This window comes from Lygodium microphyllum, chromosome 22 (genome assembly GCF_053477565.2).
Source record: "Lygodium microphyllum isolate KBCC chromosome 22, Lygodium_microphyllum_v1.1.10, whole genome shotgun sequence".
Lineage (NCBI taxonomy): Eukaryota > Viridiplantae > Streptophyta > Polypodiopsida > Schizaeales > Lygodiaceae > Lygodium > Lygodium microphyllum.
In genome coordinates, this window is record NC_141156.1 from 120743040 (window position 1) to 120815128 (window position 72089).

Below are 72089 nucleotides of genomic sequence, written 5' to 3' on the forward strand. Positions count from 1 at the left end.
ATTTTCATAACCTGAAACACACAATTTAACTGTATGTCTATTTTATGAAGAAAATTTGATTGTTTTTTACTGTTTATGAGATCCAAATGAAGTGCATATGAAATGAAAAATTGTATGAACCTTGTTTGATATGTTTTTGAGGCTGCATGTCATAATATCCAAAACCCATAATTAAATGTAATTGTTATTAATAATTAAAATCCCAAATGCAATATCTAAGCAGAAAAATATGGATTTTTGACATTTTGACCAAGGAAATCATATTCTTATAGAATGAAATGAAAGACAATGATTAATATCAGCAATACTAATTAGGTTGAATTAGAAAATTAGATAATAACAACAATTTATTAAAAAATCAATTAAGAAAATCAAGAAAATTAGGTTTTAAATGGAAAAAATAGTTTTTATGGACAAAAATTTATAGATGTGTTTGTGGATGTATGGTGGGTTTGAGACATGAGGTTTAGCTTCATCTTAAACCCATTTCCATGTTATAGTGCTTGATTTATTGCTTTTTGAAACAAGAAAATGACATAGAAATATTCTCTATACCTACCACTACAAGCATATCATTAAATGGTAGGGGAAGGGGAATTTATGAGTACTAAGTATGGATTGAACTATGATTTTTTATGATGCACTCTACATATAGAACGTGTTTATTTTAGAAGTTAATCAATAGCACGAGTATACTGAGTGCTATTTTCTATGCAACGAACCAAATGCATTAGTATGAAAAACATGAAGAGAACTGTTTGTGCATTATCATAATGCTATTTTGAATAAATAAAATGGTTGAGCATGACAAATCATCCACCTTTGCATAGCATTCATTACATAGCATTAGAGATAGACATCCTGGATGCATAGCACCTATTTTTATGGACGTTGTCCTACATTAAGAGAGTAAGAAGTCCCGAGCTATAGGGTTAGTGATTCATTTCCTTTGGGAGACTTATTCAATGAGGATTATACTTTATCTCCTAGAACTATCAATGATAAAGAGAGGACTATGTATCGCATGTGATATATGTTTGAACGACACATCTTGGGGCCAATCCTCAAGGTGTAGGAGAGCCAAAGTGGGCCGTAGCAATCAGTTGAGGGGAGCCCTGTGTATGTGATACAATTCCATTTGGGTACTACTGCATATGAGGATTTGGGAAGGGATCCATTGAATTATGAATGATATAAATGCATGTCTAAGTTAGATCAGTGTAAGCAGCCTCTAGACGATCCTAGCCATGAGGCCATGGGGTGTTTTGGTTGAGCAAAGAGGCCTTGCTAGAGCCTTAGAGCCAGTTTCAAGCCCAATTTTGGTCCCGAAAATATGATTTTATCTATTAATACCAAGTTCATGACACTTTCAATTAGATGCATAATATACAAAAGATAGATAAAGCAATTAATTTTTCAAACAATAGTTTGATCATATTCATTATAGGTACAATCCCATACTGTTCATCAGTGAAAAAAACAAAAATTCATAGATACTCATAGACAAGATAGGCCGTAGGTTTGAGAGAATAAAGAAAACCACACATATCATTGCGCATAGAGGTTGCCTCTTTAAATAGGTAGATGAGTACATAGGAGACATTGTATTTTAAAATCTAGTTCATATTACATTTATATATAGGGAAGGAACCACCCTTACATACACACAAAAAAATGTTTCAACACCCCCCTTGGTGCCTTATTTTGGTGCTCCAAGGTGGTCATGTGGTTACAAGATTGATTTTACAACAATTGATTATGGCCTCTCACTAGGTGCATCCTATGGCTACTATTAATGGGTGGTAAGGCTCTTTGTTTCAATCTTCAAGTCTTTAAAAAATGTGATCTTTTGCCTTTTTTTTAAAAGTTTTTTTCCTCCATGAAATTTGATTGTTTTTTGAACTTGCATGTTTCCTCATGATGTCCAATCTTCTTACACTTATTGCATTTGGGTAGGTGTTTCAGTTTGCATTCTATGTTGATGTGTCCTTTCCTTTGGTAGTGGTAGTATTCCTTTGGATCCTTCTTTGTAAAGAATATGGTGTCCTTTCTTGTTGATACATCATCTTGCCCTTTAACTTCATTCTCTTTCAAAATTATTTCCTTCAAGGTCAAGTGTTTCACGTGTAAGAATTTTAAGGATTTGTACTCTTTAGGTAGATCACTCGTCTTCTTGCCTTCCATCTTCAATGATTTACTTGGATGATAAAGGCACACCTCACAACCACAAGGATGTTTGCTCTGATACCAACTAAAAGGAAAATAGATTCGTGGAGGCTTGTAGACAAGATAGGCCATAGATTTTAGAGAACAAAGAAAACTACACATATCATTCCATAGAGATTGCCTCTTCAAATAGGCACATGAGTACATTGGATACATTATTGTATTGGGTCCAAATTGACTTGCCACCTTAGATCCTTATCCTTTCACCTCATCATCATCATCCCTCCACACTCTAAATTCTAGTTCATATTACATTTGCATACATGAAAAGCACCACCCTCACATATATATAAATAAATGTTTGAAAAACAAAACTACAAATATCACCAAAAAATGATCCATCTTGCTAGAAGAATTGTTGAGATATCGAGCTCCACTCGTGATACGCTAGGGTGACCGTTGTGCATTTATGTCACCGACGTGTCAGTTGCAGATGCGGTTGGTACACCGCCCATGAATAATAGCTACATGATAGCTATCCTTATCTATTCTAGTTCGTGGCTCAGTTAGTATGCCACCTTAGTTAGTTGAGTTTGGTTTGAGACCCATATATAGGGTTCTTCTATTTCTTTGTACTAGAGTTCTTTTGGCTTACACAACTAAGAAGAGGAAAACTGTTTTCAGCCTCCACCCTTGTGTGTCTTCCCCCATTGTGCAAGCAAGAAAGCTTCAAGCGAGACTCCTTCCTTCTCTCCCACAATCTTGACATAGTATCAGAGCCTTGTTTGTGGTAAGGAGCTCAAGAAAGCAAGCCAAGCTCGCGGTGTTCTGGTAAGAGGAGCAGTGTTGCTTTCATTTTCTGTTTTGGGAGCAGACCCTGTTTTTTTTATTTGAGGCCATTTCGGGGCCTGTTTTGGAGGCGGAAGTTTTCTGCACACACTCAGAAAAAGGCTAAGTTTTATGCTGTTCAGCCACTGTTCTACAAGTCGGTGAAAAGTTACTGTAGAAATTGCATCATATGCTTGTGCGCAGAGACATTGGGAGTTTCAGAATCATCCTTGGTTCCTGTTTATGCAAAATCGTCACTGGGAAGTGACTGTGTGGTCAAATACCACTTTCGCCAATTTTGCAGATTTGCCCTTGTGAGGGTGAAGCTGAGTTTTTGCAGTGACAAAATTTTTCGTAGTGTTCAGTAATGGCGTCTGATTCTCTTTCACAGATTGTAACTGAAAAGCTTGACAAGAACAACTTCCAAGCATGGAAGTTTAGAATGACGAATTTCCTTATGGGAAAAGGATATTGGGAATTTGTTGCAGGAAATGAAGAAGAACCAGTTGTTCCTGATGTTCCCAATCAACAGCAAATGCAGGCATTTAAAGCATGGCATGAGAGAGCCAGGAAAGTTATGTATTGGCTGTCTATCAGCATTTCAGACTCTATGATTGTGCATATTCAAGATGCAAGTACGCCAAAGGAGGCATGGGATACTTTGTAAAAAATGTATAGCACAATACGCAAGCCAGGAAAATGCAGCTCAAGCAAGAGTTGCACAATGTGCAAAGAGAAAATATGAGCATCAACGACTACCACATGAAAGTGAAGAAGATTGCAGATGCACTTGCTTCCATTGGGTCACCAGTGGAAGATGATGATTTAGTTTCTGTGACCTTGAATGGTCTAGGAAAGGATTATGCACAGTTTCGGACATCCATTTCAGTTCGTGAAAGATTTTCTGATTTTGAGGAGTTGATTGCTCTTCTAATTTCTGAGGAACAGAGAAATGGTGGTGCATCTTCTTTAGGAGGAACTTCAAAAGAAGCTGTCTTCTACTCAAATGCTGGAAGAGGTAGAGGTAGAGGCAGAGGTAGAGAAGGCCGATTTGGAGGCCGTGGCAGAAATCAGAATATGCAGCAAACTCAAGAAAACCAGTCCTATGGGGGAGGACGTGGTAACTCTAGAGGCAAGGGGAGCCAAAGAGGTCGTGGTGGATGGCAAAGAGGCCAAAATGCAAACAGTAATGTTGAATGCTACTATTGTGGTAAAATGGGTCATATGGCTAAAGACTGCTATAAAAAGCAGAATGTCATCATGAATGGAAAACTGCAACAAGGGAATTATGCATCTTCTAGTAGACAGGGTGATGACAGAAATGAGCACTTGTTTATGGTGCAGCACATGAACAATTCTGTGACAAGTGCAGAAGAAAGCAATGATGTATGGTATGTTGACTCAAGTGCATCAAACCACATGACAGGTCATGCAGAATGGATGGAGGATGCAAGAAAAATGGAAAAACCAGGATTTGTGGAGACTGGTGATGATACTGCACATCCTATTGTGCAAATTGGAAAAATTCCTTTGTCTATGCAGGATGGGAAAAAGAAATACTTGTCCGATGTATTTCATGTCCCGAATATCACCAAGAATCTGGTTTCAATTGGTCAAATGGTTGAGCAGGGCTTGCAGGTCAGATTTAATCCTCATGGATGCTTTGTTGAGGATATGAAAAATAAAGATCGCTTGATAGCAAAAGGAAAGAAGAAGGGCAGAATGTTTACATTGGATGCAAACATGCCTGAATTGAGTGCAGCAATGTTTGCACATGGTACCGGTGTAGTTGCAGATATTGATATCTGGCATAAACGCATTGGTCATGTTAATGTACAGCGACTTAAATCAATGCAGGCCCAAAACATTGTTGCAGGATTGCCTAAGTTCAAGGTTGCAGAAATGCATAAGGTATGTGAAGCCTGTCAGTTTGGAAAACAGGCAAGGAAACCATTTCCTAGACATGTTCAAGAGAGTAAGAAGCCATTGGAATTAATCCACTCTGATGTGTGGACTACTAAAGCTGCATCTCTTGGAGGCTGTCATTATTTTGTCACTTTTATTTATGACTATAGCAGAAAAGTTTGGGTGTATTTTATGAAAAAGAAAAGTGAAGTTTTTGGGCATTTCAAAACTCTTAAAGCTATGGTTGAAAAAGAAACAGGTCTGCAGATAAAATGCCTAAGGTCAGATGGAGGGGGAGAGTACCTCTCAAATGAGTTTGCAAGGTTCTTGTAGGAGCATGGCATAAAGCAGCAATATTCATGCAGTCATACCCCACAGCAAAATGGAATTCCAGAAAGAAAAAACAGACATATTGGAGAGGTGTCTCGTGCCATGCTCAATGAAAAAGACCTGCCAGATTTTTATTGGGCTGAAGTAGTTGCTACAGCAGTCTACATAATGAACAGGACTCCCACTGCAGCAATACATGGAATGACTCCAGAGGAGAGGTATACTGGTAGGAAACCAGATATTTCTCATTTGAAAATTTTTGGTTGCATTGCCTATGTACATGTGCCAGATGAGTTGAGATCCAAGTTGGATCCAAAAGCTAAGAAGTGCATCTTTATTGGTTACTTTCTACAGCAAAAAGGGTATAGATGCTATAACCCTTCTACTCGTAAGTTTACAGTGAGCAGAGATGTTGTTTTTGATGAGATGAGTAGCTGGTATAAACCAGTAAATGTGATTGATGATGTAGATGCACAAAATGGTAATGCTGCATAGAATTCACAGCAGCAGTCACAAAATATTAGTGGACCTAGAGCGTCCTCTAGCAATGGTTCACATTCTTCGCCATGGACAGGCAGATTGAGATCAGGAGAATCTTCTCAAAGTAATGTAGATACTGGTATGCAGGTATCACGAAAAGGAAAAGAGAAGGTTGATCAGCCCATGTTTGATGTGAATGCAGGTCACTCTTATGTGGATGGTGAATCCAGTGGCTCAGAACAGAGCATTGATGATGAGTTGGGTATTCCTTCTATTGTTACACTTGGAGTAAGGAAGACCAGGGATGTTTTGAGAGCACCTAGGAGTGAACGCACTTTGCGCAGGTCTACCAGAGTTAGGTATCCTGTGGATAGGCTGAAATATGATGGATTTACAGCCATTCACTATGCATATATGGTCAAGGTGATACAGGAACCAGAACCCACTTCTTTTGAGCAAGCCATGGGAAAAGAAAAATGGGAGAAAGCCATGGATGAAGAAATGGATGCCTTGGAAGCAAATGCTACATGGGAATTGGTACCTTTGCCTAAAGGTAAGAATGCAATTGGCTGTAAGTGGGTTTATAAGGTGAAGCACAATGCAGATGGTTCTGTGAACAGATACAAGGCAAGATTAGTAGTCAAGGGGTATGCACAAACATATGGCATTGACTATGAAGAAACATTCAGTCCGGTTGCAAGGATGGCAACTGTAAGAGCAGTCATTGCTATGGCTGCATCAAAGGGATGGTCTTTACATTAGATGGATGTAAAGAATGCCTTCTTGCATGGTGATTTGCAAGAAGAGGTCTATATGGAGCAGCCACCAGGTTATGTGCATGCTGTTCATCCTGAGTTTGTTTGCAGGTTGAAGAAAGCCTTGTATGGCTTGAAGCAAGCACCTAGAGCATGGTCTGACAAGATAGGACAGTATCTTGTCACTATTGGCTTTTAGATTTCCAAGGCAGATTTCTCACTTTATGTGAGAAAAACAGAGAAATGTATTATGCTACTTGTCATTTATGTTGATGATTTGATTATGACAGGTGACAGTGATGAAGATATCCTTCATGTAAAAATGCTATTGAAGCAGAAGTTTGAGATGAAGGATTTGGGAGAGCTGCGTTATTTCTTGGGCATTGAGGTGATTAGATCACCAAGTGGGATTCAGCTCTTGCAGAGGCAGTATGGATTGGACATGCTGTCCAAATATGGGATGACAGGCTGTAAGCCTATTTCAGTTCCTTTGGAGCAGAATGTGAAGCTGAGCACAGATGCAGGTGAGCTTCTAGAAGACCCTACTCTGTACAGACGCATAGTAGGAAGTTTGATTTATATGACTATTACCAGGCCAGATTTGAGCTATGCTGTTGGATTGGTAAGTCAGTTTATGCAGGCTCCAAGGAAACCACATTTGGATGCTGCTAGACGCATACTCAGGTATGTGAAGTCCACATTGCAGTATGGACTATTTTATGAGACTGGGGTTCAGATACAGTTGCATGGATACACTGATGCTGATTGGGCTGGTAGTATTTCTGATAGACGATCTACCAGTGGATATGTGTTCTCTTTTGGGAGTGCTGCAGTCACTTGGAGCAGCAAGAAACAGCCTACAGTTGCCTTGTCGAGCAGAGAGGCTGAGTACAGGGGTGCAGCAATGGCTGCATGTGAGGTAGCTTGGTTGCATAAGCTACTTTATGATATGCATCAGTCTACAGATGGACCAGTTGTCATTTATTGTGACAACATGAGTAGTATACACTTGGCAAATAACCCAGTCTATCATGCTAGAACAAAGCACATTGAGGTGCATTATCACTATGTGCGAGAGAGGGTTTTACTAGGTCTTATTGATCTAGTTTATGTCAGCACAGAGGATCAGGTAGCTGACATATTCACGAAGGCATTGGACGCAGAGAAGCTGCGCAAGTTCAGAGACCTGCTTGGTGTGCAGGAATTGGGATTGAGCTCGAGGGGGAGTGTTGAGATATCGAGCTCCACTCGTGATACGCCAGGGTGACCGTTGTGCATTTATGTCACCGACGTGTCAGTTGCAAATGCGGTTGGTACACCGCCCATGAATAATAGCTACATGATAGCTATTCTTATCTATTCTAGTTCGTGGCTCAGTTAGTATGCCACCTTAGTTAGTTGAGTTTGGTTTGAGACCCATATATAGGGTTCTTCTATTTCTTTGTACTAGAGTTCTTTTGGCTTACACAACTAAGAAGAGGAAAACTGTTTTCAGCCTCCACCCTTGTGTGTCTTCCCCCATTGTGCAAGCAAGAAAGCTTCAAGCGATACTCCTTCCTTCTCTCCCACAATCTTGACAAGAATATCACCTTTACCTACAAACTTTGGGCTTATGATGCCATTACATTGCACTAATATAGATTTCTACCCTATCTTATGACTAGTTAGCGAGCATGACCAAAAGTGACTAGAGCCCCCTAGTTCTTGGATTGGCATAAGGGGGAACCTTCAGTACATGACATTTTACCTAAACATTGGTAAGTTGTTCGTAGGTAGATAAAAACTAGCTTGAGAATACGAACACCACCAAGGCCTTGGGACATGCATGACCCTGATTAGTTTCATCTGACATTTGGAGCATAGACTAGATTTAGAATGTTTCATGGTAAATATCACAGTCAAGGATTTGTAAACAATGTATTCACTTTTTAAGAGTAAAGTAGCCATTCATTTTCAATCATGTTTAGAGATTATAAGGGATTTATTGAATAAATCATTGAATTGCAATTTGCCTACTTTTGATTATATCATATCCCATGGCTTACATTTTTTATGTTTTTTCTTTATTTAGATTTCCCCCCACATACGAGGTTGCTAAATCCTAATGATGGCCATCAAGGATTTCTATATAATTTCTTCCTTATTGATTTAATTACCAATATATTTTTATTTACCTTGATCAATTTTGGCCATTTGCTTTGTATAATTTAATGGGCCTTTATTTAATTTCATTCTTATTTTACATGGGATATTTAAATATATTTTTTTCCAAACTATTACTTAGTAATATTAGCATCATAAAATGATAAATTTTTATTAAAAATTAAATCAATATATCTAGATTTGTTTCTATGTAATCTTAGACAAGTTTAGCTAGCACTTTGCACAATATTAACATTATTCTTCTAAAAATATTTGCAATTGCCAAATTTTTTATTTATTTTTATGTTACTAATATTTCAGAAATATGTTGAAAATCTTTCAAATATTCTATTTTCTAACTTTTCTTTACTGATTGATAATTAATTTTTTAATTCAATTATTGTATTATGAATCGTTTCATTGCAATTAAGTTTCTTCCTAGTACATGTCTTCTATTTAATATTTTTCTTAATAATTAAATAACAATCTAAGAATTTCTTTCATTTTATATGGTTTTCCTTTTGTTTAGTTACTCTACTTCTTTGGAATTTTTTTGGTAAGAAGTTAAAGTCTTTATTAAAAATTAACCTATTAAGTATCATTGAATATATTGTGCTTTTATAAATACTTTTTCTATCTAAATTTATTAATTTCCAAATTTTTTCTAACCTATCAATCAAATAATTTTTTTATTTCTTTCTTCTTAATCTCCTTTTTTGCTATCTATATTATTTTAATAGTATTCTAATACAGTATTGTATTTATCACTTAATCTTACTAATTTTTAAAATAGTATCATAAAAAATGATGTATTACTATAGCTAAATTCCACTTAGATACTACAAATTATGCTAATTAATTAACTATTTTGTCTATTTTTGTCTTTTTCCATTATAAATAATAATGAATTAAATTAGCACGAAGAGAACTTTATTATTATATGGAGCATTTGCATGCGTGGCCATGAGACATTAGCAATTGAATGTAAAAGAGTGGGATAACATGAGAAAAACGAGAAATGCCTAGCCATGGTGATAAGCTTAAGCAATGTAAAGGGACTTAATGAGAGGATCCAAAAAATTAATGAACTAAGTCTCTTCACCTTCCTCACAAGTTTCATGGCTTTCCTTTCTTCTTTTTCTCTCTTCATATCCTTCTCTCTCTTTCTCTAGTATTTCTCTCTCCTTTTGGCACTCTCCTCTCTCCTTAGTCATCTTCTTTACAATTGCTATTAGAGCTACAAGATTTGGTTCTCTCTTCCCTCCCTTTCTTCATATCTAGTTCCCTTTTTAAAGCAAGAAACCATGTTTACTCAGGCAAGTATAGTGAGTATAGGCACAACAATGGAGAACCTTAGGAGTTAGTAGACCCCATAGGTATCTGGTAGCTTTCTTCAAGGAGATACAAGGGCTATGGTAGGAGTTATGGACATATGTAGTCATAATAAGGTTGTCTTAGTAGGTCCTCACTAAATTTTGTAGTGTCCTCATCTGATGTTCCACTAGAACCAGTGTCCTCCTTCTGAATAGATGACTCATTTGTCTATTTAGTAATTTCTTTTGGACCTAGGGATTCATCTTCAGAGGATGTGTCCAGGAATGTCACATAGCACGGACCTTCTAGAATCCCCGGGTTTGATGGTTTTGGCTTCTATTGACATGGGGCATCATCATCATCTTTTCTCTAGAATGAATGGTCAGGGCAATAGGAGCCACTGGTGACCTTAAGTTTTATTCCTTTGATCCATTGCTTATGCAGATTGTGCATACTTTGTGGTCCATTGGTCAACCCAAATGGAACCATGGTCATTCCATCCAACACCCCGAGATCTTCGGCCTTTGAGATCTCTGTAGGGACATAAGCAAGACCATCCGCTATCAGAGAAACTTCTTCATCTGCACTTTCATAACCTGCTTCGCTTTCTTCCTCATCATTTTCATTCTCTTCCTCTGGAGACTCTATCTCTGCTTCTGTAGAGGCTATGTAGGAGAAGAACAGATCCTCCATCTCTATGTCCATTTTTCTTTTGCTTCTGTCTCTAGCTTTGTCTCTGCTATTGTCTCTACGACTGCCATGTAACAGGGAGAACAATACATCCATGCTACTATCTCACTGTTAGAGGTGATTTCAGAAGTCAATTTGGGTTGCGGCAGGAGGTATTCTCCCATGGACAAAGAATTGACTTCCTTTGGTAGTTGGCTTATAGTGCTCACTGTTAGGGATTGTGCCTCTGTTTTTTTGGGAAAGATCTGTTTAACAGCCTCTTCGTCTCCTGATGTACCATCTGTTACTTCATTGGAGGAATCAGTTATGACTTCGATGGATGTGGATCCATTGCCTTTTTGCAATCCATACAATTTCAACACCACTTTGTTGGGTCCTCTACCTAGGGTTAGGGTTCCTTTGAACCAGTCTGTCCTTGCTCTCGCTTCAAAAAGCCAAGGTCTTCCCAACAGCAGAGGATATGAGGTCCCATAAGAATTTGGCTTGACCACCAAATATGTCAGCCAATAGTCTCTTCCTGTAATGGTTTTTTTACGTATGGGAGGATGCCCGATGGTTTAATTCTGCTTTGGTCTGCCAATCTGATAAGCAACTATGTAGGTTGAATTCCTTGCAACCCTAAGTCCTTCATTGTCACATCCATCATTATGTTTACCGATGAGCCTCCATCAATCAATGCATCTGAAATAAAGCATCCTTCTATCCATACACTAATCTCTGGGGTTTCATGATCTAGGAAGGTGTTAGCCACATCTACTTCCTTTACAAGCTCAGGGGCCTTATTGGTGTTGGTTGTTGTTGAAGGAGCAATCCTTAGTCCACGTCTTCTTGTCAACATACTTTTGACTTTCTTTCGGCAGCTGGGAGACATCATCAACAACTATCGAAATGTTAAGTTTGTTTTAAAAGTGTCTAGCTCTTTTACCAAGTCATATTCTTTGATAGGATCCACGGGCTTCTCCAGCCTACTAGGGAATGGGGCTACACCCATTTTTATCTTTCCTTTTTCTTCTAGTAATGGCAGCATTGGCACTTCTTCTGTTTTTGGGGGTGCTTCTGCATCATCTATCTCCCGGATCTTTGGTCCTATGTTTGGGACTATCTCTGTGACTCTCTGTGGCACTGAAGTGCTCTGTATTACACTATTCTGTCCCTCTCTTGGTAGGTTAAACTCCACAGTCTTGGCAGGGGAAATTTTCTCTTTTGGAACAATTGGTTCGACGTGTGTGGACTTGGATAGTCCTTTGCAGTGTGGCCTTCTCCTTTGCATCGGCTGCATAAGGGCTTGTAATCCACAGATCCTCTATTCTAGTTCTGATTCAGAACTCCTGTTGAGACTTGGGGTTGTTGATTCTAATTGGTAGGGTCCCATTGTTGTTGAGTCGCCATTGGAGGAACTGTTTGAGGCTACTATTGTTGTGGTTGAACCATCATTTGAGGCATTTTTGTTTGTGGTGACCACAGTGGATTAGGTGCATTATACTGCAGCACTATTTGCATTTGGAGATAGGGGTAGGGAACTATCCGTGGGACTGCATTTGGTGGGTATACCATTCCTAGCATGGGAGGAGGTAAGACTCCTCTTCCTGGAGTCATTGAAAACCTTGCTTCAACTTCATCATACAATCTTGCGCCTTCCACTGCAACTTGCAGATTGACTGGTCTTCTCAATTCCACGAACTTGAGAACTTATGGTTGTAGGCCTCTAAGAAACACTCCTTTTTGGATACCTTTATCCAAATGATGGTTAGTCCATCTCTTCAGGATGGATTCCATTCGTGAGACATAAGCTTCTACTCTTTCTCCACAGGACTGACTTAGGTTCATGAACTCCTCTCGTATCCACTCTTCAAAAACTTCACGTATGAATCTAGTGAGGAAGGCCAACTTCAGGTCATCCCATGTGCCAAAAGTTCCTGTTGCTTGTCTCTCATACCACTGAAACGCTGCGCCTTTGAAAGTGGTGGGAAATATCGCTAACCAATGCTCAGGGGTTCTGGCATTGTTAGCGACACATGCTACCATAAATTTTGCTACATGAAGATCAGGGTCTTCATTGTACTTTCCCTTAAAAATTGGCAATGGGACTACATTTGCTGGCCTATCATCAATATTTCCAGGATGAATCTGACTTGTAAGGGGACCTTGAGTCACCATGGGGACTTTTGTAAAGAGTGCTTTTAGGGCGTCAAAGGAGGCTTCTGCTCTGCGAGCTCATTCTCAGCCTTGATTCTTGCCTTCTCTCTTCTCACGTACCTCTAAACTCGTTCTAATGCTTGCCTCTTAATTGCGTCATTCATTAGGGGGTTTTCTCCAACCAGTTGGTCTTTACTCAACAGAATAGAATCAGAGAGGGGCTTCAGTCTCTAGGGGATTCTCTGGCCAACATCTCTTGTACTTCCTTCTTTTCAGTATCTCTGAATTTGGCTTTTAAACCACTACAGAGGGGGAGATATTCAGTTCTGAAAGTATCAAAACTCATTCTTCTTAGGATCGTTGTTGTGCCATCATTATAATAATGCTAGCCTGAGGATTTCAATAGTGTATGTTGTGAAATACACTCTATCTACCAACTTCCAGTGGGTTGATAATTGGACAGAAGATTGCCAGTACACCAAGCATCCCACATATCTTGTTGTTGAGCATCCATGAACAAATTCCAACTCTTTTCCTTCTTGTTTTCGTGAACCTCCATAGACCATGACTCCTGAAGCTTCTTCACGATCTTCCACTTGATGATGTTTGGAAACTTCTCAATGAATACCAAATCTTCCATGGATGATCATTCTCTCTATTTCTACCCTTTAGTTTGTTCCCAAACAATTTGCCACCAAGACGCAAGTTTTTGTTGCTTTAACAGGAAGAGGAAACAGTCCACCGCATAGAGCTTGCATCATAATGGTAATATGTTTCCGCCATTGTGGGATGAAATTATTTTGGAAAGTGGCTTTGATAATGATAATATCCAACTCTTCAGTGGAAGAAGGAACTTTGCAAACATCCATTGAATTCTCCTCTTCTTGGCAATGTCATTTCCTTCATTTTCAGCCTCTTCTGATGCTTGTTGATGGCAAGCTTCCCCGGTTGCGCACCAAAAACACAGAGCCCCAAGAGGAATACCAAGGAAAAGGGGATTCTACTGCAATAAAATCTATCTTGTAACATCAACAAGATTTTGTTTCATTCTTTTGATGACCAAAACAAAGAAAACAGCAATTCTTCACGTAGCATGATAGTAGATATCTCCCACGGATTTGATATAATCAACCATAATCTTCAACATCTTCATAGAATCCATCAATAAAACAAATAACATATAATAATACACCATTTTTGAATGGAAATCAATCGCATAGTATTCATCTTCAATGTCTTCATAGTTTTCTCTCTCAATCTCTCATAGAAAGATACATTGTTTTTAATAGAATTGACTATCTCTTTCTCTCTCTCTCTCTCTCTCTCTCTCTCTCTCTCTCTCTCTCTCTCAATAATACATCATCTCCTCACTAAAATACTCAATAATGACACTTAATAATCCTTCTTAGATTGTGGATACACCTCCCAAGAGGTATGTCTGTGTTGAAGAGGCACCAGAGCTACTACAGTAACCCTTCATATCTCGCTACTATCTCTGTCACTTTAGTCTTCTCTTCAGTCTTTAGCAATTGCTTCTTCCATTAGTTTTAGCTCTTTTGAACTTAGATTCATCCTTTCCAAAAGTTAGAAAACTTTTCCAAAGTCACACATACATTCTACAGAATACTTTCAGAAGATCTACAAAACAAAACAGAATAGAGACAGAACAGAGATAGAGGCTCTACAGAAGGTTTACAGAGAGTTACAGAAGGTCATCAGAGAACAGTAGATCCTCATAACTCATACTAAAACCATTCCAAACTATCAAAAAATTTTCAATAAGCTTTCAAAAGATTTCAACCTTCATCAATCATCAATCCATGCTTCATACAGAAGAAAATCAGAACAAAACAGAAGCTATACAGAAGGTATCATAACCAATCAGAACCTCAACAGAACCTATCAGAACATCACAGAGCTTCATATTTCTACTAAGAATCATCATGAACTTTCAAAAATAATCAATATCATCCAAAAAACTCTCAAACACTTCAATTAACAACCATAGATCACTCTAAATCCATAAAAAATCAACCATTCTTCAAACCTCAAAAACAACAAAAATCAGTCAAAAATTCAGTCTTTTTTCACTCTCAAAAATTAGCAAATAAAAGGCCAAGCTATTTGAAAAAGCCTATACATAGACATATAGCATAGATTGTTAGATATGCGATTGCTTTGGCAGTATCCAAAGGTTGGAGCTTATAACAAATGGATATGAAGAATGCCTTCTTGCATGATGAGCAACCAATAGGTTATGATGATGTAGAGCATTCCACATATGCATGCATATTAGAGAACACACTCTTTGGATTGAAACAAGCACCTAGAGCATGGTATAATAAAATCAAAGAGTTTATTATCAACAAAAATAGTATTTATATTCTAGATGCAAATTACTCACTTTATGTGAGGAAAGGTGATTCAGGTTTGGTTGTCATAGTCATCTTTGTGGATAAGCTGATTATAATAGGTGATAGAGGCAATGGGATTGCTAATGTCAAGGCCCTTTTGAAACATTTTGAGATGAAATATTTACATAATCTAAGATACTTTGTTTGTATTGAGATGATCTGATGTGTAGATGGTATATGACTATCTCAAAGGAAATATGGCATGGATATGTTATCCAAGTATGGTATGATGGCATGTAAGTATCTTTTAGTGCCTTTGGAGCAACATGTAATGTTTAGTTTTGATATTGGGGATAAGATAGAAGACCATACTATGTTCAAAAAGATAGTAGGGAGTTTAATCTATATGAATATCATAAGGCTAGATTTGAGCTATGTTGTCGGACTTGTGAGTCAATTTATGTAGGTAGCTAGGAAGCCTTGTTTAGATTTAGTTAGGTGCTTATTGAGGTATGTGAAGTCCACCTTGCATTATAGAATTCTCTATGAAGAGGTAGGTAAGGATATGCAAGTAGTTGTGTACATAAACATAGATTGGGCCAGTAGCAAGTCTAATAGAAGATCTACTAGGGGACTCATGGTTTCCCTTGGTAGTGCAACAGTTACTTGGAGCAACAAAAAGCAACCAATGGTTGGTTTATCCAATATAGAGGCATTTGAGTATAGAGGTGATACTATAGTAGCATGTGAAGTGATATGGCCAAAAAAGTTATTGGGCTATTTGAATGTACAGGGGAATGGTCAAGTTGTCATTCATTATGACAACATGAACAATATACAATTAATTGGGAACCTAGTATTCCATGCTAGGACAAAACACATTAAGGCACACTATTATTTTGTGATGAGAGAGAATGTACTTGTAGGAAAGATTGATATGGTATATGTCAATACACATGATCAAATAACTAACATTTTCACAAAGGCATTGGATGGGAGAAGCTTTGAAACTTCAAAGCTTACTTGAAGTTACAGAGACGCAGTTGAGCTTGAGGGGGAGTATTGAGATGGCAAGCTCAACACATGCGGTTTTTGATTATGGATTTCCTAGTTAGATGGGTTAGCATATCTACACTTAATAAGTTATGGTAATTATGATACTCACATGGCCACTGTCACATCACTTATTATATTTGGTTTGTTACACCTACTTATAGGTGGCATAGTTATAGTGCTAGTTGATTAGTATAGGTAGTTATGCATTGTTTGACTTAGTAGGTTACTTTAATTTATATTGTATCTTTGTATACATTGTATTGTGAGAGGAAGAAGAAAGACAAACCAACAAAAAAACATTTTAGCCTCCATCTCTCTTCTTGTGTTCTTAAGCAAGCTTTCTCTTGTGTGTATTATGTATATTTGCTACATTAGCTCAAGTAAGTTCCCCCACCACATGATTCCTAATAGTAATTTGCTATTCCATGATTTGTAGTAGGAGAATCCACAAGCCATGATTATGAGTTGTCCACAATTTGCAACAAGAGTAGTAAGATAGGATTATGGTATTGCCCACAATTCACAGTAGTAGAAAGAGCAAAAGGCATAATTTTGTAGGAGATGATGATGATTTTGATGCTACCCTAACTATCCAAAAATAGCAATAAAAACAGGCACAATTTGCTAGAGGAGATATTAACAAAACCATCTCCTAGATTCTCAAACTCTCTATGACCTTTGTGATGCTAGAAGAGAACATGGTGAGGTATGAAAGATCATGAGATGATATGGAGGCTTCACCCTCTTGGTCCCTCATCCTCAATCACTCCCTTTCTCTCTAAGTCATCTCTCTCTTTCTCTTTCTCAGACAATGCAAAAGCAAGAAGACAAGAACCAAAAGTTGCCACACACAAGAATAGCATTTTACATTCCTTTTCAATCTTTTTATACAAAAAAGTAGGGTTAGCATTTTCCTAATATCCTTGGGCAACTTGGCCATCTTTTGAAAAAAAGACTAGTCTTTTCCTCCTTACATGCACTTAGTCAATAAGTAGATAGTATAAGATTTATAAATATCTAACCATGATAAAAATTATCTTTCCTTCTCAAATAGCTTCTAATTGATGCTAAATTTCCTCAATCTTTATAACTTTGTGTCATAGGGAATGAAATCTCCTATTCTTTAGAGGTCATTGTGGTTTCAACATTTAAGCACAAGGCCAAAGTTTCTCATAAAATATCTTTATCCTTGTTGTCATGTGGAATACATTAAATGAAGGTTTTGATCATTTGATCAAATATTTTCTAATGGAGATCACATAGATTATTTATCCTTGTTGACATACAATAAAGACTTTGAACATTTGGCTAAATCTTGTTCTATGTGTTGAGATATCGAGCTCCACTCATGATATGCCAGGGTGACCGTTGTGCATTTATGTCACCGATTTGTCAGTTTTGCAGATGCGGTTGGTAAACCGCCCATGAATAATAGCTAGATGACAGCTATCCTTATCTACTCTAGTTCGTGGCTTAGTTAGTATGCCACCTTAGTTAGTTGAGTTTGGTTTGAGACCCATATATAGGGTTCTTCTATTTCTTTTGTATAAGAGTTCTTTTGGCTTACACAACTAAGAAGAGGAAAAACTATTTTCAGCCTCCACCTGTGTGTGTGTTTCCCCATTGTGCAAGCAAGAAAGCTACAAGTGAGACTTCTTCCTTCTCTCCCACAATCTAGACATGGTATCAGAGCCCTGTTCGTGGTAAGGAGCTCAAGAAAGCAAGCCAAGTTTGCGGTGTTCTGGTAAGAGGACCAGTGTTGCTTTCATTTTTCTATTTTGGGAGCAAGTATCTACAGGTAGCACAGCCGGAAAGTGCAAGAGTGCATTGTCTTAGATTGAGACGCCCTTCGCGGTGTGGCAAGAGGGCAGTATATGCTGCAGGAAAGGGCTTTACCCCTAGGTTGCTCTGTTTTTTTTATTTGAGGCCATTTCGGGGCCTCTCTTGGAGGCAGAAGTTTTCTGCACGCACTCAGGAAAAGGCCCAGTTTTATGCTGTGCGACCACTATTCTACAGGTCAGTGAAAAGTTACTGTAGAAATTGCATTGTATGCCTGTGCGCGCAGAGACATCGGGAGTTACAGAATCATCCTTGTTGCCTGTTGATGCAAAATCGTCACTAGGAAGTGACTGTGTGGTCAAATACCACTTTTGTCAGTTTTGCAGATTTGCCCTTGTGAGGCTGAAGCTGTGTTCTTTGCAGTGAGATTTTTTTTGCAGCGTTATATAATGGCGTCTGATTCTCTTTCACAGATTGTCACTAAAAAGCTTGACAAGAACAACTTCCAAGCATGGAAGTTTAGAATGAATAATTTCCTTATGGGAAAAGGATATTGGGAATTTGTTGCAGGAAATGAAGAAGAACCAGTTCTTCCTGATGTTCCCAATCAACAGCAAATGCAGGCATTTAAAGCATGGCATGAGAGAGCCAGGAAAGTTATGTACTGGCTGTCTATCAGCATTTCAGACTCTATGGTTGTGCATATTCAGGATGCAAGTACGCCAAAGGAGGCGTGGGATACTTTGTCAAAAATGTATAGTACAAATACGCAAGCCAGGAAAATGCAGCTCAAGCAAGAGTTGCACAATGTGCAAAGAGAAAGTATGAGCATCAATGACTACCACATGAAGGTGAAGAAGATTGCAGATGCACTTGCTTCCATTGGGTCACCAGTGGAAGATGATGATTTAGTTTCTCTGACCTTGAATGGTCTAGGAAAGGATTATGTACAGTTTCGAACATCGATTTCCGTCCGTGAAAGATTTCCTGATTTTGAGGAGTTGATTGCTCTTCTAATTTCTGAGGAGTAGAGAAATGGTGGTGCATCTTCTTCAGGAGGAACTTCAAAAGAAGCTGTCTTCTACTCAAATGCTAGAAGAGGTAGAGGCAGAGGTAGAGGAGGCCGATCTGGAGGCCGTGGTAGAAATCAGAATATGCAGCAAACTCAAGAAAACCAGTCCTATGGAGGAGGACATGGTAACTCTAGAGGCAGGGGGAGCCAAAGAGATCGTGGTGGATGGCAAAGAGGCCAAAATGCAAACAACAATGTTGAATGCTACTATTGTGGTAAAATGGGTCATATGGCTAAAGATTGCTATAAAAAGCAGAATGACATCATGAATGAAAAATTGCAACAAGGGAATTATGCATCTTCTAATAGACAGGGTGATGACAAAAATGAGCATTTGTTTATGGTGCAACACATGAACAATTCTATGACAAGTGCAGAAGAAAGAAAGGAAGTGTGGTATATTGACTCAGGTGCGTCAAACCACATGACAGGTCATGCAGAATGGATGCAGGATGCAAGAAAAATGGAAAAACCAGGATTTGTGGAGACTGGTGATGATACTGCATATCCTATTGTGTAGATTGGAAATATTCCTTTGTCTATGCACGATGGGAAAAAGAAATACTTGTCGGATGTATTTCATGTTCCGAATATCACCAAGAACCTGGTTTCTGTTGGCCAAATGGTTGAGCAGGGCTTGCAGGTCAGATTTAATTCCCATGGATGCTTTGTTGAGGATATGAAAAATAAAGGTCGCTTGATAACAAAAGGAAAGAAGAAGGGCAGAATGTTTACATTGGATGCAAACATGCCTGAATTGAGTGCAGCAATGTTTGCACATGCGACCGGTGTAGTTGCAGATATTGATATCTGGCATAAACGCATTGGTCATGTTAATATACAACGACTTAAATCAATGCAGGCCCAAAATATTTTTGCAGGATTGCCAAAATTCAAGGTTGCAGAAATGCATAAGGTATGTGAAGCCTGTCAGTTTGGAAAACAAGCAAGGAAACCATTTCCTAGACATGTTCAAGAGAGTAAGAAGCCATTGGAATTAATCCACTCTGATGTGTGGACTACTAAAGCTGCATCTCTTGGAGGCTATCATTATTTTTTCACTTTTATTGATGACTATAGCAAAAAAGTTTGGGTGTATTTTATGAAAAAGAAAAGTGAAGTTTTTGGGCATTTCAAAACTCTTAAAGCTGTGGTTGAAAAAGAAACAGGCCTGCAGATAAAATGCCTAAGGTCAGATGGAGGGGGAGAGTACCTCTCAAATGAGTTTGCAAGGTTCTTGTAGGAGCATGGCATAAAGAAACAATATTCATGCAGTCATACCCCACAACAAAATGAAATTACAGAAAGAAAAAACAAGCATATTGGAGAGGTATCTCGTGCAATGCTCAATGAAAAAGACCTGCCAGCAGACTTTTACTGGGCTGAGGCAGTTGCTACAGTAGTCTACATAATGAACAGGACTCCCACTACAGCAATACATGGCATGACTCCAGAGGAGAGGTATACTGGTAGGAAACCAGATATTTCTCATTTGAAAATTTTTGGTTGCATTGCCTATGTTCATGTGCCAGATGAGTTGAGATCCAAGTTGGATCCAAAACCTGAAAAGTGCATCTTTATTGGTTATTCTTTGCAGCAAAAAGGGTATAGATGCTATAACCCTTCTATCGTAAGTTTATAGTGAGCAGAGATGTTTTTGATGAGATGAGTAGCTGGTATAAACCAGTAAATGTGATTGATAATGTAGATGCACAAAATGGTAATGCTACACAGAATTCACAGCAGCAGTCACAAGATATTAGTGGACCTGGAGCGTCCTCTAGCAGTGGTTCACATTCTTCGCCATGGACAAGCAGATTGAGATCAGGAGAATCTTCTCAAAGCAATGCAGATAGTGGTATGCAGGTATCACGGAAAGGAAAAGATAAGGTAGAGCAACCCATGTTTGATGTGAATGCAGGTCACTCGTATGTGGATGGTGAATCCAGTGGCTCAGAACAGAGCATTGATGATGAGTTGGGTATTCCTTCTATTGTTACACCTGGAGTAAGGAAGACCCGGGATGTTTTGAGAGCACCTGGGAGTGAACCTACTTTGCGCAGGTCTACTAGAGCTAGGTATCCTATGGATAGACTGAAATATGACAGATTTACATCCATTCACTATGCATATATGGTCAAAGTGATACAAGAACCAAAACCCACTTCTTTTGAGCAAGCCATGGGAAAAGAAAAATGGGAGAAAGCCATGGATGAAGAAATGGATGCCTTGGAAGCAAATGCTACATGGGAATTGGTATCTTTTCCTAAAGATAAGAATGCAATTGGTTGTAAGTGGGTATATAAGGTGAAGCACAATGCAGATGGTTCTGTGAACAGATAAAAGGTAAGATTAGTAGTCAAGGAGTATGCACAAACATATGGCATTGATTATGAAGAAACATTCAGTCCGGTTGCAAGGATGGCAACCGTAAGAGCAGCCATTGCTATGACTGCATTAAAGGGATGGTCTTTACATCAAATGGATATAAAGAACGCCTTCTTGCATGGTGATTTGCAAGAAGAGGTCTATATGGAGCAGCCACCAGGTTATGTGCATGGTGTTTATCCTGAGTTTGTTTGCAGGTTGAAGAAAGCCTTGTATGGCTTGAAGCAAGCACCTAGAGCATGGTCTGACAAGATAGGACAGTATCTTGTCACTATTGGCTTTCAGATTTCCAAGGCAGATTTTTCACTTTATGTGAGAAAAACAGAGAAAGATATTATGCTACTTGTCATTTATGTTGATGATTTGATTATGACAGGTGACAGTGATGAAGATATCCTTCATGTAAAAATGCTATTGAAGCAGAAGTTTGAGATGAAGGATTTGGGAGAGCTGCGTTATTTCTTGGGCATTGAGGTGATTAGATCACCAAGTGGGACACGACTCTTGTAGAGGCAGTATGGATTGGACATGCTGTCCAAATATGGGATGACAGGCTGTAAGCCTATTTCAGTTTCTTTGGAGCAGAATGTGAAGCTGCAGGTGAGCTTCTCGAAGACCCTACTATGTACAGACGCATAGTAGGAAGTTTGATTTATATGACTATTTGCAGGCCAGATTTGAGCTATGCTGTTGGATTGGTAAGTCACTTTATGCAGGCTCCAAGGAAACCGCATTTCGATGCGGCTAGACGCATACTCAAGTATGTGAAGTCCACATTGCATTATGAACTATTTTATGAGACAGGGTTCAGATATAGTTGCATGGATACACTGATGCTGATTGGGCTGGTAGTATTTTTGATAGATGATCTACCAGTGGATATGTGTTCTCTTTTGGGAGTGCTGCAGTCACTTGGAGCAGCAAGAAACAGCCTACAGTTGCCTTGTCGAGCACAGAGGCTAAGTACAGGGGTGCAGTAATGGCTGCATGTGAGGTAGCTTGGTTGCATAAGCTACTTTATGATATGCATCAGCCTACAGATGGGCCACTTGTCATCTATTGTGACAACATGAGCAGTATACACTTGGCAAATAACCCAGTCTATCATGCGAGAACAAAGCACATTGAGGTGCATTATCACTATGTGCGGGAGAGGGTTTTACTAGGTCTTATTGATGTAGTTTATGTCAGCATAGAGGATCAGATAGCTGACATATTTACAAAGGCATTGGGTATAAAGAAGCTGTGCAAGTTCAGAGACCTGCTTAGTGTGCAGGAATTGGGATTGAGCTTGAGGGGGAGTGTTGAGATATCCAGCTCCACTCATGATATGCCAGGGTGACCGTTGTGCATTTATGTCACCGATTTGTCAGTTTTGCAGATGTGGTTGGTACACTGCCCATGAATAATAGCTAGATGACAGCTATCCTTATCTACTCTAGTTCGTGGCTTAGTTAGTATGCCACCTTAGTTAGTTGAGTTTGGTTTGAGACCAATATATAGGGTTATTCTATTTCTTTTGTATAAGAGTTCTTTTGGCTTACACAACTAAGAAGAGGAAAAACTGTTTTCAGCCTCCACCTGTGTGTGTATTCCCCCATTGTGCAAGCAAGAAAGCTACAAGTGAGACTCCTTCCTTCTCTCCCACAATCTTGACACTATGGACATCACAAACAATTATTATCCTTGCTATCATCTAGGTTAAATACATGTTTTGACCATATGGCTAAATCTTTTCTTGTGGATATTCCCAATGAGAACACACAAGGAAGTTTTTGCTTACTCAAACAGTAGCTAATAAAATAAAGTAAAATCAAGGGAAACTAAAAATAATAGAAGAAACTTTTCTTATTTACTTTAGGGTGGCATAGTTCATGAGAAAGTTTGTTTTTGGCCATATGGCCAAATCTATCCCCTTTCTATATGATGTTTCCATTAATACTTTGTATTATGGAAGTTGGACTCATTCTATCTAATGTTTAAGTACTTTTTTCGTTTCAATGAAATTTGATACTTCATTGTATTTAGCAATATCATTACTATTTTCTTCTTTTTGAGAGGTGACAACATACCAATGATAAAATCTCCATTTTCTCACTTGCACATGTATCATGAATAACGAATTTTATTTTGGAGAAGTTGTGAATTTGCTAATTGATCATGAGATTTTTGCACTTGGGAGAGTGCATGCAATACATCCAAATGAGACATGCCATGGACAAACACTTGAAGATGGATATATTTTAGTGGCTATTGATAAATGTTTAAATGTAGCAGCATATTTGTAATTCCCAATAATTGATGCAATGAAGGTTCATGAAGATGTAGGTGGTTTTGCGAAATGGGGAAAGAAAGATGTGGTGGTTGTTTCAAACTCAATAACAATTCATGACGGAGGAGATGATTACGAATCAAACCATGTCCTACCTTCTGAGGATATTGATGTGCTTAGCATTCGTGAAAGTTGGAGAGAATGTAGAGCGATGCTATGGACAAAAGGCAACATTGTGTGTGTTGGGACAAGGGTTATATTATTGGATTTTCCATATGATGTGATAAACTTTGAATTGCTAGGAGAAGAGGATGTTGGTGTGGTGGTAGATAAATCCCTTGATCAAACCATAGGAACATACATAGATGACAGCCTCCACTATGTCACTTTGGAAAGATGGCCTATTAAACAAGTCACCTTTGATGATGGAACATCACTGCTACAACAACAATCATACATGCAATTTGTCTCTACAAATGCTTGTGCAAAAACATGGAAGATACCAATGAAGATTATGTTTCTGCAAAAAAATCAATTTTTGTTCAGAAGAGATCATATTGTATGGTCAATAGAAAGCCTCGAATTATTATCCCTAAAGGTGCAAACTTGAGGACTTCTATGGACTCCATTTCATAGGTTTCCATGATTGATTGTTGCCAAGAAAAGTGTTGTCAGTTTGCTAATAGAGAAGCAATGCAAAAATTACGTAAATACTTTTGGGGATTGCAATTTAAAGACCGCACAAACTATGTTTATGGCAAGTTTGAATAATCATGCAGGATTGATCACTTGGGAACAAGGAATTACAACTTTATCTTCAATGGACAAGTGGTATGTGGAAGGGCATGGTATGAGATTCATGGAATCCCAAAGACATCTTTTTATAGGTACAAAACACAATTTGAGATCGAAGTAGGTTCATGCAATAAAGCTTTCTGTCCCTCTCTCCAGCTCTCCTGAAATCCTGCAATGCAACATATGGTCTTCCTTGCCACTCCTGGCCCCTTATTACACTGCCTAGGCCTGCACTCGCCTTAGTCTTGCTCCCCTCACTAATATTTAACCCAAAATTTCATTTTTTCCCCTTCTTTTCTCTATTTTAGCCTATTATACAACAACAAAAAACCCTATTGTGTGCTCCAATGTTTTGCTCCTATCCTTCCTAGATGCGAGGAAAAATCATAAGGGAAATACCTACACTACTCCAACATGCTTTTCCAAGTCCAAAAACCAAAAACCTACTTGCTAAGGAGATCTAATACCTCTTCAAACTCCCTTACTTCCTACCTATCTACTTCAAGCACTGATTTGGGAAAAACCCTACTTCAATGCTTGATTCAAAGCGTGCAAATGCTCAAGGCTTGAATCCGTTGGTCCCAACAATGGAACCAAAATGTGGGAGCTCTCGCACAACTGCCAAGACCCATGGACCACTTATTGTTTCAAGCATTCCAAGCCAAGCACTAATGGCTACCTCTCACATAGCCAATGTGCTATCTATCCCTACGGGTTTAGTGAGCTTACCTCCATAACCGATCTAGTTACCTCCTCTCTCGAGCACTCTGGTAGCTCCACGATCCAAGTGCAAGCTTCAAGCAAGCTCCATCCTCAAGCTTTGCACTCCAAGCTCCATTGCCGCGAGCAAGACAATAGAAGAGAAGATAAGAGAAGAAGAGAGGAAAATATAGAGAGCTTCTCCTCCCGGGTCCCTCACCCTCACACACTCACTCCCTTACACTCTCACACTCCCTTTCTTAAGCACAAGCTCAAGCAAGAAAGAAGAAGAAGAAGAGAAGGAGGAGGAGAGCCAATTTTGGCTACACACAAGAATGAGCTTCTCTTTCACTTTTCAAATTTATATACAAAACCCTAAATCCCTTTTGGGAGGTCATCCCCTTGTCCCCTTTTTTACATGGCCGTCTGTGGACTAGGCCCTTTTTCCCATTGTCCTCCTATCTTCCTAGCTTCCTTCCTACCACTCATCTACCTTTACAATTTGCATGGGTGAAAGCTTGCTGCTCTTTAAAATAAATCCTGGTGTGCCTTGCACTCTTTTACATGAGTATTAACTTGTGCTTCTCTTGTGCACCTTTCTCCTTGATTTAGGACTTGTCTGCACTTCTTGTGTTTCCGGATTCTTCTTGCCGTGCCTTCACCTTCTGTTTTGCTTTTGCCTTGGCCTATCTTCTGCTTTAGATTTTTCAGATTTTCCACCTTTGTTCGTTTGAGGGTTAGTACTCTTAACCCATGGAAGTGCATCTTTGGAGTGCCTTATGGGCTATTGTTAGGTCATGTGGTCAGTTTAGTAGGGATCCTATGACTTACCCTAAAAAGATCAAAGTCATAGTCGCAAGGAGTTTGTCATGTATTCCAAAGGAGGTGCATAGCTTTTGTCATTGGTAGGGTATTATCGGAGGTTTATCAATGCCTTGGCTGAAAGAACGTTGCCGCTGACAAACCTACTGTCCTTTAATTGTCAGTTTGCATGGAGTGATGCTTGCAAAGTATCTTTTGATTATCTGAAGCAGGAGCTTGCCAAATCACCTATTTTAAAAGCACCTAAAAGGGGTAAATTTTTTTATAAATTTTTAGCAGCAACAATGCATAGTATCAGCTGTTGTTGGCCCAAGTTTGGGAGAAAAAGTGGTACCATCCGATAGCTTTCGCTAGTCAAAAGTTGGGTATATCGGAAATTAACTATACCTATATGGAGAAGTTGTGCCTTATGATGGTATTTGTGACCAAAAATTTCATGCATTACATTCTTTATGAGAAGGTGGTTTTTTATATGAAGGCAGAAGGGCTTCGATTGTTGCTAAACAAGTTATAGCCGCTTGATCATTTAGCAAAGTGGTTAATCACTTTGTAGGAGTTTGATTATGAGATTAAGAGCAAGACACCAAAGCTATAGGGCATTGTACAATGTCTTCTAGATTTTGGAGAGCCAAAAGAGGTCTTGGCTGCTAAAGGAAGTGATATGGAAACCTTGTTTAAGATTGATACGGCGTCTATTCCCTCCTGATATGTGGGGGGGCACTTTGCTAGGCAGTTGACGGCACAAAACACTTTAAGAGCTTGATATTGGTGGTTATCCATCTTCTAGGATGCATTTGAGTATGTTAAGAGATGCAATACATATCAAAGACATGACATTAGAGAGAATAAGAAGTGACCACTTACACCTATTATGGCTACCCTTCCATTTGAGAAGTGAGGAATTGACTTTGTGGGTCCTATTACCCCATCGTCTACTACTTAGAAGAGATACATTATAGTAGCCATTGATTAATTTAAAAAGTGGTTAGAAGCACGGGTGATGAGGCAGGACAATGCAAAGGAGATTGCTAGTTTCCTACTTGAGTAGATCATCAGCCGTTTCGGTCCACCAAAAGGAAATATTATCGGACAGTGGAACTCACTTCCTAAAGAAAGTGATTAAAAGCCTGACTGAAGCATGGAAAATTAAGCATAACAATATGTCTCCCTATAATTTGCAAGAAAATGGACAAGTTGAAAGTACCAATAAGAAGCTTGTGGGTATCCTGTCCAAGATAGTCTTCGAAAAGAAATGAGACTGGGATACAAAATTGTATGTGGTGGTATGGGCGTATAACATGATGTTTAAACGAGCCACTAGCCATACCCCATTCAAATTATTTTATGGAGAGACGTATGTCTTGCCCTTAGAAATTGAGTTGTCGACCATAAGATTCACAATCAATCATTCTTTGGTGACAACGAGGCCTTTATGAAATTGCAGAGTTTCTTGCACCGGGAAGTGACTGTGTCAGATGAAGTGGCTGCATGATCTAAAATTCAAGTAATATACCTTTAAGAAAGACAATTAGTTCTATATTATGATGCGCATAGGGAGCTATTTCCAGGAAAGATGGAACCTAGATGGGATGGCCCTTACAAGGTAGTAAGGATAGGTAAAAATAAGTCCACTACTTTATTGGTTGATGTACATGGAGTGAAATTTAAAAATAAGGTTAATCTTAATAAGATTAAACCTTATTATTTTTTAGTATGCTAACACGCTAAATGCATTACAGGTCCATGCTGGGGCTAATTTGACAGGAAAGCTTACATTGGTTGATGGGGTAGTTAATCTCTTATTTGGACTATCCATATCTAGAGCAAAGATGTCATCAGGGAAAGCTTATCTAGTGGAGCAAAGGATACAAAGTGATTGAGCAAGAAGATGCTACCTTTGTGTGGGAAATCAAAGTTTTCTACCATCACTATTTACAAATTTTGACTAGCATCCCTGTTGAGTTTAATGAAGAAGATGGGATGGAGCCATCAATTCATCCTCTAAATATGTTGAATTTGGACTATTTATGAATAGGGGAGTTTTTTATGGCTGGCTATGTAAACCCATTGTGGATGTATATATTATAATTTGATGGAGCGTCCAGGGGCCCTAATAAAAAAGGGAGTGTTGGAGTTGTTATCCGAGATCCCCGACGTAGAGTTATAAAGAAACTAGCTGTTTATCTCGGAGTAGGATTCACTAACAACATGGCATGAGCATTGCCAATGAAGGTGGTATTCGATGATTATTAGTAAAAGGGGATTCCAAAATGATCTTAAATCAATTAAATGAGATATACATTGTCCAAAATCCTATTCTTTGTATGTATCATCAAATTGCTATAACCCTACTTGATGAATTTGAGAGCGTCTTTCTTTAGCTAATTCCACATTCCTGGAATCAGTTTGCGGATTTCCTAGCAAATTTTGCTTATGAAGAGGGCCTCTTCTTCAACTGTGGTCCTAGTCCGGATGTTGTGATTGATAATGAGACAGGACCTAGTTGTTTGTGGGGAATTTTATTAGACTACATGTTATATAACAGGCGATGGTTGGTATGGGTAATGCAAAGAGTGGCCAAGACCCATCTACCAATGCTATCTTGGACCCATAGGTTGATCAGACGACATGTTATGCATACTCCTCTTGCTATATATGTAGGAGGGATGGGTCACAACTTGAGGCATTTAGTTTTAGGCTGAGAGCCCTATTTTTTTCCTTGGACTGGCGTGTATTTTTGTATATCTGCCTTATTCCAAGCAAGCATCAACTATGCCCCTACTCCTGCGAATCAAGTCTAGGTTCCTCAAACTCTTGTTTTCTCTAGATGTTTATATCATCACACTTAAAATTTGTAGAATCATTAATGTTGCGCATAGCTTGCCATAGGAATTGAAGCAATAGGACAATGTTAGCCTTGATCAAATCAGGATTAAGGGGAAGACCACTTCGATCATTTAAAGGATCCAGAAGGAATTTGTTAAATTGACCTTGTGAAGCCCTAAACCAAGGGGGAGAGCGAACTTTATGGTAGTTGATTTATGCTAAGCATGTTGCTTGGAACTGTTGAAATGGTTTTAACGAAGGTTGATCTTGTTAAAGATGGAAAAAGTGATTGCTAGGCAGAGTGGTTACTTGCTGGATTAGGAAAGGATGTTTTCCTAGCTAAAGGATGTTAGGCTGGTTGTTTTAGCTTGATTGTTTCCAAAAGGATACTTAAGGATTGGTTGTGGTTTTGGATGAATATCCAAGTGATTATATTTTCATGGCAGGAACTGTAAGGATAAATTGTCATGGGAACAAAAGGGATGTTTTCCCTAGTAAATGTTATTAGGCTGGTTGCTTCAGCTATGGGTGATTTCTTAAAGGGATAATTAAGGACGGATGACGCTAGCTAGCCCCCGTGAGCCTCCAAACCCTAACCAAGGGGGTTATGTATCCGCACTAGGAATGTGGACCGAACCCGTCACGAGAGGTCTCTCCGTGGAAATTACTTGGCATAGGAGAATGCTTGGGTGCCAGGGGGGCTCTGGCCGTAAATCCCAATGCCTCCAGACCCTACACAAGTGTTCTACGTGACTCGAGATGGGATCTCGGGGCCTTGATACTAGTTATAAGGCAAAATCTTGGTAGGGTAAACCTTCGGGTTTTTATTTCCAGGATACGGAAGGATTATTTCTACGGAGGCAGAAAGGGACACTTAATTCTCCTGTATGGGCGTGAGACAAACATTAATCTGAAGATAAGTTAAGGAAGTGTTTGATCTTGTTTTATCTTGTCTTCATGTCAGTGCCCTAAATTACGTAAAGGAACCTGTGATTAACGGGTTAATTAAGGAAGATGCTTTTATGTGTCAAACATAATGTGTAGGTAATTAAATAACAAAAATAACCCCCAAGGGAAGCGTGGTGGATGTGACCGTCAGGTCCATCCTACGGCAGGGTGGTCTCGGTTAGCCAAGAGCTTTCCTCAATGGAATTTATTTGATGTGAACGTTAGATAGACAAGGACCTTAGAACTTGTAAGTCAAGAACCTAATTCTTGCCATTTTAGGGGATCGGAATGGGACTATGCCTCACGGGCAGAGAGGTTGAGTGATGCATCCCTCTCATTTCTCATTCTCTTTGAACCAAGTGTGGTATGAGCCTGCCTTGGTCCAGTTGTGTCTACGCAAAGTGGAGCGGCTGTCGACTAACGCTAGAAGGCTATTAGGAAGACTCGATTGCTAGGAGCGCAAACTTCAGGTCAATCCTAATGGGGACAGCCAAATAAGTTCCGTTGCAAGGAAGACTCAAGAGACCCTAGTTGGCAACCCCTTGTCATTCCTTGGGAGTGCCGGGTGGCGTCTTCTAGATATATCTCTCAATGGACTACTAAGACATGTCCCACTATTTGAGGAGCGGGCATGTTATAGTTGGTATCAGAACAAAATTGCTTAAGCTAAGGGCTGTGCTATATGAACAGAGTTGCGGAGAAGAAGCATGATGGGTTCTTACCCACAGGTTCTAGAACCCAATGATAACTTGTCATCAATGAACCCTAAGCGCATTCGAGATGAGGACATCTTGATTCCTCTAAGGGGGAGAGGATGTAATATCCCCCCTGTGACCCCTGTTCCTTCCCCCTATAAGAACCCCCCCTTTTTAAATTTTTTTAAAATCAAGACAATTTTTTTTACTCTCCCCCTGCCGCCTGCATGGCGGGGAGAGAGAGAGTGCGTGTGAGTTAAGGAAGAGAGGGGGGGCATGCGGTGGCGGCTGAGAATAGCCGTCTCCCCTCCCTTATACCACCTCCCTCCCCCATTAAAAACGGATCCCCCTCGTGGGGCTAGAGGACACAACGTGCCCCCCCTCCATCGTGAACAGGCACCCCCCGTCATCCTGGACAGCTCCCCCTCAATGTCTGCACATGTTGAGCTTGCCATATCAACACTCCCCCTCAAGCTCAATACTGTCTTTGCAACTCCAAGTAAGCTTTGAAACTTTTGAAGCTTCTCTATACCTAATACCTTTGTGAAAATGTTAGCTATTTAATCCTATGTGCCGAAGTCAATCTCTCCTACAAATACATTATCTCTCACAAAGTTGTAGTGCACCTCAATGTGTTTTGTCTTAGCATGGAACATTGGATTCCTAGCGAGCTACATGTTGCTCATGTTGTCACAATGAATGAAAATTGTACCATCTCCCTTTTCAAAGGTGCGGTGTTTCACTGGTATGAGAGACAAGAAATAAGAACTTTTGGCACATGGGATTGGCCTTCCTCACTAAATTTAGGCGTGAATATTTTGAAGAGACCGGATGCAAGAGGAGTTCATGAACCTGAGCCAGTCCTCTGGAGAAAGAGTAGAAACTTATGTCTCGCAAATGGAATCCATCCTGAAGAGATGGACCAACCATCATTTGGATGAAGGCATCCAAAAGGGAGTTTTCATCAGAGGCCTTCAACCAGAAGTTTGCAAGTTTGTGGAATTGAGAAGATAATTCAATTTGCAAGTTGCAGTGGAATGTGCAAGACTGTATGATGAAGTTGAAGCAAGGTTATCAATGACCTCAGGAAGAGGAGTCTTACCTCCTCCCATGCCACGAATGGTATACTCGCCAAATGGAGTTTTAGGGACAATTCCCTACCCCTACCCCTAGATGCAAATAGTGTTGCAGTGCATTGCACCTAATCCACAGTGACTACAAACGATAATGCCTCAAATGATGGTTCAACCACAATAGCAGTGGTTTCAAACAATTCCTCCAATTGTGACTTAACAACACTGGAATCCTACCCACTAGAAACAATAACCCCAAGTCTCAACAAGAGCTATGAATCAAAACCAAAATAGAGGACCCTCTAGATCAACCCAACCAATGTATGCAATAATCACAGAAGCTTCCCAAAACCCTACTACAAGTACTCCAAGAGGTGAAAATTTGACATATCCAACTTAGTCGCAAGTATCAAGAAAGAGATTATGGATGTGATTTCAAAATAGCTACAGATGCTGAAGGTGAATACTGCCAATATATCCACTCCTGGAGGAGCTAGGAGAGATGTGATGTGTTCTAATACATGGTGAGGAAAGTGCCATCAAGCGGGACATTTATCCACTAAAAGTACATGAAAACCAACCATTCCTAGAGCCTTTTGTTCATATTGTTTGAGGAAGAACCATATAGAGGATATTTGCTGTCTAAAAGAGATGCACAAAAGAAGAAAGAAAGATGAAGATGCAAGATTCAACTTACTAGAATCTAAAATGACAATGTAGGACATTGGACCAAAGCCTAGGGATTTTGGTCCTCATTTCAGTCCAAGGAGGTTTCCCTCTTAGAGTTACAAAGGACGACAATCTGATGGTGGTCAAAGATCAGAAGTGGAGTGTTATAGATGTGGAGAAAAGGGTCATATCTCACCAAATTGTCCAAACTCTAGAAGGTCTGTGGATTACAGGTCCTTTTGCAGTCAATGCAAAGGGGAAGGCCACACTGCAAAAGATTGTCCAAGTCCAGCTCCTATGAAATCTACTTCTAATACAAGCCCTTATGCAGTCAATGCAAAGGGGAAGGCCACATTGCAAAAGATTTTCCAAGTCCAGCTCTTGTGAAATCTACTTCTAATACCCAACAAAAGACCCAAGAACCTACTTCCAATTTGGTGGAATAGGAAGTGACCGCAATAACGCAGCCAAAGAAAGGAGAACATGTAGTTCCAAAAAAGAGTGTTTCCTCTACCAAGATTGTGAAGTTTAACCTTCCTCAGGAAAAACAGAACAATGCAGTCCAGAATAAGAAAGTATAGAGCACTACATAGCCACAAAGAGCCACAGAGACAGTAGCAAAGGCAAGTCCAGAGGTCCAGGAGATAGAGGATGCCAAAGTACCTCCTTATGGAGAAGAAGCACAAATTTTTCCATTCTTAAAAGAAAAAGGGAAGATAAAAGTGGGCATGGCCCCATTCCCCAGTCGATTGGAAAAGCATGTGGATCCTATCAAAGAGTATAATTTGGTCAAAGACTTAGACACTTTTAAACCAAACTTAACATTTTGACAATTATTGATGTTGTCTCCTAGCCTTCGAAAGAAATTTAAAAGCATACTGATAAGAAGAAGAGGCATAAAAATTGCTCCCTCCATGGCGACCAAGTCCAACAGAGCCTTAGAACCCATGAAGGAAGTAGATGTGGCTAATGCCTTCCTAGATCCTACAACCCTAGACATTGGTGTATGGATTGAAGGATGCTTTATTACATATGCATTGATTGATGGAGGCTCATCAGTAAATATAATGACAGATGTGACAATGAACGATCTAGGCTTGCAAGGAATGCAACCTACGCAGTGGCTTAAAAGATTGGCAAACCAAAGTAGAATCAAACCATTGGGCATTCTCCCATATGTGGAGACAACCCTTGTAGGAAGAGATTATTGGCTGATATATATGGTAGTCAAACCAAATTCCTATGGGACCTCATACCCTCTACTATTGGGAAGACCTTGGCTTCTTGAAGCAAGAGAAAGGACGGACTGGTAGAGATTATTGGTTGATATATCTAGTAGTAGTCAAACCAAATTCCTACGGGACCTCATACCCTCTGCTATTGGGAAGACCTTGGCTTCTTGAAGTAAGAGAAAGGACCAGACTGGTTCAAAGGAACCCTAACCCTTGGCAGAGGACCCAACAAAGTGATGTTGAAGTTGTATGGATTGCAAAAATGCAATGGATCCATGTCCATGGAAGTCACAACCGACTCCTCCAATGAAGTAACAAATGGTATATCAAGAGGCCATCAAATAGATATTTCCTAAGAAAACAGAGGCATAGTCCCCAAGAGTAGGCACTGTAAACCAACTACTAAAGGAAGAAAAGTCTTTGTCAATATTTCCTAAGAAAACAGAGGCATAGTTCCCAACAATGGGCACTGTAAACCAACTACCAAAGGAAGAAAAGTATTTGTCAATAGGTGAATACCTCTTGCCTGAACCCGAATTGACTTCTAAAATCACCTTTGACACCGAGATAGAAGCATGGATGTATCGTTCTCCCTATTACATGGCAGTCGCAGAGCTAGAGACAGAGGCAGGAGCAGAGACAAAGACAGACATAGAGACAGAAGTAGAAGTAGAGGATATAACAGAGAGCTTGTTCTCCTCTTATAGAGCACCCACAGATGTAGAAACAAAACTTGAAGAGGATGAAGTTGATAATGTTGAAGGAGAGTATGAAAACGAGCTAGAAGGATCTATCCTACTCACAGAAGGTGGAGATGAGGAAGAAGCTCCTGAAGTTTTTAAAGCCTCAGAAGCAGAATATTCCTTTCTATTTGACAGAATGATTATGGTACCCTTTGGACTGATCAATGAATCATGCCATGGGAAAAGCCTTTATAGGAAATGAATTAAGAAAAATAGGCCTTCCTTCAGCGTTGGCTCTTGTTGTCCATAGTTATCCTTCCTAAGAGAAGATGATGACAATCCTACAACTCAAACAGAACACAGAAGATTCCTATTATGTGACATTCTTGGATGCATCTTCATAAGACAAATCTTGAGCCAAGAAGTAACTCATTCCCAACCCAAACCCGAAACCTCAATGATACCGTTTCAACCTCCTAAAGAGTGAGCTAAGCCTCCATTAAAAGAGGACAGTGGTTCTAGTTCATCATTAGAAGAGAAGACCACTCCCTTGAAGGAGTTGGATCTCTACCCAGAAGCAGTCCATGGGACATTTATCTGTGAAGTGGAAGATGAAAAGAAATTGACGTTTGTGGATGTTGAAGGTACTAAATGTCACTTGAAGGTGGGTCTAAATCTTCTCAAAGAAGAACTACTAGTCTTGTGAGACCTATTAAATGAGAAATTAGATGTGTTTGCATGGTTGTACAAATGTTTAAAAGGAATTGATCCCACAGTATCCCAAAACCACATCGACCTAGAGCTTGATGCCAAACCTATGACGCAAAGACAGAGGTGCATGAATCCAAATTATTATGCACTAGTGAAGGCCGAATTACTAAAGCTCCTTGAAGATGAGTTTATTTATCAAGTGGCTAACAATGAATGGGTTTCACCCATTGTGGTAGTATCCAAGAAGAACAGGAAACTACGAATATGTGTGAACTTTTGAAAGCTAAATTTTAAGACAAAGAAGGATCATTTCCCTATCCCTTTTACAGACCAACTATTGGACACAGTGGAAGGTCATGAGCTCTATTCTCTCTTGGATGGATTCATTGGATACAACCAAGTTTGAATCACAGAGAACGAGTCCAAAACAACCTTCACAACAAAATGTGAAACCTATGCTTATAGGGTGATGCCGTTTGGGCTTTGTAACGCTCTTGCTACTTTTCAATGAGTGATGATGGATGCCTTCTAGAACCATCTATATGATTTCATTGAGGTGTATCTAGATGACTTCTGTGTCTATAGCCTAATCTGTGAGCATTGGGGACACTTAGAGTAGTGTTTTGATAGATGTTGAGAGTATGGTATTTCTCTCAACCCTAACAAATGTGTCTTTGGTGTCTCATCAAGAGTTCTTTTGGGCCACATTGTCTCTGCACAAGGGATAGCAATAGATCTTGCTAAGATTGAGAAGATTTCCACCTTGCAAGTCCCAACCAACCTTCAGCAATCGAGGGGATTCCTTGGCCATGTGGGCTACTATGGAAGATTTATTGTGCACTTTGTAACAAAGGCAACCCTTGTGCATAAACTCCTAAGAAAAGATATTGAGTCTACATGGACCACTGATTGTGATGAGGCATTCAACACCCTGAAGTAGTGTTTGATTGAAGCACCCATCCTGCAACCTCTTGATTAGACGAAGGAGTTCCATGTGCACACTAATGCATCAATTGAAGGTCTAGGTGTAGTCTTATGCCAAAAGGGCCCCTATAAGTTAGATCAACCAGTCTATTATGCAAGTTAGAAAGTAACCGATAGAGAGCAAAACGACACAGTGACAGAGCTTGAGTGTCTAGCAATGGTGTTTTCTTTAGAGAAACTCCAATATTATCTATTGTCAATGCATTTCAAATTCTACATGGACCATGAAGCCCTGACCTTCCTGATGGACAAGGCTAATGTGAAGCAAAAATTATGAGATGGCTCCTTTTGTTTCAAGAGTTACCAAACCTGTCGGTCATTCTCGTGTATTGGCTGATCATTTTTCGCGAATCCCTCAAATTGATGATGGCGATGAGCAAGATGATCTAGACCTTTCTTATGTTTTCTTGAAACATTTACCCCATGGTACGCAGACATAGCCAGCCTCCTGAAAACCCAACATTATCCCCCAGGTATCTCGAGCCATGAAAAGAAGAAGCTTCTGTTGGAATCATCCCCCTACACCTTGTTGGGAGGAGCTCTCTACAAGAAAGGCAAGGATGAAGTCTTGCAAAGATGCATGGTAGGAGAAGAGATTGGAATTATTCTTAAAGCATGTCATGATGAGCCCTATGGTGGACACTTCATAGGAGAAGAGATAGCTAGAAAGGCCTTACTTGCAAGATATTGGTGGCCGATCCTCCATAAGGATTGCTATGATTACTGCAAAAAATGTGATGCTTTTCAGCGAATGGGAAAGCCTACCAAATCCAATGCCATGCCCTGCAACCTATTCTCCCCCTAAAGTTTTTCGAGAAGTGGGGGATTGATTTCATGGGCCCCATTGATCTGACAACCCGATGAAAGCAGAATTGTAACGTGCTCTGTCCAAGCACGTTTTAGTGGCCCATCGAGAAAGAATCTAAGCCTTGCTACCAGCACTCCCAAAGAATGCTCTATGTTTTGTCACCTAGGGATTCCTGATTCCACCTTGCAACAGAATTTTCACGACTGAACCCACTAGGATCGACCTAAAATCTAGGTTCCTAGGGCCAATGTCTCTTAACAACATTCTAGTATCGGGTTTTGGACATCCTACTTTACGCAGAGATACCCAATCCAAAGAAGATTCATACCACACTTGGTTCAAAGAGAATGGAAAATGAGAGGGATGCGTCGGTCAACCTCTCTACCCGTAGGGCATAGTTCCATTCCAGTCCCCTAAAATGGCATGAATCAGGTTCTAATTAACAACACCTAAAGTCAAACGGTGATAAATCCTTGTGAGAAGCCTCCGAGTTCTCCCAGTTCTCTGGGACCACCCTGTCATAGGACGGACCCGTCGGGGATTCCACCCACTTGCTTCCCTTGATAGCTTTAGTTTTCTAATTAGGTCCTATCACATTTATATGCGACATTTAAAATCAGCTTCATTAATTAATCCTTTAGGAAACAGGGTTTGTTTGCGTAATTTACAGCACAAACATGAAAACAGAGCAAGCTATCCTTTTGACAAACAAGTTCCTTAACTTATCTTCAAGTTAATATTTGTCTCCTACCCATATTGGAGAATTATGTGTCCCTTCTGTCCAACAAAAGTACCTAGTTCAAATCACATGGCACCAAAATTTCCATCCTTTATCTAGAATGAGATCTTCCAATGCCCTAAACATTGGTCTCACGGCACTCTACAATTTCGTTCTAGTCTAGGCAAGGGGTGTCTAGAGCTCCACTGACCCCAAGCAACTTAGGAGTGAGACACAACTTCCATGGTTGGCCTTTTCACCACTCGACTTTCAGCCCATTGATCGAGTAGTGCCCTCTCATGGTAATCTGTGGTGCAATCTTGGAGATGATCCACCCGTGCAAAATATCCTTCCTTAATTAATCCAATTAAGAATCAAGCATAATCGAGGCAATCATCCTAATATCATCTTCATGTGAAACATTTCTTTATTTCCCATTGCTACTTGTCATTACTGACCTTTGCCATGCTTTTACTATCAAGCAAGCACTTGAAATATTTATCCAAATCACAATGCAACAATCATTTGATTGTAAAAAGCATTTAGGGTGTTGTTTAATCAACCAACAAAATTGATTGTATTTTTTCCAAGCAATACAAGAATAGACACGAGAATAACTCAATCGCATATTCACTCTCCCCCTTGGGATCAAAGAGCAAATCTATGCAAAATTTACTTAATACTTGTATGCACAATTCATAATGTTACTCTTTTTATGATTATGTTATTCATAACCCCTAACCAATTGCCCTATCAATGAATAAGCCATACACAACTAAGTGCAATTAACTTCCCTTGATACATGTACTTTGCAAAACTCCATCTTTTGAATATGTGAGAAGTGTTTAGAAATGAGCAATCACATCCACCATAGCCTCTTTGTATGGGACAAACAAAGCAAAGAAACAGATTGCAAATAAAGCTTTAGATCAGGTCATGTATGCACGGTTTATTAAAACCATGATTGTTGAATAACATGGTCCATTTCCACCTATTTCCACTACCAATACCACCTATTTTAAGCCTATAAAAGGCACTCATCCCCACATTCATTCCATCAGACATTATCAGTCAGTTGTACTTGCATTATGCTTGGATAATATTAGTTGTTCTTCTTTATCAATGCTTCTGCCTCATTTTTATTGTCTATTTTCTCATCAATGATCCTTCATAGCATGCATTCTTAGTATTTTGACATGGTATGAGAGTGGATTTTAAGTTACTGAGTCATCAGACCACTAATTGAGTCATTTCAATTTAAATTTTTGTCTCCTTCCACTTTTTCTTGGATCTCTCACCTACCTCCATAGCTACCCACCTTTAGTGGAGGACTTAAAGCTCCCAATCCAAGCCATCTCAGCTTGTAGTTTCTTCTAGGAAAATACTCCCTGACTCAGGGCACTCCCTGGTCATCACCTCAAACCACGACATTGTTGACTCCACGCTTTAGCATTGCGCCATCATCTAGTCACTGCCATTTCTGTGCCATCTGCTTCATTTCTATCAAGAAATTTTTGGAAATGATCAAGTATTCAGCTCAGAGGAGGTGAAAAACTTGGTTGCCCCCTATAATGTAGACTCCATAGCTATCAAGCTTCAAGCTCTTGTTTCACTTCCTTCTCTCACTCCTATGGCTCAAATCAAGTGACTGACTCTCTAATCTTCTCTAGCACTCAGTCTTTAGCAAGCATTCAAGTTATTTACCGGCAAGGAGAGGAGATCTTAGCAAGATTCTCAAGCATTTCAAGAAATAGTGTCCATTGACACTCATCTAGTGCTTTTAACACTAATGTTAGTTGGCACAATCAGCTTTGCCTCTAATCAAACTGATATTTTTTGCAACTCTAGCATCAAATCAAGGAGGGGAAGACTCGAACTTGCATCAGATCTTGAAGATTCCAACTTCAAGGGCATCATAGTCACTAAATTGCCTAGTATCTCTTGATACTAATCACCTAGTGCTTCTAAGCACTTGTGCTCAACTGAAACTGGAATTTTTTGGAGCTGATTTATTGCTCATCTTGCAATTTCAAAATGGGCAAGGACTCACCGACATCCCGATTCAATGGTGTTGGATTCCATACATGGCAAACTAGAACACAATATTAGTGAGTTTGGGAATCTCCCAATTTCTATTTTTTGAATACTAAAAAGGTGGCACCCAAATAACATGCCCATAAGTTTCTCAAAACCATATGATGTGACATATCATCGGAAAGCACTTGAAAAATGGAATCTATTGAGCTATAAAGCACTAAATTTGGAGTTATAGTGTTCAAGTTATGACAAATCCAAAGATTTGATCATGTGTCCCAAACTTATGGAAATTTCCTATATTCCCCAATATGGTCTTCTAGGATCAAATTGATCCTAATGAAGAAAGGCTTGTGGTCAATTACAAGTGGTCAAGAGAAGAAAAAAAGGGAAGCTGCACTTTCAGTTGTATGGCATAAATGATGATAAGGCTCAAGCTATTATCAAGCTCAAACTTGATGACAACTACATTCATCATGTTAATGATTGTGAAACCTCTTATGTGACATGGGATCGATTAGAAACCTTATTTGGAGCTCATTCCAAATCATCAGAATATGGTTTAGTAATTGATTTTTTTAGGCTCAACATACAAAGTAATACCTCACTTGCAACTCATTTGAATTATATGGAAAGCTTGTTGACACAACTTGTAGGAATCAACTTGAAGATGGATGAAGATATTTGCATTGGAGTGCTTCTCCAAAGTCTTTAGCCTGAATTTGATAATGTGTCTACCACATTAATCAACATGCCAAAGCCAAAACTTGTGGACATCAAAGCCTCTCTCCTTGAAGAGGAAAAGAAGATCAAGAACAAAGGAGAAACAAGCATCCCAAGAGGAGACCAACAACTCCTCTATGTGAAAGGGAAGAAGAGCGTAGTCTGTGACTTTTGTAAGAAACCTGGGCATATTGAGAAATTTTGCTATGCTAAGAAAAAATCTCAAAGAGCATATCTTGCTACAATCAAAGAAGATGAAGACAACATTGAAGAAGAAGGAGAAGAAGAAATCCAAGATCAAAATGATAAGACTCACCAGTCCCTCTTTTGTAGCTCATTTTCTAATTATAGATTCTTTTAAAGTTTAACATGTGGTCTTGCCTTGTGTTCCCACCATAAGCTCCTAAACGCCTCATGTAGCCTCTACACACTATAGTCTCTACACACTACAGCCTCTACACACTTAGTGAGGCCTTGTAATAGCCTCTAGCTTTGTATGGTTGTTTTTGTTTCTTCCATGTCTACACTTAGCAAGGTTCTACTCACGACAACCTCTATATACTCAATGTCTTTTTCGGTTGTGATTGAGGAGGGGTGTTGAGAAATGTGCAATCACATCCACCATAGACTCTTTGTATGGGACAAACAAGCCAAAGAAACAGATTACAAATAAAGCTTTAGACTAGGTCATGTATGCATGGCTTACTAAAAACATGATTGTTGAATACCATGGTCCCTTTCCACCTATCGCCACCTACCAATACCACCTATTGTAAGCCTATAAAAGGCACTCATCCCCACACTCATTCCATCACGCATTATCAATCAGTTGTACTTAAGCATCTATCGATTTAAAAATACATTAATTACGATCGGAATCATAGTTGGATTGGTAGTGATGCCCTCACCTGAGGCTCCGTTGCTTGTTGAGGGATTGCCATCTGCGCATGACATTTTCCACTTGGGGGCCATGATCTTCTTCTCTTTTAAACATGACTCGCACAAGACTTCAACACCCACTTTCTTGAGAGGAGGGAATTTGGGAAAATCGGCTTGGGAAAAAGGAAAAGAGAGAATGCATGTGGCCACCTTCAAAGGAGGGGGAAAGGGAGGAAGATCTCTCTCTCTCTCTCTCTCTCTCTCTCTCTCTCTCTCTCTCTCATACCCTTTCGCAGTCTCCTAGTGCTTCCTTGTGGCTCCCCATGCCTCATATTTATAATGAATTAGAGAAGAGGGGATGTGGCTAAGAACAAGAGTTCTTGGTGGAGGGACTCTTGGAAAACTTAGTGATCTGATGCTTATCTCATAAATCCAATGGTTCCATTGGCTCCAAAAGGGGGGTACAATCCCAAAATACTTGATTAAAAAGCTTTCGAATCACTCCTTCTTTCTCTCCCTGTTTGAGGTGATGTCTACTGCCTGTAGGCAATGATCGTGGCACACATGATTTTGCCAATCTCTCTCTTTATTTTTTTCTTTTTATAAAATCTCCAAAACTGACTAAAACATCACTTGTCTTTTCTTTTAAATGACATCTAGTTCTAGAAATCTCCATATCTTTGTAGGATAATATCTAAAAAAGCTAGACTATGCTAGTTTTGCCAAGAATCTAATATTTTTGAATCATCCATACTATACATATTAACACTAGTGATTAATATGGCTCATAACTCTCGTTCACATTGTAACTTATGTGAAGGGTGGCTATGGTCCTTATTAATTCAAGGAAAATATAAGATTTACGACTCTCAATTTTTTAAATAAAATATTTTCAATCAAATAAAAATTGTTAGTTATTAATGTTAGTTAGTTTTTACTTTAGCTAATATTTAGTTAGTAACCTTACTAACTCATTGATTGACTAACAACCTTACTAACTTATTAATTGACTAACTAACTTTCCAACTAACCAATTAACTTTCAATTGCATGGAAATATTACATCCTCCTCCCCTTAGAGAAATCAAGATGTCCTCATCTTGAGAAAAACTGGGGTATCATTTTGGAACCTGTGGGTTATGGGCCCACCACGCTTTCACTCCGCTACTCTGATCACTCATAGGTATGCGGTCTTTTGAAATAAAAACCTATTGTATTTGATATATCCAAGTCTTGATTACAAGAGAAAATTTATTGTAGTTACATCTCATGAATATCTTCTAGGTTTTTCCTAAGTATCTTGGTATATTCTATTTAGGATATGTCTACGAACCACACATTAATCAATCACGCATCATTACGAAGTTTAGCTCTGATACCAACTGTAATGTGCCTGCCTATCGACTGTTGAGGCATGTTTTAGCGGTCCATCGAGAAACGAATCTAAGTGTTGCCGTTTGCCACTCCTAGGGAATGTTCTAGGGCTTGTTGCCGCCTAGGGTTTCCCGAGTCCGCCTTGCAACGAAACATTCACGACCGAACCCACTAGGATCAACGTGAAATTTGGGTTCCTAGAACTAAGGTCTCTAAACAGCATTCCAGTATCGGGTTTTGGTCATCCTTATTTATGCATAGATACCCAATCCTAAGTAGATCCATACGACACTTGGTTCAAAGAGAATAGGAAATGAGAGGGATGCGTCAGTCAACCTCTTTGCCTACTGGTCATAGTCCCATTCGAGTCCCCTAGAATGGCATGAATCACGTTCTAACTTAACAATACCAAAAGTTGAATGACGATAAATCCTTGTGAGAAGCCTCCCTGTTCTCTAGGACCACCCTGCCATAGGATGGACCCGTTAGGGATTCTGCCCAGCCGCTTCCCTTGATAGCTTTAGTTTCCTAATTAGGTCTTACCACATTTATGTGTGACATTTAAAATTAGCTTCATTAATTAAGACTTTAGGGAATAGAGTTCGTTCATGTAATTTATAGTACAGACACAAAAACAGAGCAAGTTGTCCTTTTGACAAACAAGTTTCTTAACTTATCTTCATGTTAATTTTTGTCTCTTGCCCATACAGGAGAATTATGTACACATTCTATCCAACAAGAGCACCCAGTCCAAATCACATGGCACCAAAATTTTCATCCTTTATCTATGTTAACCCCAAGTCAAGATGGCAAAAAATGGAGGAAAAAGCAAAAGGAAGATGGAAAAAGAGCAAAGACATGCAAGCAGCCTCTAAAGATGAACCAGGGCAAAAAGTGCAACCTTAAAAGAAAAGGTGCCTCAAAAAACTCGGAAAATTCTTGTAAAAGAGCGCCAGGCTCCCTCCTATGCCAATTGTAAAATATTAGATGGGTGTAGGCTAGAGGCATAAGGCTAAAAGAGGAAAATGTAAAAAGGACCTTGCCACAATGGCCGGTCATGTAAAAAAGGGATGGGTGTCCATGGGATTTTAGGGTTTGTATATATAAAGTTCAAAAAGTGAATAAGAGATCATTCTTTGGTGTGTGGAAAAAGGAGTCTTCTTCTTCTTCTCTCCTTCTCACCTTCTTGCTTGTGTGTACTCTTGAGAGAGGGAGTGTGAGAGTGTGACGGAGTGAGTGTGTGTGAGAGTGAGGGATCAAGAGGATGAAGCTCTTCACCATCTCCTCTTCTCTTCTTCTCTTCCCTTCTCTCTTCTTGCGCACGTGGCTATGGAGGATGGATCTTGGAGGTGGAGGAGGCTTGAGGATGCTTGAGCTAGCATCTAGGATCGTGGAGCTACCGGTGTGTGGGAGAGAGAAGGCAACTAGTATCGGCACTAAGGTAAGCTCACTACACTCGTAGGATCGATGCATTGGCTAGGTGAGAGATAGCCATTAGAGCTCGCTTGGAACACTTGAACAATAAGCGGTCCGTGGGTCTTGGCAGTTGAGCAAAAGCTCCCACATTTTGGATGTGTTGCCGGGACAAACGGATTCAAGCTTGAGCACTTGGGCGCCTCATATCGAGCATCGAAGTAAGGGATTCATCCCCGAACCGGAGCTTGATATAGGTAGGAAGTTTGGGTGTTTTTGATCTTCAAAACAAGTAAGTATTTTGGGTTATTTTGTTTGTTTGATGATTAGGATACATGGAGAAATCAGTTCAGTATTTTGCTTTCGATTCTTGTTGCATTTAGAGCAGGATAGGATTAGGAAATCGCACTAGAGAAGGGTAGGGTTTACTGTTGCAAAACAGGGCAAAACATTGTGCAAAAATGGCAAAAAGCTTGCTTGTGATGGTTAAGATCGGCAAGTGACTGATTGGGGGCATCAACATCATACCCGGGAAGGGGTATAAGAGCCAAGAAGCCAAGGAAGCACTCATTTGCAACCATTTTAGTGAGAGAGAGAGAGAGAGAGAGAGCTACTGGCCGATTCGATTCGATCGCACCAACGATGAGCCCGCCACTCCATCCAGGTATATGAATCCCTTCTCTTACTCCCTTAGGTAGGATCTAGAGGGTTATGCCTGGTATGATTGAGTGAAGCACGAGAAATGATCAAAATGGAGTTTGCGTTGTTTATGTGTGTTGCGCTCAACCCGTCCGAACGACCACTTCTGGGCCAAGTCCCAGAATCGGCCCTCAGCCCCACGCCATTCGGCCCATCTGACCAAAACCCTAATCGGCCCCGTCTGAGCCTATCATTCAGATAGTGGACAAATTCGGCCCTCTGCTACGTGTCAAATTGGGTCCTCGGCCCATGTGCCTCGGCCCGTCCGAGCAACCTTGTTTGAATCAACCACTGGGCCCGTCCGAACCAATCCGTCCAAGTGACTCCGTCCGAGCAACTCCGTCTGAGTGACTCCATCCAAGCACGCCCTGTCCAAGTCCCAAATTCGGCCCTTGGCCCATGCGCCTTGGCCTGTCTGAGTAACCCACTCCGACTCTACAATTTGGACCAAATGGACCGAGTGTAGATTTTTACCAGATTTTTAGAAATTTGACCTGACCCGACTAGGACTCAACAGCTCAAACTGTCGAAAGCCCGTAGGGCACTCAGAACTTGATTCTAGAACACGGAATAGGCAAAATCGTAGGGTGCTTCTGTTTAGCAGCTAGAATTGGCCAGTTGCGAGATCCAAAGGCTTAGATGTGAACCGCCGAGTTGTAAGGCCTGATTGGACAAAAAACGAACGAGGCAACATCTTAGAGAAACCCTAAACCCTGACAAGACGGCCAGGAAATTAATCAGCAAGCCTGTTCAACCCAAAATAACGCGAGAGTGCGTAAGACGACTAGGAATTAGTTGCTGCATTCACCCTGAATTTTCGCACCTGAAGTACACTTAAGGAAACTGAAAGCCTAATTGAGCACAAGTGCACAAGGAAAGACACATTGAGTGGCCATAAATTGAGGATTGTATTAAATAACTGAAGGAACTCACCCAGATAGACCACTCAAGGAACCCACCAATAGGAGAGAACCCAATACATAGACAAACCAACAACGCGTAGAAATAGGACCAAGCAAGGGACGTAGAAGAAGTGGGTCTGACGAGTCTACTAAACCTGATTGATAGCTTGATGGATCACGAAAACTTGATAATGGCAGGAGAAAGTCCAGACCGCAGATCTAGCGATGAATTCGACTTAGGAGCCTTTCTAGATGCAGTTCAGAGCAGCTGGTCAGTAGTTACGATGCTCATGCTCGGTACAAGCACCGCGATAGGACATCAAACGCTATCATTGCAAATCTAGTAGTTACGACTTAGGAGCCTTTCTAGATGCAATTCAGCAAGCTAGTCAGTAGTTACGACACTCATGCTCGGTACGAGCACCGTGATAGTACATCAGACGCTATCATTGCAAATCTAGAAGAGGAGAGAAAGCTAGCCCGCAAAGCATTGCAAAGCATGGCTGGGTACAATAGGGATTAGTAGGCTAGGAGCCAAAGGCAAGGCATGGAGTTGCGAGAGGTGCAGCGAGTACTGAACTTGGCTGGCAAGAATCGAACGGACCATGAGAGGGCACTAGAAGGAGACTTAACACTGAGTGAGCTTCTCATGAAGCGGTTGCTCGATAACACAGCTGTAAAGCAAAGTGCCATGGCTCTAGCAACATCGTTACTCGCAGGATTAGGAGCAAACCAGGGCTCAAAGAGCCAGGCCAAAATCCTTATTGTTGCCAAGCAACTCAATAAGTATCAACCCCATGACGATCAATACAGCTTTGTTGAGTAGTTCGAGCAAGTCTGCAAGGCGAACGGCCTCAACGACCTGACTCAATGCTCTTAAGCGTTCGGGCTTTGCTTGGGCGACAAAGGTAGAATGTGGTATACGAGCTTAGATAACAAAAAGTGAGCCAACTTTGATGGCCTCAAGGATCTCTTCATTAAGAGATTTGCCGAGCCCGGATACTCCAATAATCTACTAGTATGCTTGATAAACGTCAAGCAGAAAGAGGAGGACATTTGCGATTACGTGACTCATGTGCAGAGTCTCTTCAAGAGAATCCCTACTGGAGAGCGACCGATTGAAAGAGTAGTATCAATTGTATTCATCAGCGGGATTCAAAACGAGGAACTATACAAGGCTTTGGCATGCAACTCAAGCTTCAGCGAGACGTGCTAGCCAGGGTCTTTGAGGAAGCCATCTGAGTTGACGATCAGCTGAAGGAGCTGAGCTCCAGAAGCGCGAACCTAGAGGAGGCCAACTTGCGAAGCTTAGAGAGAGCATCAGCCTCGAGTGAGCGATCAGCCCCATCATCTGAGGATAAGGGGAAAACCACCGAAACAAACGAAGACTTGGCTGACGTTAGGATGGAACTAGCCAAGTTGCAAGACATGTTGATATGATCAACGCGCCCACACATCCAATGTGTGTATTGTGGCAGAAACCACTTGCCGGCCGAGTGTCAAGACCCTAGGTCAAGACCTTGTGCTAACTATGGTAGGTTCGGTCATGACGTCGCGCGCTGCCAAGGAGACTTCCATACTCACAACCATACGGCCAGCCTTACCTAGTGAACAGGCCGCAGCCATTTTTCGGAAGGGGAGCCCCATTGGCCCTCCCTGCGCCTAACAACATTAAGTCGGCCATTCCTAGGATGGAAATAAATCCTACAGGCATTCCTAGGGCGCTTGGTCCTTATGTAACCCACCCACCGAGTGACGCTCATGTCCACTATGTGGAAGAACCAAACGAGGAGGAAGCTTACATATGCCCTTACGTTTCACATGATGACGAGGGCAATGCTGTCCTCATGGATTATCGCCCCGTATCGGTGATGGCATTAGGAAGAGGACGAGGTAAAGGCCTAGGAGGGCAGATGCAGGATCCAATCACCTGTTGGACCTGTGGCCACCTAGGTCATGTCTCATCACGCTGCCCTGAAAGGGAGCAGCAAAACAGAGACAAGGCTGACCAAAGGTGTGCTGAGTGCAGAATCACCCATCTCTTCGTCGATTGCCCAAGGCAAAAGCCATCATCTAGCTCAGCCAACGAGCTATCTGTCCCATTGGGGCTGTTCTGTGTCGAGAACCATGATGGGAGGCCACACCTATCCCATTGCGGGTCATGACCCGTGCCCAAATGAAGTAGGCCAACATCTCTCTGCCAGGACCTAGCAATCTCGATGCAGCCTCGATAGGGAAGAAGAGCCGTAGACGGCGGAGGAGGAAGTCAGAAGCAAAAATAGCACTAAAAACGGATAGTGCTACAACTCTGCCCGCTGGGAAGAAGGTATCTGACGCAAAAGCAGAGACGTCAGCCCCTAAGACGGCCAAAAAGGGAAGCGCTAAAGTAGGGGTATACCCACACCGGAAGAGACAATTAGAGGCCATAGAAAAGGTGAAAGAATGGGTGAAGGAAGCCCAAGAACATCTAAAAGACACTGAGCCCATAATAGAGGAGGGGATCAATGATCTCTCCATCATAAGTATGCCAATCTCACCCCCACAACCAATGTCAAGAGAAGCAACTGCACCACAAGTGGTGCCGCTAAGGCCAAGCCTCGGTGCTGCTATAGGGCCGCAGTTCAGTCATGGCCACTGGCCAGGACAATCTAGGTTAGGCGAACACCCAATAATCTCCTAACCACTTTGGTGACTACCCCTGTAACACTTAGCCTGGGAGATCTACTTAGGTAGCATGCCACCCTATGGCAAGATCTTAAGCAGTGGGTTGAAGGGTCACAAGAGCAGGTCATGACAGACCCTCATGACCATGAGGCCAAAATGCAAATACCGAGTTTGACGATGTACTCTACGCCTAAATCCTTGCACGTCAATGCCTTTTGGGAAAGCTCCGAGATGCATGCAGTCTTACCGGTCTTAGCCCTAGGCGATACAATGAGGAAGGAAATCATAGACATGGAGGCCGGGGTTAGTGTGCTTAGCCACGTAGTGCTACAGACTTGGGGAAACCCACCTGTTGAGGCTGCTAGGTTTAATGTCACACTGGCAAACGGTATGAGAGTCAAGCCATTCGGGGTGCTTAAGAATTGGCCAGTGAAGATCGCAGGTGTCCAGTTCTCCGTTGACTTTATAGTCATGAAGGGAGTGGACTACGACATCCTATTAGGCCGCCCCTGGATGCGCAATGCTAGAGTCATCGAAGATTGGGGTAATGGCTTAATCTTCCTTGGCAATAGGACGGACGCCGTGAGAGTAGAGATGGACACCTGGAAGACCTCACCAGTCGACTTAGATGCCATCTCTGCTATGCTCAAGGTAATGCCAAGGTCAAGAAGTCCTATAGGCCCTTGACCAAATATATCCCATGCCCAGAGGACGAGCGGGATTGGATGCATGTCCTTGCTACAATCGACCTGCCGTTCTCTGATCACGAGGCACATGAGCAAGCCATCAAAACAATCGGCAAGGCTAACGACACACCCTCCGTACTAGTCTGCATGATGGCAGGAAGCCTTCATGGGAACCCGAAGCCCATCAACTCCCACGTCCCAACCAACAAAAGGGAACTCTAGGAGATACTGAAATATCTATCAGACAAGCTAGTTAGCAATCCAGTTGCAAATCTCAAACCACTCTAGGATCTCTTAGATGAATCCAAGTGGCAATGGACCAGAGTGCATGACTTAAACCTCATGTATAACTGGGCCCTGGTGCCTGACAAGCGACCAAAGATAGACCGAGTCCTAGGAGACGATGAGCAGTCTGATGAAGGGAATTCTAACGACAAATACGAAGACTACCAATCCTTCAGTGATGAAAGTGAGGGTGAGGTAGATACCGTGGAGTATGACACTGAAGGACAAGAAATAGAGCAAATACGAGCAAACTCCAAGCCGCAGAGAAAGAGTATCCTTAGGATGGAGCGAGGAGTCATGCATGTGGAATGTGACCGTGCCTGGTTAAAACACGTAGGAGCCATAGACCTTGAGCAAGCAGGACTAGCCTAGCCAGGAATGACATCAGTATTTAGAACTGAGTCACCATCATCTGAACGACGCCCACCAGGGGAGACCACCTCTTCTAGCGAAGGCGGGGGATTCGACTTTGAATTAGAGGTTAGTTCGGATAGTGATCCAGAGATCCCTAGGCCACCCACAACCAAATGCACCAAGGGGGACCTACCTGTCCACCTGAGGCGCAGACAATTGAGACATGAAAAGGCAAAAAAAACCCCAGGATACTCGAACGGAAGAACAGTGAAAACCATAGGACCTCCCTAAATGATTTACAAAATTCAAAAAGGGGGATAGGGTGGTAGTTATGTTAGGTGCCAAAGGTCAAGCACAGACAAGTGAACCAATCGAGGGACCAGCCAAGGTCAAGGAGGTGGACCTAGCTCAAGAAGGGGAGCCACCCCGACCAGTCTTCATTGCTGATAACTTGACTAATGAAGAAGAAACGAGTCTTATCGCTCTATTGCGAGAGTACATAGATGTGTTCGCCTGGTCCTTAGGAGAGCTTAAGGGGGTAGATCCGAGTGTCCTGACTCACAACATACCCATGACTCCAGACACAATATTGGTCAATCAGCGAGACCGTATCCTATGAATCCAAAACATGCACATGCTGTCAAGGAAGAGATTGATAAGCTGATGAGAGCAAGATTCATTTATAAAATTGAGCACACAGACTGGGTATCGCCCATAGTCATCGTGATGAAGAAGAATGGAAAAATCCGAGTGTGCATCAATTACAAGAAGGTAAACGCTGCCACCAAGAGGGACAACTATCCGTTGCCGTACACCGAGCACATGCTTGAGAGAGTGGCAGGAAAGGAAGCCTACAGTTTTTTGGACGACTTCTCAGGGTACAACCAGGTGCAAGTGCATCCTGTGGACAGGCATAAGACTACCTTCGCCACTGAGTGGGGCGTCTTTGCTTACATAGTCATGCCCTTCGGGTTGACTAATGCCCCTGCCACTTTCCAACGCCTCATGTGCACCATCTTTAAGGACATGCTTCGCAAGGAGTTAGAAGTCTTTGTCGATGACCTCTGTGTCCACTCGACCTGGATCAAACACTTAGACAAACTCCGAGCAGTCTTCAAGCGGTGTCATTTATACCGTCTCTCCTTGAACCCCTTAAAATGCTAGTTTTGGGTGAAGCATGGATGCATCCTAGGGCATGTGGTGTCGAAGAATGGCATTGCCACTGACGTCTCAAAGGTTAGGGTCATTGGTGACCTTTCACCCCCAAACAAATACAAGGGAGTTCAATGCTTCCTAGGCCATACTGGGTACTATCGACGGTTTGTACTCAATTATGCGTTGATCGCCAAACCATTATACAAGCTGCTTATTGTCTTCGAATGGACTGAAGCATGCCAACGGGCATACGAAGAGTTGAAGAAGGCTCTAACCACAGCACCAATCCTACGAGCCCCAGATTGGACCATCACCTTCCACGTGCATATCGATGCTTCTAAGTTTGCTATGGGGGCAGTGTTGTGCCAGCCTGGCAAACACAATTTAGACTATCTAGTGAGCTTTGCTAGCAGACAAATCACTAAGACGAAAATGAATTACTCGACGATGGAAAGAGAGGGATTGGCCATGGTATTCGCAGTGAAGAAATTCTAGCATTACCTTTTGGCCACTCCCTTCACCTTCTTTGTGGACCATCAAGCCTTGCTCTATCTAGTAAACAAACCTTGTGCTACAGGATGCATAGCTTGATGGCTCCTTCTGCTTTTAGAGTTCAACTTCTCCGTAATGGTACGGAAGGGAAAACAGCATTACATGGTTGATCACATGTCGCGCATTCCCACCGGAGAAGCTGCTAGACAAGGTGTTATTGATGAACTGCACGACGCCCATCTATTTAACCTTGTCAGTGAGAGAGATCTATTTAAGGCTGATCTAACATCATATTGGGCAGATGACATAGTCCAAGTGCTTGAGCACGGACTGCCTGACCAACCAATAGGAAATTAATCCTTAAGATCCAGCCCTATCATCTGATTACAGGCCAACTCTATAGGCTCGGGCGAGACGGATTGTTGCGCAGATGCATGTGCGAATATGAGATGCACGATGTGCTCTCATAAGCGCATTGCGGCATTGCCGGAGGGCACTTTAGTGGAGACACGATAGCACGAAAAGTGTTGCAGTCTCAACTGTGGTGGCCCACGCTTTTCCATGACGCAACACGATTCGTCAAGCACTGTGACGAGTGCCAGTAGCGGATGAAGGTCCTAATTCACAAAGATCAAATGGAATTAACCCTAGTTATTGCTCGACAACCCTTTGAAAAATGGAAAATTGATTTCATTGGGCCCATCAGCCCTGTGACACAGTATTCGCAGGCTAAGTACATGATTGTGGCCACGGGTTACCTCACTAAATGGGTAGAAGCGCAAGCCACACAAAAAAATGACACTAGGATGATAGATAAGTTCTTATGGGAGCAAGTGATTTCACGATTCGGTTGCCCCATCAAACTGGTCAGTGACCAAGGCACACACTTTATCAATGAAGTGATCGCGCATCTTCTATCCACCTTCCTCATCATCCATCACAAATCCTCGCCATACTACCCTCAGGAAAATGGCCAGGCCAAATCAATGAATAAGATTCTTGTCAATGTCCTAACCAAGGTTGTCTCTACTTCACGCAGCGACTGGGACAACAAGTTGATGGCAACTCTGTGGGCTTACTGAACAGCTTATAAAACAGCTGTCAGTCAAACCCCCTTTAGACTAACATATGGAACAGAAGTGATTCTACCATTAGATTTCTTCATTCCTAGCCTGAGAATAGCGCTTCATGAATGATGGGATGGGAAGGAGGCATGGAGGCAATGCCTAGTTGAGCTCGAACACCTCTCGGAGACTCATCTTCTAGCCATACATGCACTGATCTATGAGAAAGCCCGACGCAAGAGCTGGTTTGACCAACACATCAAGCAGCGCGAGTTCGAATAGGGTGACTTAGTGCTCCATTACTCGATTAAAGGGCATAAGCAAAAGATGAAATTTAGAGGTCTTGGACCCTTCAAAGTTCGTGCGATCAGCCAAACTGGCCATGTCAAACTTGAGACCCTAAACGGTGAAGGGATAGGCTTCTTCAATGGTAGTTGCGTCAAGAAGTACTACCCCCCTTCGCATCCTTTGCATGAACCACCGATGTTAGAACCGCCTGTCAAGGTACGAGTGGCCACAATCACTGAAATCGACGACGAGGATGAGGAAGTCGTGGAACCCACATACCTCCATATCACAATCACGGCAAAACAAACATGTGCTTTCACCACCTTGATCGACGAGGGAGCAAACTTCAACGTCTTGACCTACGATCATTGGACTCAACTTGGCCAACCACAACTTCAACCCACCACTGCAAAATTAAGCCCATATGGGGCCCATTCCTAGGCACTACTTGGCAAGTGCAGAGCAACCGTTTCTATCGAGTCTGAGACTGTTCCAATGATTTTTTACATATTGCCAAATGCTAAAAACGCAGGTACAGAGTCATTGCTGGGGCGAACCTTTAAAAAGGAGACCCACTAGAATGTTGACTACGCATCGCAGTGCATCCACCTCGCAATAGGCAACGTTTGCATTGTTATAGCTTTCAGCAAGGGCTGCACAACCTCATCACGGGCCACCAAGCCACCGATAGAAACACATGAAGGTAAGTCTAAGGAGGCGGGTAGTGCACGGCCGCCACTCCCCGCTCTTCATAGACCGCAACCCATAGCAGCCAAAGCTAAGGCCCCATAGCCTTGCCTTCAATGGATGCCTAAACAACCGCAACAGCCACCTAGGAGTCGATGCTCCTACCCTCATAAGACCAAAAAATCTAAACCTAGGAGGCCCAAACACAGTTATAAGAATAGACGTGTAATTAGTCAAACATGGGTCCCCAAGGCCCTCTTACGCACATAAGGCTACTATGAGGGCAATGCTTGGCTATGGATACCTAAGGCCCACACGGCTAGAGGCACCACTCACACGCCAGCCTCAAGCTTGATCATCCCAAAAATCATAGAACCTCGAAACCACAAGCCGCAGAGCTTCCTTGACCCACAACCATCAAGTTCATCCACGCGCAAACCTACGCGAATCGCCCAAGCCTGTCGACCCAAGCAACAACTACCGACTCAAGAATCATCACCCGCAGGAAATGATCTGACTTTCCAAATCCATCCTAAAAGCAACAGGCCATCACTCAAGGCCGCTGCTAACCTAGCCTCCGTCCGAGTGACCCAATCGCAAGCTTAAGAACACTCATCACCGCAACTTTTCATTGCCAAAGGCTCAAGTCCTACCAAACCCCAAACCACCCACAAGCCATAGGCCCTCTTACGAGAGGAAATCCTTTCTCTCACTAGCAGCTGATTTAGCTAAGGAAACAGGGGATGACGTGGTGGATTGCATTAAGCGACTGGACGCCACTTTTGTGTCGCTAGCTCTGAGCTATGATCGCCTTGACTTAGGCCTATTGGATGAATCCTTTGTAGCCGAAGTTCAAACGATGCCTTGTTCTTGGGAAACGTTTGAATTCGCATTTGCAAAAGCCGCTACCTCTATTGCTAAGTTGCTTAGTGAGATCTCAAAAGAGCAAGCAATCAAACAATGCCTCATCACGTTGTATGATCAGTGAACCATTTCGGCCATCACTGACCAAGAAGTAGCAGAGTTGTCAAAACTTGCTGAGATGAAATCCCAGTTCTTAAGGCATTGATACTCTCTTAGGCTACAATGGGAAGTTGAAGGATGCTGAGTAATGACCAACGCTGAGCAACGACACGCTATCAAAACAGCAAAGTATGACCCCACATACATCGCGCCAACCTCATATTGAGTGTTAACCACGCTGCAGGGCCATCCTATAGAAGAACACATCAAGGGGCACCCCTACCTCAACCGCTTGTTGACCAAGAGGAGTTACACATTGCCAGCCGAGTCAACTCGGGCGACTTCCTAACTAACGTTCTCACATACATCACCCAAGTGAGGATTAAACCCTCCAACTTGGACCGCCAAGCCCATCTGGAATACAACCCCAATTTCTATACTTGGCTCCTTCACAAGCCTATTTGGAATACAAGCCCATTTGGAATACAACCCCAATTTCTATACTTGGCTCCTCCACAAGTAGCCCCTATACATCCATGCCGAAAGCCCTTCACCTTCTAACCCTCAATCTTAGGAAGGATTTTTCTCAAATTGGAAGGGAGGGGGTAAGGTGTATCAGATCAGATTCAATAAATCAAATCAAAGTCAGTGAAGCACGTAGATATACATTGTGAAAAACGGATGGGGTAGGAAAAGGGCATGAAAACCTTGAATTAAAGGGCAAAAAGTCAAAGTCTGAAAAAGGAATCTGCATTAGACCTTAATGAATTCATTCAAAAGCATAGAGTTTTTTCTTTTCCAGTAATTATTATGTCACAAGCACTACTGAAAATTACGGTTTATGAGAGGAACAAAAAATGTCGTAGTAGGACCGAGCTCACCGACTCCCCTTCACAGAGGAGGAGAGAACGCGGTACAACATCAACCTGGAGAGCCGCGCCTATAATCAATTTAAATTCCAAACTATTCACAATTTTGAAGAATTAGTGGCCAGGGAAGAGACAGCTAGGAGTGTCGTGGTAAGTTGCAACCTCAAGAAGTACCTGGAATGTTTTGCACAAGAACCCGACCACACGAGCTGTGTAGAATTTCTCAGGTCCTACAACCTCGACAGCGAATGCGGCACTATCACAGTGGAGAAGGCACTAGGACTAGAACCAAAGGTGGAAAAGAAGGAGAAGAGGGACGTCTACGCCATGCTGGGGATGAGAAAGGAGGACGTGCTAATGAACGACGGCATCAGTATCCAGGACATCCCCAATGCAGAGATCAGGCTACAGGCAAAGCTCATACATGCGCTCTTTTCCAACCAGCGCTACAACGCATTGATGCACCGGATCAGCGTACCAATACTAGAAAATGTAGCGGCCTGTACCTTGCACGAAGTCGACTGGAACGGCTACATGCGCAAGACTATTGACCACGCAACTCGAGCGCTAGCCTTAGGAAGCATGCCAACAGGAGGAGAATCCCCGATGTCAAAGGCCGCAGAAAGAAAGAGGGCCTCCTCCAAAGCCTCGTTCATCGCATACAGGGGCATCTTAATAGCACTTATCCAGGAGGCCATGAAGGAAGCAGAAGAGGGGGAGGGGGAAACACCCGATAGATCACCTCCTCATCAACACCAGGAGAGGTCCAGTGATAGGACGGAGACCGAGGAAGAAAGGAGAAGAAATTAAGAGCAGGAGGAAAAAGAAAAACTAGAGAAAGAATACAAAAAGTCCGAAGAGGAAAGGAAAAGAAGAGTCGCGAGGAGGAAGAGGAGTTAAGAAGAAAAGAGGAGGAGGACCTGGTCGAAGCTACACGCCGGTCCATCGAGCAGCAGTGCAGGGCGAATGACCAAGAAGATTGGAATTAGCCAAGGGAAGAGAGGCCTAGCTCCAACATGCAGGCACCAGAACCCGTGCCCCCCGTCGCAGTTCGAGAAGGAAAAGGCAAAGCACCCCTACATCCTATCCCCACCCTCATGGCATCCCCCGCTGAACCCACTACGCTCACCCCTAGCATCCCCACTAGCTTGGAAGTGTCCAACCTGGTGGCCTGGATGCAATACTTCATCAACAAGGAAATGGCCCAAGGGAAAAGCATGGAAACTATGACCACGGGACCAAAAAGGCTAGCTACAGATGCAAAATCAAGGCAGGACCAAAAGCGTCCGCGTATGGAAGCCTCAACCACCCCCACTCACACAACAATGACGCCACTAGCCAGTTATGATGAATACGTCACTCAGTTGCTCTCCCAACTGGAGAGAGCAAAGGAGGAAAAAAGAATGGCGGTGGCTGAGTTGGTGAGACAGAAAAAGAGTCAGTGTGGCAGCTTTCCAACTAGAGAAAACCCGCATCATCGCCATGGAGCAACGCCAAATATTCAAACTCAAGCAAGAGCTAAAAGCCAAAGAGGACAAGGAAGAAAGCTACAAGCAGAGCTGGAGAATGAGAATCAGGAACTTGTGCAGATGCAGCGAGAGTACAAGCTCCTCATGATGCAATATAAGTAATTGGAGTCAAAGACCGCCACCATTGAGTAGATGATGGAGGAGTTGAGCGCCTAAGAAGAGGAGAGAAGACAAGAGAGCGAGCAACAACAAAAGGAGATCGAGTCCATGAGCGATCAGCTACACCTCGGGAAGAAAGAGCAAGACAGCATGAGAAAAGAGCTCAGGGCCTAGGAGCAGAAGCTCGTAACCCTAGCTCAAAAGCAGGGGGAGAGCATGGAAGGAATGAGCAAAGAGCCAAGGAATGGGCTACGCAGAACGAGGCACGGGTAAAGGCACTGGCACGGCAGCCTTGGTGGAGAAGGAAAAAATCTTAGCAGAAAGCAAAGCAGACACTGCCTAGATAGCCTTCACTGCCCAGCAATAGGCCTTCCTCAATACACTGCTGGATACAACTCAACCAGAGGGAAAGGAGCCATTGGAGGTGGTGAAGAAAAAATTGAGCATCGCACACAGAGCCCTGCATGCGGGGGTGTAGATGCCACCCCAACTTGCGGAGGTTAGGCTAGGCTTAGAAGAGCAATGAAAGTATCTACTACTGGCCGGCCTAACCCCCCAGGAAGTAGATGCCCTCGGCTTTGAAGAAAGAGCATCACAAGAAAACTGACAGGGGCTTTGGCCTAGTCGACATGAACAGATTCAGAGAAGATGTAATCCCCCAGCCCCCCTCGCCGCATGAACAAGATTCAGAGAAGATGTAATCCCGCAGCCCCCCTAGCCGCATGAACAAGATTAGCAACAACTCGACCTGCCCCTGGACAGACAGGCCACCCTCAAGGAGCGACGGAAAAAGCTGGTGGAAGAAGCTAGAAAAAGGCTGCAGGCCAAGCCAGTCGTGTGGCCATCCGCACCCCTCCCACCATGCCCCGAAGGCCTCCCAGTGCAATTCCACGCAGAATAGTGGTCTGGGAACGGTAGGAAATGGAAAAGGACCCTTTCTCTTTCAGTTTCCTTATACCTGATAGCTTGAGAAGGGTCCTACCGATCAAAGTGATGGAGGAGGTGATCGCGGTTGGCAGCCGACTAGGCCAAAGATGGCTGGAGGACCGAGCAAGGACCCCCACTTTGTGGAGACGGAGAAGGCCAAATTTTGGCAAGACAAGGTATACGAAGTGCCAAACACAGTAAGGGGCTACGACTGCCAACCCCTTTGGAGATTGCCTCCCCTCCTTTTTGATCCTCTAGGACAGCCAATTCACTAGGTGCAATCACCCCTTCCTATCCACCACCTCTCTCCACGTCCACATGAACCTAAAAGGGTACATGAAGAGCCACCAATTTTTACGCAAATCTATCCACCCTCCTTCTCCCCTCATTCCGACGATGAGCACTAAACTTGGCTGTCCTGCTCTTGATGTAATACTATCCCTAAATGTATCAAAAAAAAAAGAGAAGAAGAAGAAGAAGAAGAAGAAAAGAAACAAAGCAAAGAAATGCACCATCACTACACCTAGGGGTCCTTAAGTTAGGCGTGTCCGGTGGCTTTGGTCGGCCGGCTCCACTCCTAAACCCCTAGCCCTTTTTGATCCCCCGCGTTACGCTTAGGACACATCAACGACAGGACACGCCTAGGGAGGTAACACTCACCTATGGTTAGACCTGTCACCCTAAGCCACTGGCACCACACCCCTTGGCACAAATGGGATCCTCAAGTGTGGGACATCACCCGGGCTCGCCTGCGGTTAGACCCCCCTCCCCATTCCACTAGCACAAGCACAGTGCACCAACACGCTGAGGACAACACTCCCCTTAGGTAGAGCACCGCACCTTCTTCTTCAAGTACACCAAAAATGCCCAACTACCATCTTTGAAGGCCCTCGTCCACCCATGCAATCCAGTGAGCTGCTCCGACGAACATCATTCTTGAGCTTTCACAAGCACTTGAGTCTACATGTGGCTCTCACCCTTACACCCACGCCAAAGTGCCATGGGACTGGCACCCATCTAGGAGGGGGGTAATGTTAACCCCAAATGTTAACCCCAAGTCAAGATGGCGAAAAATGGAGGAAAAAGCAAAAGGAAGATGGAAAAAGAGCAAAGATACGCAAGCGGCCTCTAAAGATGAACTGGGGCAAAAAGCGCAACCTTAAAAGAAAAGGCACCTCAAAAAACTCGAAAAATTCTTGTAAAAGAGCGCCAGGCTCCCTCCTGTGCCAATTGTAAAATATTAGATGGGTGTAGGCTAGAGGCACAAGGCTAAAAAAGGAAAATGGAAAAAGGACCTTGCCACAATGGCCGGTCATGTCAAAAAGGGATGGGTGCCCATGGGATTTTAGGGTTTGTATATATAAAGTTCAAAAAGTGAATAAGAGATTATTCTTTGGTGTGTGGCAAAAGGATTCTTCTTCTTCTTCTCTCCTTCTCACCTTCTTGCTTGTGTGTGCTCTTGAGGGAGGGAGTGTGAGAGTGTGAGGGAGTGAGTGTGTGTGAGAGTGAGGGATCGAGAGGGTGAAGCTCTTCACCATCTCTCTTCTCTTCCCTTCTCTCTTCTTGCGCACGCCGCTATGGAGGATGGAGCTTGGAGGTGGAGGAGGCTTGAGGATGCTTGAGCTAGCATCTAGGATCGTGGAGCTACCGGTATGTGGGAGAGAAGAGGCAACTCGTATCAGCACTAAGGTAAGCTCATTACACTCATAGGATCGACGGCGCGTCGGCTAGGTAAGAGATAGCCATTAGAGCTCGCTTGGAACGCTTGAACAATAAGCGGTCCGTGGGTCTTGGCAGTTGAGCAAAAGCTCCCACAATCTAGATTAGGATCTTCCAAAGCCCTAGACGTTGCGCTCACGACACTCTATAATTTTGTTCCGATCTAGACAAGGGGTGTCCAAAGCTCCACTGACCCCAAGAGACCTAGGAGTGAGACACAACTTCCGTGGTTGGCCTTTTCACCACTCGACCTTCGGCCCATGAATCAAGCAGTGCCCTCTTGGGGTAATCCGTGGTGCCATCTTGAAGATGATCCAACCATGAAAAATATCATTTCTCAAGTAAGCCAATTAAAAATCAAGTATAATTAAGACAATCATCCTAATATCATCTTCGAGTGAAACATTCCTTTATTTCCCATGGCTACTTGTCATTACTAACCTTTGCCATGCTCTTTACATCAAACATAAGCACTTTGAATATTTATCCAAATCACAATGCAACAATCAGTTGATTGTAAAAAGCATTTAGGATGTTGTTCAATCAACCAACAAAACTTATTGTATTTTTCCCAAGCAATACAAGAATAGACATGATAATAATTCCATCGCATATTCGCTCTCCCCCTTGGGATCAAAGAGTGAATCTATGTAAAATTTACTTAATACTTGTATGCACAATTCCTAATGTTATTCTTTTTACAACTATGCTATTCATAGCCCCTGACCAATTGCTCTATCAATGAATAATCCATACACAACTAAGTGCAATTAACATCCCTTGATACATGCACTTTGCAAAACTTCATCTTTCGAATATGTGAGAAGAGGCCTATCCCTTCCCATGACCTATTCTCGTACATCATAGTATGGAAACTAATGTATCTCATGCTAGAATCAAAGCAAGCATATATCAATTTTAAAATACATTACTTACGACGGGAATCACGGTTGGATTGGTAGTGATGCCCTCGCCCGAGGCTTCATTGCTTGTTGAGGGGTTGTCATCTACGGGTGACATTTTCCGCTTGGGAATCATGGTCTTCTTCTCTTTTAAACATGACTCACACAAGAATTTAGTAGTCACTTGCTCATGATGAGGAAACTTGGAAAAAATCGGCTTGGGAAAAAGGAAAAGAGAAAATGTGTGTGGCTACCTTCTAAGGAGGGGAAAAGGGAGGAAAAACCTTCTCTCTCTCTCTCTCTCTCTCTCTCTCTCTCTCTCTCTCTCTCTCTCTCTCTCTCTCTCTCTCTCTCTCTCTCAGAGTGTCTCTCACAGCCTCTTATGGTCTCCTGGTGCTTCCTTGTGCCTCCCCATGCCTCATATTTATAATGAATTAGAGAAGAGGGGATGAGGCTAAGAACAAGGGTTCTTAGTGGAGGGACTCTTGGAAAACTCAGTGATCTGATGCTTAACTCATAAATCTGATGATTTCATTGGCTCCAAAAGGGGGGTGAAACCCCAAGACACTTGATTAAAAATCTTTCAGATCACTCCTTCTTTCTCTCCCTGTTAGAAGTATTGTCTTTTGCTTATAGATTGCGATCGCAGCGTGTGCAATTTTGCCAATCTCTCTCTTTATTTTTTTATTTTTATAAAACATCCAAAACTAACTAAAACATCACTTGTCTTTCTTTTAAATGACATCTAGTTCTAGAAATCTCCATATATTTTTAGGATAATATCTAAAATATCTAGACTATGCTAGTTCTGCCCAAAATCTAATATTTTTGGACCATCCATACTATACAGTTTAACACTAGTGATTAATATGGCTCATAACTCTCATTCACATTGTAACTTCTATGAAGAGTGGCTTTGGTCCTTGTTGATCCGATGAAAATATCAGATTTATGACTCTCTATTTTCTTTTAAAAAATATTTTCAATTAAATAAAAACTATCAGTTATTAATGTTAGTTAGTTTTTACCTTAGTTAATCTTTAGTTAGTAACCTTACTAACTTATTAATTAACTAACTAACTTTCCAACTAACCAATTAACTTTTAATTGCATGGAAATATTACATCCTCCTCCCCTTACAGAAATTGAGATTTCCTCATCTCGAGAGAAACCGAGGTATCATTTTGGAATATGTGGGTTATGGGCCCACCATACTTTCGCTCCACTACTCTAATCACTCATAGGCATGCGGTGTTTTGAAACAAAAACCTATTGTATTTGATATATCCAAGTCTTGATTACAAGAGAACATTTATTGTAGTTACATCTCATGAATATCTTCTAGGTTTTTCCTAAGTATCCTGCTTTATTCTATTTAGGATATGTCTACGAACCACACATTAATCAATCACACATCATTACGAAGTTTAGCTCTAATACCAATTGTAACATGCCCACCTATCGACTGTTGAGGCATGTTCTAGCAGTCCATCGAGAAAGGAATCTAAGCTTTGCTGTTCACAACTCCTAGGGAATGTTTTGGGGCTTGTCGTCGCCTAGGGTTTCTCGAGTCCGCCTCACAATGGAATGTTCATGGCTGAACCCATTAGGATCGACTTGAAATCTGGGTTCCTAGAACCAAGGTCTCCTAACAACATTCTAGTATCGGGTTTTTGACATCCTTATTTATGCATAGATACCCAATCCCAAGAAGATCCATACCACACTTGGTTCAAAGAGAATAGGAAATGAGAGGGATGCGCCGGTCAACCTCTCTGCCCGTTGGGCATAGTCCCATTTCGGTCCCCTAGAATGGCATGAATCACATTCTAACTTAACAATACCAAAAGTTGAATGATGATAAAACCTTGTCAGAAGCCTCCCTGTTCTCTGGGACCACCCCGCCATAGGATGGACCCATCCGGGATTCCGCCCAGCCGCTTCCCTTGATATCTTTAGTTTCCTAATTAGGTCCTACCACATTTATGTGCGACATTTAAAATTAGCTTCATTAATTAAGCCTTTAGGGAATAGGGTTCGTTCATGTAATTTATAGTACAGACACGAAAACAGAGCAAGCTGTCCTTTTGACAAACAAGTTTCTTAACTTATCTTTATGTTAATCTTTGTCTCTTGCCCATATAGGAGAATTATGTACACCCTCTGTCCCCAACAAAAGCACCCGATCCAAATCACATGGCACTAAAATTTTCATCCTTTATCTAGAATAGGATTTTCCAATGCCCTAGACATTGCACTCACGACACTCTACAATTTTGTTGTGATCTAGACAAGGGGTGTCCAGAGCTCCACTGACCCCAAGTGACCTAGGAGTGAGACACAAATTCCATGGTTGGCCTTTTCACCACTTGACCTTTGGCCCATGAATCAAGCAGTGCCCTCTTGGGGTAATCTGCGGTGACATCTTGAAGATGATCCAACCATGAAAAATATCATTCCTCAAGTAATCCAATTAAAAATCAAGTATAATCAAGACAATCATCCTAATATCATCTTCGAGCAAAACATTCCTTTATTTCCCATGGCTACTTTTCATTACTAACCTTTGCCATGATTTTTACATCAAACATAAGTACTGGGAATATTTATCCAAATCACAATGCAACAATCAGTTGATTGTAAAAAGCATTTAGGACGTTGTTCAGTCAACCAACAAAACTTATTGTATTTTTTCCAAGCAATACAAGAATAGACACGATAATAATTCCATCTCATATTCTCTCTCCCCCTTGGGACCAAAGAGTAAATCTATGTAAAATTTACTTAATACTTGTATGCACAATTCCTAATTTTATTCTTTTTACGATTATGCTATTCATAACCCCTAATCGATTGCTCTATCAACGAATAAGCCATACACAACTAAGTGCAATTAACTTCCCTTGATACATGCACTTTGCAAAACTCCATCTTTCAAATATGTGAGAAGAGGCCTAGTATCCCTTCCCATGACCTATTCTCGTACATCATATTATGGAGACTAATTATCTCATGCTAGAATCAAAGCAAGCATATATCAATTTTAAAATACATTACTTACGATTGAAATCACGGTTGGATTGGTAGTGATGCCCTCGCCTGAGACTTCGTTGCTTATTAAGGGATTGTCATTTGCGGGTGACATTTTCCGCTTGGGGGCCATGATCTTCTTCTCTTTTAAACATGACTCGCACAAGAATTTAGTAGTCACTTGCTCGAGATGAGGAAAATTGGGAAAAATTGGCTTGAGGAAAAGGAAAAGAGAGAATGTGTATGGCTACATTCTAAGAAGGGGAAAAGGGAGCAAAAAACCTTCTCTCTCTCTCTCTCTCTCTCTCTCTCTCTCTCTCTCTCTCTCTCTCTCTCTCTCTCTCTCTCTCTCTCTCTCTCTCTCTCTCTTTTCGTGAAAGGTAATTGTATTAATTACAAAAAAAATACAAGATTACTGGATTACAAGATACATGACGACAATCCAAGCCATCATGTGAAGAGGTTCTAAGTACTACAAGTTACAATGTCATGGCAAGGATGCGGAGGAAATTGCCATATGCCAGGGACGTAGGTCCTCCGTAGAGAGCAAATCAGAACGATGGAGAAGAGCTAACTGCCAATACAAGAGGCCCTTAAGCCTCACAATATGCCACTGCTGAACATTATAGGCGGAGTCAAATAGAAAAGCATTCCGAATGGTCCAGTTATGCCAACAGCCCCAGTATCGAAGAAAGTGATACATGAGCTTCATATGGGGCTGTGCGGGAGTAGGGTATTTGGGCTGGCCAAAAACCCAATGAAAGGGACGCAGGGTGATACCAACCACCCCTCGCCAAACAGCCGACAAAAATAACCAGACTTTCTTAGCGACGGGGCAAGAAATAAATTGGTGGCGGGCGGATTCCATAGTAGTGGTGCAAAAGAAACAGGTGCCATTGGAGATTCGTCGCTTGGAAAGAGCCGAAGCAAGCAGAAGACCCCCAATCATCACTCGCCAAAGAAAGACTTTATATTTAAAGGGTGTCTTGTTCAACCAGCCCTCCATCACAGTTGCTCTCCACCATGACCGGGATTTACGCAATCCCCATAAAGCATTCGCTTTAGGAACTAGCCATTGATGATTTGTAATCAGAAGATGATACACTTGGTTAGCAGAAGCTTTGCTCAAATTCAACCGGCCTTGTAGGTCCCAATCCTGCCAGGGACGATCCGAAGCAAGGGCAGGAAAGGGTTGTCTGCTATGGAGCGCCATCAAAAGCTGTTCCCATAAAGGCCTATATCCACGAGGATCTTGAAAAGCCTCCTAGCTGTACGAAACGATATAAGCACATTGCGATTGGCAAGGGCGGCATCCGCAACCGAAGACAAGCCCAAATGTGCCATCCTATTGAATTGTGGTCTAAGCTCATGTTTACCTTCCCACGAAAGTAAACGCGAGACTGCCAGTAATTCCAATTGAAAAGAGTTAGTAGCCAAGCGATCCTCCGTTGGATGCCACTGAGCCTTTTGAAGGACTTGTTTCCAGGAACATACCAAATGAGTAAGCAGCGATGAAGAAGAAGTGGAGAACCGCGAATCAGCATTAAGAACATGCCTCTCTCTCTCTCTCTCTCTCTCTCTCTCTCTCTCTCTCTCTCTCTCTCTCTCTCTCTCTCTCTCTCTCTCTCTCTCTCTCTCTCTCTCTCTCTCTCTCTCTCTGTGAGCATCTCTCACAGCCCCTCGGGGTCTCCTTGTGCTTCCTTGTGCCTCCCCATGCCTCATATTTATAATGAATTAGAGAAGAGGGGATGTTGCTAAGAACAAAGGTTGTTGGTGGAGGGACTCTTGGAAAACTCAGTGATCTGATGCTTAATTCATAAATTTGATGGTTCAATTGGCTCCAAAAGGGGGGTGAAACCCCAAGACACTTTCTTAAAAAGCTCTCAGATCACTCCTTCTTTCTCTCCCTGTTAGAAGTGTTGTCTTTTGCTTGTAGACTGCGATCGCAGGCGCGCACAATTTTGCCAATCTCTCTCTTTATTTTTTTCTTTTTATAAAACATCCAAAACTAACTAAAATATCAATTTTCTTTCTTTTAAATGACATCTAGTTCTAGAAATCTCCATATCTTTTTAGGATAATATCTAAAATATCTAGACTATGCTAGTTTTGCCCAAAATCTAATATTTTTGGATCATCCTTACTATACATATTAACACTAGTGATTAATATGGCTCATTGCTCTCGTTCACATTGTAACTTCTATGAAGGGTGGCTATGGTGCTTGTTAATCCAAGGAAAATATCAGATTTACGACTCTCGATTTTTTTAAATAAAATATTTTTAATTAAATAAAAATTATTAGTTATTAATAAGTTAGTAAGGTTAGTAACTAAATATTAACCAAGGTAAAAACTAACCAACTTTCGAACTAACCAACTAACTTTTAATTGCATCATGGAAATATTAGATCCTCCTCCCCTTAGAGAAACGAAGATGTCCTCATGTTGAGAGAAATCGGGGTATCATTTTGGAACCTATGGGTTATGGGCCCACCATGCTTTCACTTCACTACTCTGATCACTCATAGGCATGCGATCTTTTGAAACAACAACCTATTGTATTTTCTATATCCGAGTCTTGATTACAAGAGAAAATTTATTGTAGTTACATCTCATGAATATCTTCTAGGTTTTTCCTAAGTATCATGGTATATTCTGTTTAGGATTGGTCTACGAACCACACATTAAACAATCACGCATCATTACAAAGTTTAGCTATAATGTGCTTGCCTATTGACTCTCCAAGCACGTTTTTGCGGTCCATCAAGAAACGAATCTAAGTGTCGCCGCCCAGTGCTCCCAGGGAATGTTCCAGGGCTTGTCGCCTAGGGTTTCCTAAGTCTGCCTCGCAATGGAACATTCACGGCTGAACCCACTAGGATCGACCTGAAATCTAGGTTCCTAGGGTGGCCAAGGTCTCCTAACAACATTCTAGTATCGGGTTTTGGACACCTTACTTTATGTAGAGATACCTAATTCAAAGCAGTTTCATACTACACTTGGTTCAAAGAGAATGAGAAACAAGAGGAATGTGCTAGTCAACCTCTCTGCCCGTAGGGCATAGATCCATTCTAGTCCCCTAAAATAGCATGAATCGGATTCTAAGTTAACAATACCTAAAGTTGAACGGTGATAAATCATTATGAGAAGCCTCCTAGTTCTTTGGGACCACCATGCCATAGGACAGACACGTCGGGGTTTCCACTCACCCGCTTCCCTTGATAGCTTTCGTTTTCTAATTAGATCCTACCACATTTATGTGCGACATTTGAAATTAGCTTCATTAATTAAGCCTTTAGGGAACAGGGTTTGTGCGCGTAATTTACAGCACAGGCACAAAAATAGAGTAAGTTGTCCTTTTGACAAACAAGTTCCTTAACTTATCTTCAAGTTAATCTTTGTCTCTTGCACATATATAGGAGAATTATGTATCCCTTCTATCCAACAGAAGAACCCGCTGTCATCGCGTTAAGGGTTGAAGGTCTATCACTGGGGCTTTAGTGCAGAAGAGGAGTTTAGGATTCAAGGTTCGGGAAGGGAAAATAGATTGGGGTTTAATAAGATCCGGGATTTAAAAATGATTTAGGTACGGAAGAAGAGTTCAAGCTTTTTCACTATATACTTAGCATACATGAACGGAAGAAATAAATCTATATTGATTACATCAAATGCCTCTGGATACATACATCATATCATGGATATTTTCAGATTCTCAATTCAATTATGAATATCAAATGCAAGAACTAATGGCATTTATTTCAAGTATATAGATGGATTTCAACCCTTTAGAACAAGTATTTTGTTGATAGATTCAAATGCATTCAAGATTTGGGCCAAAGATACATGAAATGAATTGAAGAAGCATAATTTTAGCTACAGCCCTATTTTAAAACAAAAAATTCCAGCCCATAATCAAGCTCAAAATGAGTGCATAAACTCAAGAAGAAGCACTTCCAATCATTAATGATCAAAGTACTGATGAAAAAAGGACATTTCCTTCCACTACAACCATATAAATCTCATGTTTGCTCATAAAAATGGACCATAACAGTGGGCTGCCCTGTTTATGACTGGTTATTTCAGCCTATAACAACCCATATACCTTCAAAATCCTCACCCTTTGCTTGCTCCAAATTCACTCAAGTACTTGGGTACAAGTCGGGCTTCATTGGACCAAGAATAAGGTAGGCAAAATGAGAGAAGTCGTGCATAAGAGCAGGATGAATACTTTTCTCTCAGATTTCCTTGTTTTATAGACTGTTTCAGCATGCATTTTCATCAGACCAAATGGGCAGAGAAGTGGAGCTCTCACCATGTTTACAACTTCAGTGTTTGGGCATGTTGATCTTCAGTTTGCATGCTTCAAATCATGCACCATAGCTCCAGCTCTCTCCAATTTGCTTCAGACTGTGCAGCCCGCATTTTGCGCCGAAAAATGCAGGTTGCTCCCTGCTCAGCCCCTGGTCATTTTTTGACCTACCCAGGTCACTTGCTGGTCACTTAAGTCTATTACTTTAGGTCCCATGTGAACCTAGTGGACTTTTGGTAACTTTTGGCATTTTTCTTGGGTTCTGACCATATTTTTGCACTTGAATCAATGTGATTTATCCTGCAGACTGTCAATTACTTCTAGTTGACCAAGTTATAGGTTCCCATAGACTTATTTTTCATAAATATACATGGTATAACTAAAAATTATATGCTAAATGCAAAAGAACTTGTGTAACTAAGTTGGTTATTGGATAGTGTCTGAATTTTGTATGCAAATTCCTCACATAACTTTGCAGCCCATAAGTTGCAGCATCAACAGCTGCCTAGGCCGTTCTTGTTGCCAAATCCTCCAATCTTTTCTTCATGCCACCGTTGCCGAAGTTTGGCTCAAGAGGAAGCCCGGTTTCGGTTGCATGAATTTTACCATCCTTCCAAAAGACTAATTTTTATGCTTCAACTTCACGGAACGCATTGCACTCCCTCTTGTCATGTTGAAGGCCATCACACCAAATGCAACGTCTTTTGAAGCCTTCTCGTGCAGGCCTTTGGGCAGTTGACCGACCCCTTTCTTCTACTTTTACATCAAGCCTTTATACTTTAGAATTAATTTCTGTTAAATTAAGATGGAGATCCTGCATGCTTTTAATTAGCTCGTCCATGACATCCTTCTTTAGAGAAGGAACATCAGAATTTCTTGGTTGCTCGGCCATAGAGGCAGGAGGTCGAGAAACTGGAACAGGCTCCTTCATAGATTCAGTTGTTGCAAGGGTTGATCCCCATCTTAGGTGCAATCGCTCTCTTCGAGCAATCATATTAATTGCTTCAGTGACATCACTCCAAGCAGTCTTCAATCCCGACTCAGAGTCAGGGAGCAGTAGCGGTTAGACCCTTATTAGGCTTTTCGACCCATTCAGTGAAGACTTTCTTTGTCATAAGGCCTGAATCTTCAAGGAAAATTTATTCTCGAAGAGCCTTCTTGAACACAGTCCATCCTGCATCTTTTTGGAAAAGACCATGAACTCGGTCCTGGAGACCATGCACAGCCAGGCGGGCAAAATAACGGCTCCAGGCATGTTGAGGGACTCCAAAGAAGACCATCTTGTTAGTATAAAGGCGGATAAAAGAGGATACATTTTGCCCATTAAATTGCTTGAGCTCTTGTCCAACTGCTTCTAAGGCTTTAATGGTAGCAGCATCAATCTCCTCTTCTTCTGGTCTCTGTTGTTGTTGCAATTGCAACTGCTGCTGAAATTGAAACTGTTGTTGTTGGCTTTCTTGCATTAGACGAACCAACTGTTGCAAGGCATCTCCTCCCGAACTCGATGATTCTCCCATTGGACTTCTTCTTCCGCAGGGACCTTCACGTCGGGTCCACCACTGTCGTCGCGTTAAGGGTTGAAGGTCTACCAGCGGGGCTTTAGTGCAGAAGAGGAGTTTAGAATTCAAGGTTCAGGAAGGGGAAATAGATTGGGGTTTAATAAGATCCAGAATTTAGAAATGATTTAGGTACGGAAGAAGAGTTCAAGCTTTTCACTATGTACTTAGCATACATGAATGGAAGAAATAAATCTATCTTGATTACATCAAATGCCTCTGGATACATACATCATATCATAAAGGATATTTTCAGATTCTCAATTCAATTATGAATATCAAATGCAAGAACTAATGGCATTTATTTCAAGTACATAGATGGATTTCAACCCTTTGGAACAAGTATTTTGTTGATAGATTCAAATGCATTCAAGATTTGGGCCAAAGATACATGAAATGAACTGAAGAAGCATATTTTCAGCTTCAGCCCTGTTTTAAAACAGAAAATTCCAGCCCATAATCAAGCTCAAAATGAGTGCATAAACTCAAGAAGAAGCACTTCCAATCATTAATGATCAAAGTCCTGATGAAAAGAGGACATTTCCTTCCATTACAACCACATAAATCTCATGTTTGCTCATAAAAATGGACCATAACAGTGGGCTGCCCTATTTATGACTGGTTATTTCAGCCCATAACAGCCCCTATACCTTTAAAATCCTCACCCTTTGCTTGCCCCAAAGTCACTCAAGTACTTGGGTACAAGTCGGGCTTCATTAGACCAAGAATAAGGTAGACAAAATGAGAGAAGTCGTGCATAAGAGCAGGCTAAATACTTTTCTCTCAGATTTCCCTCTTTTATAGATTGTTTCAACATGCATTTTCGTCAAACCAAATGGGCAGAGAAGTGGAGCTCTCACCATTTTTACATCTTTAGTGTTTGGCCTGTTGATCTTCAGTTTGCATGCTTCAAATCATGCACCATAGCTCCAGCTCTCTCCAGTTTGCTTCAGACTGTGCAGCCCGCATTTTGCACCGAAAAATGCGGGTTGATCCCTGCTCAGCCCTGGTCACTTTTTGACCTACCCAGGTCACTTGCTGGTCACTTAAGTCTATTACTTCAGGTCCCATGTGGACCTAGTGGACTTTTGGTAACTTTTGGCATTTTTCTTGGGTTCTGACCATATTTTTGCACCTGAATCAATGCGATTTATCCTACAGACTGTCAATTACTTCTAGTTGACCAAGTTGTAGGTTCCCATAGACTTATTTTTCATAAATATACATGGCATAACTGAAAATTATATGCTAAATGCAAAAGAACTTGTGTAACTAAGTTGGTTATTGGATAACAATGTCTGAATTTTATATGCAAATTCCTCATATAACTTCCAGTGAAGCTCATAAGAATCCCATAATTTATATTATGAACAGTAAATTCTTTGACACCGGTCCAATTCACATGGCACCAAAATTTCCATTCTTTATCTAGAATAGAATCTTCCAACACCTTAGACGTTGAGACTCACAGCACTCTACAATTCCGTTCCGATCTAGGCAAGGGGTGTCCAGAGCTCCACTGACCCCAAGCAACCTAGGAGTAAGACAAGTTCTGTGGTTGGCCTTTTTACCACTTGATCCTTGGCCCATTAAATGAGTATTGCCCTCTCAGGGTAATCCACGGTGCCATCTTGGAGATGATCCACTCGTGTAAAATATTATTCCTTAATTAATCCAATTAAGAATCAAGCATAATCAAGGCAATCAGCCTAATATCATCTTCCAATGAAACATTCCTTTATTTTCCATGGCTATTTGTCATTACTGACCTTTGCCATGCTTTTACCATCAAACACAACTTGAAATATTTATCCAAATCACAATGCAACAATCAATTGATTGTAAAAAGCATTTAGGGTGTTGTTCAATCAACCAACAAAACTGATTGTATTTTTTCCAAGTAATACAAGAATAGACGCGATAATAATTCCATTGCATATACCCTCTCCCCCTTGGGATCAAAGAGCAAATCTATGCAAAATTTACTTAATACCTGTATGCACAATTCCTAATGTTATTCTTTTTACGATTATGCTATTCATAACCCCTGACCGATTGCTCTATCAACGAATAAGCCATACACAACTAAGTGCAATTAACTTCCCTTGATACATGCACTTTGTAAAACTTCATCTTTCGAATACGTGAGAAGAGACCTATCCCTTCCCATGACCTATTCTTCTGCATCGTAGTATGGAGCCTAATGTATCTCATGCAAGAATCAAAGCAAGCATCTATCAATTTAAAAATACATTACTTACAACCGGAATAAGGGTTGGATTGGTAGTGATGCCCTCACCCGAGACTCCATCGCTTGTTGAGGGATTGCCATCTACGCGTGACATTTTCTGCTTGGGGTCCATGATCTTCTTCTCTTTTAAAAACGACTCGCACAAGACTTCAATAGCCACTTTCTCAAAAGGAGGGAAATTGGAAAAAATCAGCTAGGGAAAAGAAAAAGAGAGAATGCATGTGGCCACCTTCTAAAGAGGGGAAAAGGGAGAAAGAACCTTCTCTCTCTCTCTCTCTCTCTCTCTCTCTCTCTCTCTCTCTCTCTCTCTCTCTCTCTCTCTCTCTCTCTCTCTCTCTCTCTCTCTCTCTCTCTCTCTCTCTCTCTCTCTCTCTCTCTCTCTCTCTCTCTCTCTCTCTCTCTCTCTCTCTCTCTCACAGTCTCTCGGAGTCTCCTTATGCTTCCTTGTGGCTCCCCATGCCTCATGTTTATAATGAATTAGAGAAGAGGGGATGTGATTGAGAACAAGAGTTCTTGGTGGAGGGACTCTTCGAAAACTCAGTGATCTGATGCTTAACCCATAAATCTGATGGTTCCATTGGCTCCAAAATGGGGGTAAAATCCCAAGATACTTCCCAAGATACTTGGTTAGAAAGCTTTCAGATCAATCCTTCTTTCTCTCCTTGTTCGAAGTGTTGTCTATTGGTTGTAGACTATGACCATGGCGCGTGCGATTTTGCCAATCTCTCTCTTTATTTTTTTCTTTTTATAGAATCTCCAAAACTAACTAAAACATCACTTGTCTTTTTTTTAAATGACATCTAGTTCTAGAAATCTCCATGTCTTTTTAGGATAATATCTAAAATATCTAGACTATACTAGTTTTGCCCAAAATCTAATATTTTTGGACCATCCATACTATACAT